This window comes from Coregonus clupeaformis, chromosome 7, assembly GCF_020615455.1.
Source record: "Coregonus clupeaformis isolate EN_2021a chromosome 7, ASM2061545v1, whole genome shotgun sequence".
Taxonomy (NCBI): Eukaryota; Metazoa; Chordata; class Actinopteri; order Salmoniformes; family Salmonidae; genus Coregonus; species Coregonus clupeaformis.
Window position 1 is genome coordinate 31,553,025 of NC_059198.1, and position 72,089 is coordinate 31,625,113.

At 45.4% G+C, this 72,089-nt stretch overlaps 2 protein-coding genes and 1 pseudogene across 2 annotated transcripts; all 3 read left to right on the forward strand.

Moving 5' to 3' along the window:
- Nucleotides 1–926: 926 nt before the first annotated feature.
- Nucleotides 927–10,605, forward strand: LOC121570253 (neuronal pentraxin receptor-like; the record flags this gene model as incomplete). Its single annotated transcript, XM_041881729.1, has 5 exons — nt 927–1,649; nt 6,605–6,923; nt 7,346–7,581; nt 9,025–9,204; nt 9,515–10,605. Coding segments are annotated over 5 exons (1,701 nt in total), but the record flags the coding sequence as incomplete, so codon positions are not given.
- Nucleotides 10,606–23,454: 12,849 nt separating this feature from the next.
- Nucleotides 23,455–26,907, forward strand: LOC121570591 (dynein axonemal light chain 4). The gene is made up of 4 exons (XM_041882058.2): nt 23,455–23,820; nt 24,493–24,573; nt 24,691–24,774; nt 25,478–26,907. The coding sequence occupies exons 2-4, from the start codon at nt 24,502–24,504 to the stop codon at nt 25,640–25,642; spliced, it is 321 nt and encodes a 106-aa protein (XP_041737992.1). The 5' UTR covers nt 23,455–23,820; nt 24,493–24,501; the 3' UTR covers nt 25,643–26,907.
- Nucleotides 26,908–37,280: 10,373 nt separating this feature from the next.
- LOC121570254 lies at nt 37,281–47,610 on the forward strand (annotated as a pseudogene).
- The last annotated feature ends 24,479 nt before the right edge of the window (nt 47,611–72,089 follow it).

Sequence of the window (72,089 nt, forward strand, 5' to 3'; positions counted from 1 at the left end):
TTTCTCGTGTTCCTGCACCAACACTTACAACACCACCACCATCAGTATTCCTGTCTCCGGGGAACCTTGGATTTGACTAATGTGCCCGAGCATCGTCCCTGATGAAATCGATGAGAACCAGCTGTACGATTTTGATGATACCCTAGGCCAGGGTTCTTCAATTCCGGTCCTGGAGGGCCGAAACACCTCTGTTTTTCATCCTCTCCTTCTAATCAGGGGCTAATTCAGACCTGGGACACCAGGTGAGTGCAATTAACTACCAGGTAGAAATAAAAAAACAGAAGTGTTTCGGCCCTCCAGGACCGGAATTGAAGAACCCTGCCCTAGGCTACTACAGTTCCACGGGTTGTCCTGCTTTCTTATTTAGGTGATGCATTCATCGACATAAATACATAACATCAAGCGATCATAGCGTATGAAAAGCACAAACAAATTGAATGCTTATCAGTTTATTATTATTAACTGCAAAGGGAAACTATAAACTGTTGGATTATTGTCACCTCGATCTAAATTTGGTGGGACGCGAGACACGGTCTCATATCGTTCTCACTATCTCCGGTGCTGATGGTCCTCATGATCAATGAGATTGTGTTGCAACGACAGTCCCGCCTCTCGATATTGACTTACATGCTTTTGCGAGCTCTCTCTCTCTCTCTCTCTCTCTCTCTCTCTCTGGTTGTCCTGGTGATAACGAGATAGAGGAGCCGAACAACACTGAAGGCAAGAGACAGAGGGATGAGATGGAAACGGTTGGAATAAGTATCTGCGTTCATTATAGCCTAATGATTGAATGAAGTGGAACATAGCTTGTGTAGCGTCTTTCATGATATGTTCACGGATCCTTTGATCTTCCAAAAAAGAATTACCCAGACTGCGCTTTTTCAGTGTTGTTGAACTAGATAGACAAGTCCCTTTTCTCATAATTATTGATTTCTGACGCCGCCAAACTGAAGTTCATCGTTATCATCTTGGCTGCCGGGATGGTGGCCTTCGTTGGAGCGGTCATCTGCATCACTGCCGTGGTCCATTCCGGCTCCGCAGCCGAATCTCCCCAGCAACCCGTGGCAGACAACCAGTCGCAGTCTCCGGACGCTGGAGTGCAGCAGACTTTCCCCGGGGGCTCCGTGGCGCGAGCGGGTCCACTGGGCGCTCTCCATGGTTCTGAAACGCAGGACGGAGAAGCGCCCACCTTCTTCCACGTCCCCAGCGGCTCAGACGGCATTGGTGGAACTAGGCAGGTTAGCCGACTTATCTGCACCCCAGTCCCCGCCGGGGAATGCAACCCAAAAAACTTTCCGCAACAAGCGGACGACCCGTCGCTGTACGCCGGCGAGGACTGGGGATACCTCCGTACCACGGCAGAGGAACTCAAACAGACAGTGCTCCAGCAGAAGGACCAGATTATCATCGACCAGCGGACCATTAGGGATCTGTCAGGCAAGCTTTCGGAGTGTGAGAGCGGAATAGAGAGGCGTAGCGGCCCGGAGAGTAGCGCGGGGCTCTGGGGAGGTAAAAGGGTAGATGAGGGCCGGCTCATGGTCCGGGACATTGCTCCGTCGTCGACTGTTGCACAGCTGCTCACTGCTCAAGCTGTGGACGAGCTGGAACAGGCTATCGTTCAGATGAAAGATCGCATAGAGAAACTGGAGGTAAGGGGAAATGGGAGAAACATGTATCATGTCTGTTGGTGTTGAATTCCACTATCACATATCTTTATTTTAAACAAACTGTTCTTGTATCTTTAAATAAAGCAGTGAATAGGTTAATTATGTCCCTCTTGTGGGTTCGAGCCGATGTGGTGATTACAGAGTCAGTTGACCTGCTTGGCAGACCTCGATAGCACTCACTAAATCTGAATTTCTACTCACGTCTCTGATGGCAGTATGTCGGTGTGGCTACGTGGTTTTACTGTTTGATTGAGACCATTTCCAGTTAATAGAAATCAGGAACAGGATTAGATCAGGTGAGATGACCATTCATAATAGACCTACAGGTAACTGCCAAAATAAATGAAACACCAACATAAATTGTTGGGCCATCACAAGCCAATGGGTTGAGATCTGGTGACACACACACACACACACACTTTAAACTTCCTATGCTCCTTTGAGACCCCTCTTTCAAAGTCACTGAGATCTGTTTTTCTAGCCATGGTTAAAATAATGGTTAGTACTATCCGGGATCCTTGGGACATCCCTACCCTAAATCCTATCTTAATACCTACCCTTACTATAACCCTAATTTTAACCATAACCCTTAACTAACCCTGAACTTAACCCTGACCTAAACCATTTTACATTTCAACTTCAATTGGTTAACATCGAAGTCCCAAGGATGCAGGATAGCAAGGACTCCCAAATAATGGGCAACTGGGCATTTTTATACATGACCTTAAGAATGATGAGATGTTAATTGCTTAATTAACTCAGGAACCACACCTGTGTGGAAGCACCTGCATTCAATATACTTTATATCCCTCATTTACTCAAGGGTTTCCTTTATTTTGGCAGTATATCAACGTCTTTGACTTATTGTCCGTGAAAATTGATTAGATGCATTATATTCAACTTGGCTGTAGCAATATGTACATATTTTGGAATCATTTGTTTCTATTGCACCATTACAATATCTTCTCAACCTGCTTCACAACTCAAATTAAATTGAGCCAATTTGATGAATGGAAAACCAAAAACAAGAATGTTGTAGGATAATTGATTAGGCCTAGTCTACAGACACAGGAGTATTTGTTATTCCAGCCAGCTCTGCTTCCCAACATAACTAACCCAGGGGAGGAGAGGAGGAGGGGTGGAGGAGGGAGGGGAGCGGAACACAAAGCTGCTTTATAGCTGCCTGCCAAGCAACATATGATGTACAACCCCATTTCTTCTGGAGAAAATATCATAAATTATTCATCCAATCAGTTACCTATATTTGTCTAGAGCAGATGCCATCATATTCTTTTTGCAGCCTCTGCCTAGCACAGTGCTATTATACTATATCAGTGGTGTACCTCTGTATCAGTGGTTCCCAACCGTCTTTGGTCACTGAACCCCCAGTCACGTTGCAACTGATCATTAGGCCTATAGTCTTAAAACAAATGTACCCCATGTGGAAAGGCGAGGTACCCCCAAGGGCACTAGTACCTCATGTTGAGAACCACTGCTCTATATGTAACTTACAGCATGTGCCTCACTGTAAATAACATGTTGCATTGTCTGTGTGTGTATTTGACTGCACTTTGTTTTGCTGCAGTTGTATTGTTTTTCCTTGGCTGACTAATGACTGAGAGGACCTTTAATTACTTGCTTTCCCGGCACTTTTTCTGCATTTCGCTGCACATAATTGATTATGCATATTTATTTTGTTTTAACTCCAGAGATTAGAGTGCTTATCTAACAGGAAGGCCCACATTAATCACAGCACATTAAAAAGTGTGAGTGCAGCTCTAAAAATCTAATTGGCTTCCAGTGTTGCGCTCGAGACCACCTAAAGCGAGACCGATTTAAGACCAAGACCAGAGCAAATCGAGTCCGAGTTTGTTTTTTATCCCAGTATTACACTTTATATACAGTGCATTCGGAAAGTATTCAGAACCCTTCCCTTTTTCCATATTTTGTTACATTATAGCCTTATTCTAAAATTGATTAAATAAAAACATTTCCTCATCAATCTACACACAATACCCCATAATGACAAAGCGAAAACAGGTTTTTAGAAATGTAAAAAACAGAAATAGCTTATTTACATAAGTATTCAGATCCTTTGCTATGAGACTCGATAATTGAGCTCAGGTGCATCCTGTTTCCATTGATCATTCTTGAGATATTTCTACAACTTGATTGGAGTCCACCTGTGGTAAATTCAATTGATTGGACATGATTTGGAAAGGCACACACCTGTCTATATAAGGTCCGATGCATGTCAGAGCAAAAACCAAGCCATGAGGTCGAAGGAATTGTCCGTAGAGCTCCGAGACAGGATTGTGTCGAGGCACAGATCTGGGGAAGGGTACCAAAACATTTCTGCAGCATTGAAGGTCCCCAAGAACACAGTGGCCTCCATTATTCTTAAATGGAAGGAGTTTGGAACCACCAAGACTCTTCCTAGAGCTGAGCAATCGGGGGAGAAGGGCCTTGGTCAGGGAGTTGACCAAGAACCCGATGGTCACTCTGGCAGAGCTCCAGAGTTCCTCTGTGGAGAGGGGAGAACCTTCCAGAAGGACAACCATCTCTGCAGCACTCCACCAATCAGGCCTTTATGGTAGAGTGGCCAAACAAAAGCCACTCCTCAGTAAAAGGCATATGACAGCCTGCTTGGAGTTTGCAAAAAGGCACCTAAATGACTCTCAGACCATGAGAAACAAGATTCTCTGGTCTGATGAAACCAATATTGAACTCTTTGGCCTGAATGCCAAGCGTCACGTCTGGAGGAAAACTGGCACCGCTCATCACCTGGCCAATACCATCCCTACGCTGAAGTATGGTGGTGGCAGCATCATGCTGTGGGCATGTTTTTCAGCGGCATGGACTGGGAGACTAGTCAGGATCGAGGGAAAGATGAATGGAGCAAAGTACATGAAAACCTGCTCCAGAGCGCTCAGGACCTCAGACTGGGGTGAAGGTTCACCTTCCAACAGGACAACAACCCTAAGCACACAGCCAAGACAATGCAGAGTGGCTTCGGGACAAGTCTCTGAATGTCCTTGAGTGGCCCAGCCAGAGCCCGGACATGAACCCGATCTAACATCTCTGGAGAGACCTGAAAATTGCTGTGCAGCGACGCTCCCCATCCAAGCTGACAGAGCTTGAGAGGATCTGCAGAGAAGAATGGGAGAAACTCCCCAAATACAGGTGTGCCGAGCTTGTAGCGTCATACCCAAGAAGACTCAAGGCTGTAATCGCTGCCAAAGGTGCTTCAACAAAGTACTGAGTAAAGAGTCAGAATACTTATGTAAATGTGATATTTCTTTTTCTTTTTTTTTTATAAATTTCAAAAAAAGTGTTTTTGCTTTGTCATTTTGGGGTATTGTGTGTAGCTTGCTGAGGATATATATATTTTTTAATCCATTTTAGAATAAGGCTGTAACGTACAAAAATTTGGAAAAAGTGGAAGGGTCTGAATACTTTCCGAATGCACTGTACATCACAGAAGACTGAAATATAACAAAAAAAATTGACATAGAAACAACGGATTTCCATGGTGAAATAAATAAATAATCTTTATTAATTATGAAATGATTAACAATATTAATAACATTCCACCCATGAGGCCAAAGAGGGCGCTATTGGTCATTGACTGCAGGAAAGGGTTGTTTCAAATTAGCATCATCTGGTGAGTGGAACTGTGTTTTTTGTAATAATAATGTCTTATTTTTTTGTTTTTGCTCAATCTGATTGGGTGGGCCTGGCAAGGCCTGGCTCCCCAGTGGGTGGGCCTCTGTCCACACAGGCCCACTCATGTCTATGCCCCTGATGTAAACAGCTCATGATGACTGCATTGCACATCACAAATAGCATACAAACCAAGACTTCAGACTAAACTTTTTCAATATCTGGTTTGCATACCCATTGTTGCCTTAGTTAGCATTTACTGGTAGATATCATAAGTTGAAACTTCTTTCCTACCTATTAAATAATAATATGCCATTTTGCAGACGCTTTTATCCAAAGCAACTTACAGTCATGCGTGCATACATTTTTGTGTATGGGTGGTCCCGGGGATTGAACCCACTACCTTGGCGTTACAAGCGCCGTGCTCTACCAGCTGAGCTACAGAGGACCACGATTACTTTCTTTTGTGAGCTGCTCCATGCCAAAACCAGTTGACAGCTGCACACTCTTGCTGCCTGCAGATTATATTCTGCTAAAACTAGGCTATGTGTGCGGCGCGCATGTGAATATATTTCACGTGCTTTGCGATTGTGTAGGCTACTTTGTGCATGATTTCACTATTGTACTACATAATTGATAAGTTGTATACCTCCACTACACTACTTTTATAAGCATCAGTGGGGAGTAAGAAGTGAGTACACGCAATACCCACTGAAAAACAGGTGGGTATACGGTGTTTACCTGCATATAGCTTCCACTACACCACTGGCCATTTGTGTTTTACAAAAAGTGCACTCTCCTACATGAGTGTGCTGGTATTACCGTTGCTGTCCTTTCAGAATCACAAACCTGTCACACACTGAAGGCCTAGGTCCAATAGGTTCGCCACTGCGCAAATATGTCAATAGATAGATATAAAGACTGTTCAGGTATTCAGGTTTCAAGATAGGAGGGTATATATTTGGCCTGGCTAAGTGGTTTAATGCGCTTATTGAATGGAAGCTGATAATTATGAATTTTTTACTCTGCTGGTCTCGTAAAGAAATTACGAATCCTCACTGTCCGAGACCAAGTCAAGACCGGGAAGAAATTAGAGTCCTCACTGTCCGAGACCGAGTCAAGACCAAGTACAAATGTATCCGACACCAAGACAAGACCGAGACACACAAAATGTGGTCTCGAGACCGGACTCGAGTACTACAACACTGTTGGCTTCATTTGTCTTTGATGTATTTCATTGTCTGCTCTTCCCTCCCACACTCCCTCCCATGAAGTCAGATATCGGACCGCTGGCGTTCCCTCACAACCACACGGATGCAGCAACTGTGGTGGCTTCAAGAGGGGCAGGTGGTGGTGGTGGGCTCTCTGAGGCCCCTGATGGTTGGGGTGATGCAGGGCCAGGGGGGCAGGCCGGGACAGGGGATGGACCAGAGCAGTGGCCACGGATGGAGGATCTGGAGGGAGAGCTTGAGAAGAAGCTGGAACTCCTGGAGAAGGAGAGGAAGGCCATGCGAAAGGAATCCCAAAGACACAGGAAGGAGATTGACCAGGGGATAAACTCCCTACACCACCGCATCGCTGGCCTGGAGGAGGGTGAGAGAAGGGGCAGAGGGTTAGGTGTAAGAGAAGATCAATGGTCATGAGTGATACTCATACCTGAATGATATTGATTGATATGGTGGGGGGGGTTAAGAGTCGGGGACATGAAACCATAACTGATGTACCAGAAAAGTAACTTATTATCAATCTATGAAAATGACTTCAACATATTATGATACAGAATAAGAAAAAAGGACATAACAAGAAAGAAAATCCAAGTGGATATACCATAGAATAGAGATGAGATATCCTGGGGGCAGGAAGGAAGTCAATGTAGCCATTGCATAAACCCCCAAAGTACACTACAAAGTCCTAACAAGACAAGTCTGTTCAACATTCCACCTACCAAATTACCTCATTACTCAAACACTCTTTCCCTCCCTCTCTCTTTCTCCACATATACCTCCTTACCCCAGGACTCTCAGAGTACCCTGAGGGCTACAAGCTGTCCTTCCCAGCGCGTACCAACTATATGTACGCGGTGGTGCAGCACCACATCCCTGAGCTGTGTGCCTTCACCGTGTGCCTCTGGCTGAGACCCACCGAAGAGGGCATCGGCACCCCTTTCTCCTACGCTGTGGCGGAGCAGCCCAACGAGCTAGTTCTGTTGCAGGGCCTGCACACCCCTGTGGAGCTGCTCATTAACGACAAGGTAATGGAGGATACAGAGCAGCAGTATTTTAGGGCACACTGAGTTAGACACAGCACAGTTTAAGCTGGAGCTATAACAGTACCTGGGAGTTTACTGTAGATTGATGTCTGCGACCAAAATGACACCCCATTCCCTATGTAGTGCACTACTTTTGACCAAAGCCCTGGTCAAAAGTAGTGCACTACATAGGGAATAGGATACCATTTGGGACACAGGCAAAGCACCGTTTAGGCTAGAGCTGGATAGTGTAGATTAGCATGATGTCATTATGGTAATACAATGCCTGGAAGGCATAGAGAGCTACCTAGCTGGCTGTGTCCTTGAGGAAGTGCAGTCCGTGCCTTTGAGAAAGTAATGCTGCGGAAAATGTTACTGTAATAAAAGAGCTGGATTAATATATTCCATTTGTTTAATTAACCACTTAAGGATCGGACCCTTTTTTTCAATTTTCGCCTAAAATGACATACCCAAATCTAACTGCCTGTAGCTCAGGACTTGACGCAAGGATATACCATTTGAAAGGAAACACTTTGGACTATTTCGTATCAAGTCTGCCCAAATGTGCCGAATTGGTCAATTGATACATTTTCAAGTACATAACTATAAAGAACATACAAAAATGATATGGTAATACAAAATGTAAGTTTACACACTCCCAGGAATGTCATACATGATGGATCATTAGCTTATACACTAACTTTCACACATCTAGATGGCCGGGCGGGGTGGGTGTGGAGCCAGAGACAGCAGGGGTTCAAACTGTAGAACCCAGTTCCCACATTTGAATATAACAATTTATTTTATCAAGCAAAACTATGCTACATTGTATCTCTGGGACCCTTAGGATGACAAATCAGAGCAAGATTACTGAATGTAAGTACATTATTTACCTTCAGAGGTGAATGTATCAAACCAGTTGACGTGATAAGTTTTTTGTTGTTGTGCACTCTCCTCAAACAATAGCATGGTATTTTTTCACTGTAATAGCTACTGTAAATTGGACAGTGCAGTTAGGTTAACAATAATTTAAGCTTTCTGCCCATGTAAGACATGTCTATGTCCTGGAGAGTTTGCTGTTACTTACAACAGTCATGCTAATCACATTAGCGCACCTTAGCTCAACCGTCCCGTATGAGGGACACCGATTCCGTAGAGGTTAATGTCTCCATACAGTGTGTTGAACAGCAAGATACCAGCACTTAAATAGCACAATATTTTATCTAATATAATATTGAGTTTTAGTCTAGGATATTCTGTACAACACATGGTTTAGGGTCAGTACAGAGAACCACTTCGTCATATGATTGATTGTCCATTGATTTGTTGTTGTTGCCATCTTAAATACTTCATTTGCAGTCTAATATAGTCTGCAGTATCACTGCATTACCTGCACTATAACACTTACACTCATACTCACCCGCACTGTTGTCCTCCCACCCCTAGGTGGCGCAGTTACCTCTGAACCTGTCCCGGGGTAGCTGGCACCACATCTGTGTGAGCTGGAGCCAGAGAGGCGGGGCGTGGCAAGCCTACCAGGGGGGCAAGCTGAGAGGAGATGGGCAGGGCCTGGCAGCCTGGCACCACATCAGGCCTGGAGGAGTCCTCATCCTGGGGCAGGAACAGGTAAGACCTGGAGGGGTTGGTATTTTGGTGAGGTCAGGAGTGGTGGGTTGAAGAGACAGCAATGGCATGGACCTATAGGGGGTTGTTGTTTTTAAAGGACAGCGTATTTGATTGTTTATTGAGATATAGACACAGGGATGAAAAGAGAGGGGCCAAGTGAGAGGAACATGCAGAGTTGAAGTGGGGGACTTGAGCATGAAACCCCGGTCTCTCAGGGCAATGCCAAGTCCGGAGTTACCACTAGAACAAACTCTGACACATCTCTTCCTCTTTTCACCTCTTTCACTCCTCCACCTCCTTCTGCCTGTAGGACACTCTGGGCGGGCGTTTCGACTCGTCCCAGGCTCTGGTGGGGGAGCTATCCCAGTGGAACGTATGGGAGCGGGTCCTTACCCCCAGCGAGGTGTCCATACTGGCCCACTGCAGCCAGCACGGCCCCCAGCCAAAGGGTAACGTGGCCCCCTGGACCAACCAGGAAGTGGAGGTGTTCGGAGGAGCCACCAAGGTGCCCAGGGAGCCCTGCGCTGCCAAACGCACCAACACCCCACTGTGAGGAGAAGGGAGATATAGGAGCCAGTGACCTTATTCACAAAGTGTCTCAGAGTAGGACTAGTGATGGGGGAAAAATTAATACAGTTACATATCGCAATATTATTTTGGATGATATTATATCGATACTTTTTGTTGATGTTGCTAGGTAGCGTTAGCTAGCGCTAGTCGGATATGCCTGCGCCAAAACTCTGGTATTTTGTTGCTCTCCATCTTCTTTTTAAATAGTGAGCCAACATGTTTTCAATGCTTTTATTTCCATGACTGATCAAACTCATTTTCTCATGCTCTCTCGTCTCTCTGCAGCAGACATATAGAGAGCAATATCTTTGGAACATCAAATTGCAATAAATTCGCAGTATCGAATCGCAATACATATAGAATCGTGAGAATCGCAATACATATCGTATTGTCACCTAAGTATCATTATAATATTTGTGAGATCCATAAGTAGGACTGTACATGTCATATTATACATGAAACCTTATTTATTATGATCTAACAGTCAAAGCTGATCTTTCATCAGCACTTCTACTTTGAGACTGAGAGCCCTGAGCTGTGTTCAGTAGGGCAAAACATTGTGGAGGTAACATATTTCTATCTGAACAACTAGTTATGTAGAACAGCAGGAATGCCTCAATGACATGTAGATTAAGGAATCATGTCAGCTATATTCATCACATTTCTATCTGCAAGGTTCAGTATATTGTACATTGTGAATTGTGAAGTGAATTGATGGGTGGAGCTCTGGTGAAAGGGAATAGGGGAATGAAGCACATTGCTAGAAGTGGGAGTAACACTGGTTTCGTAACTACTCATAAAGACTTTATTTATCCCTCAAGGGGAAATGTTGTTTTGTTTTGCATGTTTTATTTATCCATGTTTTACATCTATTGTTGGTTAGGTTTATTCAGAGCTACAGGACAGAGATGGGGTAGGCTAGGTATACGTACTTCTACATTTGAACTGCTGCTTTGGACTTGGTCTGTGGACTAGCACTAGTTCCAAGGAGCCCATTATGTTTTCTCAATAGGAGCTAAAAATTGTGTATCTACAGCTTTCTCTATCCTCTGACTTGTGTCAAACTGAAGGGTATAACTTGCGTGTACATTATGATTTTATACAACATTTTATATGCAGACATTAAGAACACACAATCGTGTCTGTATAGCATTGTTTTTTTTGTTTTTTTATCAACTTGTTTCAAAACAGCATTCTTACAGTATCTCTTTTCATATTCCTTCTCGTTAACATTTGTATATATAGTCTGTATCTTAGTAATACAGCATGTCTAATCATTCCCTATGACTAATAAGAACTACAGAGATAGAGATATGAACTAATCTCTTTGGCACTAATTCAAATTCAATAACTGTATCCAGTAATGTGAATGTGAGGCTTGAATTGATCCAGAAAAGATGTCTTAGACTTGGTCATTTGTATTACCCAAGCTCATTGAATAGCTTTGTTGCACAATATGGTATAGCACAAGGTTTGATACTTTCTAGACCACCAGAATAGGTATTGGTACCAAGTTGTACTGTCATGTATAAACTGTGTTATATAATGCTTTTATATTCAATGTAAAAAGAGATATGAATAACAATGGGTTTAAATGCATGTCATTATACTACATACACTACCGGTCAAAAGCTTTAGAACACCTACTCTTTCAAGGGTTTTCTTTATTTTTACTATTTCCTACATTGTCGAATAATAGTGAAGACATCAAAACTATGAAATAACACATATGGAATCATGTAGTAACCAAAAAAGTGTTAAACAAATCCAAATATATTTTATATTTGAGATTTTTCAAATAGCAACCCTTTGCCTTGATGACAGCTTTGCACACTCTTGGCATTCTCTCAACCAGCTTCACCTGGAATGCTTTTCCAACAGTCTTGAAGGAGTTCCCACGTATGCTGAGCACTTGTTGGCTGCTTTTCCTTCACTCTGCGGTCCGACTCATCCCAAACCATCTCAATTTGGTTGAGGTCGGGGGATTGTGGAGGCAAGGTCATCTGATGCAGCACTCCATCACTCTCCTTCTTGGTAAAATAGCACTTACACAGCCTGGAGATTTGTTGGGTCATTGTCCTGTTCAAAAACAAATGATAGTCCCACTAAGCCCAAATCAGATGGGATGGCGTATCGCTGCAGAATGCTGTGGTAGCCATGCTGGTTAAGTGTGCCTTGAATTCTAAATAAATCACAGACAGTGTCACCAGCAAAGCACCCCCACACCATAACACCTCCTCCTCCATGCTTTACGGTGGGAAATACACATGCGGAGATCATCCGTTCACCCACACCGCGTCTCACAAAGACACGGCGGTTGGAACCAAAAATCTCCAATTTGGACTCCAGACCAAAGGACAAATTTCCACCTGTCAAATTTCCATTGCTCGTGTTTCTTGGCCCAAGCAAGTCTCTTCTTATTATTGCTGTCCTTTAGTAGTGGTTTCTTTGCAGCAATTCGACCATGAAGGCCTGATTCACACAGTCCTGTCTGAACAGTTGATGTTGAGATGTGTCTGTTACTTGAACTCTGTGAAGCATTTATTTGGGCTGTAATTTCTGAGGCTGGTAACTCTAATGAACTTATCCTCTGCAGCAGAGGTAACTCTGGGTCTTCCATTCCTGTGGCGGTCCTCATGAGAGCCAGTTTCATCATAGCGCTTGATGGTTTTTGAGACTGCACTTGAAGAAACGTTCAAAGTTCTTGAAATGTTCCGAATTGACTGACCTTCATGTCTTAAAGTAATGATGGACTGTCGTTTCTCTTTGCTTATTTGAGCTGTTCTTGCCATAATATGACTTGGTATTTTACCAAATAGGACTATCTTCTGTATACCCCCCCCTACCTGTAAACCCCCCTTACCACAACACAACTGATTGGCTCAAACACATTTAGAAGGAAAGAAATTCCACAAATTAACTTCCAATAAGGCACACCTGTTAATTGAAATGCATTATAGGTGACTACCTCATGAAGCTGGTTGAGAGAATGCCAAGAGTGTGCAAAGCTGTCATCAAGTTAAAGGGTGGCTATTTGAAGAATCTCAAATATAAAATATATTTGGATTTGTTTAAAACTTTTCTGGTTACTACATGATTCCATATGTGTTATTTCATAGTTTTGATGTCTTCACTACTTTTCTACAATGTAGAAAATAGTAAAATAAATAAATAAGAAAAACCCTTGAATGAGTAGGTGTTCTAAAACTTTTGACCAGTAGTGTACATGTATTCATTTTACGTATCAATGCACATCCATATATAATTAAATGTATGAAAGCCCCCTTAATCTTTTACACCTTGCCATCCAGTGACGTGCGGTGAGGTCTGAGGCCGGGTAGGCACATTCTTGAGTAATTTTGTCACCTCAGAGACAGTCTGCGTCAGGTCATGCTGGAACAAAAAGCTGAGAAGCTGTCCAGGTGATATGTCTCGTACCATTTGTGAACTGTACAATCCGACAACATCAGCCTTAAGTCTAACAAAATCGAAGTACTTGGCATATTTTGACAGGCTCATGTTTGCTGGTGTCGAACTTTTGTGACATTGTTGAAAAAAAATTTGCAGTCCACTAAGCCAAGGAAATTAAGTTTGCCAAAGTGGTCAAACTTGGCTCTCATCTGAACATTGATATTTCCCCCTCTCTATTCTGATCGGCTGTTTAATTTGAGTTTCGCTTTCTGTCAGGCCCAGATCATTGCATTTCTGCTCGAATCACTCATAGAAACTAATCAGTTTGTCGCTGCCGTTCCAGTGCTTTCATTGTGTCGCTGATCTGGGTATGGCAGACACCCATATCCATCACTTTGTTCTGCAGAACACGGAAGATCGTGCCAGTTTAATTGAAAATTCCATCATAGGCCATGGGCAAAAAGGAAACACGGTGGCAGACTCTAGATGGGTTGCTAACTGTTCATTTGTTTCAGCAAAGGCATGTAATAGTTCCACATAGTTGCCCCTGGGCTTGTTTGATGAGCTGGCACTCTTTGTTGCCGCAAAATGCCAACTTCTGTTTACCTAGGCAGCATGATGTAGCATTAATTAGCTAGGGCTTTCAAAATCTCATTGTTGTCTTTTACCTTTGCAGAGTGCATGCTGATGTTCAATCTCTGTTGTTCATTCAATGCCAGATCTATCCGTAAGCAGCCAAATGTCTTAAGAGCTATCTGGCTTTGGATGTGTGACAGATTTCTCATGCTTGTTGAGTGTTATAGGCAAGTTGTTCAAGTCGCAGTAACCGACTCTTGCCCACACACTGTCGCTGGTGGAAAACAGCAGGCAGGGGAAGCAGCCAGTCTTTCCATTGATAGCACTCAGATTGAAATGATTGGGTTATTTTCTGTCCCTTCCTCTGCTGTAGGTCCCCAAGCTCAGGTGTTGCTCTTCAACCCCCTGTTTTGCTAGAAAATCCTACTTTGAAAACTGTTTCAGATGCAATATGTTAGCCGTCCTGATTAGTTTACTTTAGCTAGCAGTAAAACTAACATAACTGCCAAAAGGCTGCAGGTCACGTGTGACATCGATAGGCCGGAGCGAGCTCTGCTATATCCTCCTGCATATCCACCTTAATTTTTTCACTCCAATACCATTGCGCATTTATTATTTGAGTGCAATGAAAATGAATGGGACATATTGAAACATGAAAGGCAGCGAAGCTCTCTGCCTGCCTTTCGGTGTCCGTTAGCTGGCAGTATAAGGTAGAAACACGCATGTGCAAGTCAAGTCAATGCCTTTCATTGAGCTTGGTTTGAAGGATGGGAGAAAGGCACACGGTGAGGCTGCCTTTCCCGTGGCCTTTTTGCACATTTTGTACCAGATCACCACAAATATGGGAAGTAGTAGTGCTAGTTCAGAAATCGATTTTATCATGCAGAAAAAAAATGAAGATGACAAAAGGATTATTGATCAAATAATTTATGTATTTTTCATTAGTTTTTTTTTTAATTAATTTTCACTCTGCCTACCCTACCTACCCTTACCGCACGTCACTGTTGCTTTCCCTGGTTATGACTTAGTGGCAAGTGCCTGTCTGGTTATCTTTACCCATATTAAAGTAATATCCATTCTTTTCTCTACTGTAGTTATGATTCCAACATCATTCTTCAGTGTGATCAGTGTTTTGCCTGCCTCTGGTCTGTTCGGCTCATGTCTGCACTTATTGTCTCTGTGATGTTGTGGCAAGCTGTACAGTTTAGAAAATTAATAAGCAAGATATTTTCTCTATTAACCAAACAATGTCTTATAGCCGATGTTTGGAACATTACTCTTTGTATTACCTGTATTTCTAACAGGTTTTTACTTCATGTGTAGGTCGATGTTTAGGCAAATTTGTAATCTCTGTCTTTTTCCTCTTAAGCTCAAATTGCCTAAAGTAAAGTCTATTTCGATTGTGAGTTCTGTGTATTTCCTTTCTTTTCCCCTCTGTGTCAATTAATAACCTTTACTACATCTCACCCAGTTTCAAAAGTATTGATTATAATGTCAGCCTTTGATGGTGGCTATAACACATGAATAGGAAATTATATTAATTGATTTTCACTGTGCATGTTCTACATGTGATTGCATGTATTTGGACTTGAAGTGTTTATGTGTTTTGCATAGGGATAGAGCTCTAGGTATTACTGTAGGAGTAAAGCTCACACATGCTTGCTTGCACAGGCTAGATATGTGTGATTTAAGCATATCTAGCAAGTAGACGTTTACTGTATGGTGAGAGAGGTGCATGGATGTGTGTGCTTTTGCACACCTGTGAGCATAATAATTGGCAGGATTAAGTGTGTATGTGTGAGAGAGAGAAAGAGATAAAGCTCATGGTTACTTGGACAAACAGTGAGATTATACATACCGTGCAGATTAACAGTGTGTGGGACACGGACTGTCACTGTTAGGCTACTTCGTGACCATCCTGTTACTCACTGACACACAAACCCTCTCTCGCACTGCAGCCAGTCACATCCTGTGCTGTCCAGGACACACACCACAGGCTCAATTTAAAACACCACTGCTCCAAACACATTGAATTGTAAACACACACACGCACGCATGCGCACACACACACACACACACACACACACAGATGCACACGCACGCGCACACACAAACAAACACACACACACACACACATACACACACAGCATCAGTGTGAAGCCTTTTCTTCAAGACACAGGTGCTTGAATAGGGGAGGGTCAATAGAAACATGAGCTGGGTACTGGATATGGAAAAACACAACACAGGATTATAAAAAATATATAGCTTTTACTACAAAGAATCAATGTATACATTTACGAATATGGCTGTTGTCTGGTAAGTGCAATACATATCAGGCAAGGACCAATACACAACCGTGTAAACAATAAATAGCATACCTGTCTCCAAGTGTACACAGCCACCAGACAAAAGTTGTACTGAGAATACTTGCAATGACTATTTCACAAACACAGAGACTGTAAAAATTAGTATCATTGTGACACTGTAAATGTTGGTTGAGACTAGTTGCTTGGGGGCTCTGGCAGGCAGAAAGAAATGCACCACCATTCTTCTTCGTGTGGTTTTCCGGCAGACTAGACTGTGTTGCGTATTGGTGCCTTTCGCAGGTCAGAGTGCGGATTGCACATTTTGGTCACCCCCCAAAAAAAGGGGCATGGGAAAACTTAAATTGCACCACCCTCTAACCCTGCACCTATACACTATACCAAAAACCCACCACCCCATCCCACTACTTTGGCCCTAAAAGATCTTACACCAGGCCGTCGACCTGGGAGGATGGATCCCCTTCTCTCAAAACTTCCTGTAGATCTTCTGCACTAAAATCTCTCACACCCAAATATTTATCTGGTGCTGCAACTAGGACATATATCTTCTGTGATTTCCGCTCCATCAGTGCAGTGCAGTTGATTACCATGGCTATAAACGCAAGAAATCCAACCTTACTATAACTCATCCTCTCTGGCTCTCTCTCTTCAGGCCTACTCACTGGGGGGCTCCCAGTCGTCTCACTCACCCTTGGGCTATCCTCTACTCTCTACACTGCCTCAGCATAGGAAACTTTCTGCCCCACTCAAACTCTAACAATCTCAACCTGTCTCTCTCTCACAGGGCACTTCGGATCCCCAGCTGCATGGGCACCCCCACAGTTGACACACAGTGCTTTCTCTATCCCAACTGTACACTCCCTCTGACTATGCTCTCCTGCACATTTCTCATGTCGTGGGATCTCATATCTACACACTGCTGCAACATGTCCGAATCCTTGGCACCTAAAGCACCGTAGCGAGTTCGGAACATAGGCCCTCACAGAATAGCAAATATAACCTAAACCTAAAAATTCCCTGTCTTAGGTCAGTTAGGATCCCCACTTTATTTTAAGAATGTGAAATGTCAGAATAATAGTAGAGAATGATTTATTTCAGCTTTTATTTATTTCATCACATTCCCAGTGGGTCAGAAGTTTACATACACTCAATTAGTATTTGGTAGCATTGCCTTTAAATTGTTTAACTTGGGTCAAAAGTTTTGGGTAGCCTTCCACAAGCATCCCACAATAAGTTGGGTGAATTTTGGCCCATTCCTCCTGACAGAGCTGGTGTAACTGAGTCAGGTTTGTAGGCCTCCTTGCTCGCACACGCTTTTTCAGTTCTGCTCACAAATTTTTTATAGGATTGAGGTCAGGGCTTTGTGATGGCCACTTCAATACCTTGACTTTGTTGTCCTTAAGCCATTTTGCCACAACTTTGGAAGTATGCTTGGGGTCATTTTCCATTTGGAAGACCATTTGCGACCAAGCTTTAACTTCCTGACTGATGTCTTAAGATGTTGCTTCAATATATCCACATAATTTTCCTTCTTCATGATGCCATCTATTTTGTGAAGTGCACCAGTCCCTCCTGCAGTCCCCCCCCACAGCATGATGCTGCCACCCCCGTGCTTCACGGTTGGGATGGTGTTCTTCGGCTTGCAAGCAACCCCCTTTTTCCTCCAAACATAACGATGGTCATTATAGCCAAAGAGTTCTATTTTTGTTTCATCAGACCAGAGGACATTTCTCCAAAAAGTACGATCTTTGTCCCCATGTGCAGTTGCAAACCGTAGTCTGGCTTTTTTATGGCAGTTTTGGAGCAGTGGCTTCTTCCTTGCTGAGCGGCCTTTCAGGTTATGTCGATATAGGACTCGTTTTACTGTGGATATAGATACTTTTGTACCTGTTTCCGCCAGCATCTTCACAAGGTCCTTTGCTGTTGTTCTGGGATTGATTTGCACTTTTCGCACCAAAGTACGTTCATCTCTAGGAGACAGAACGCATCTCCTTCCTGAGCGGTATGACGGCTGCGTGGTCCCATGGTGTTTATACTTCCGTGCTATTGTTTGTACAGATGAACATGGTACCTTCAGTCGTTTGGAAATTGCTCCCAAGGATGAACCATACTTGTGGAGGTCTACAATTATTTTTCTGAGGTCTTGGCTGATTTCTTTTGATTTTCTCATGATGTAAAGCAAAGAGGCACTGAGTTTGAAGGTAGGCCTTGAAATACATCCACAGGTACACCTCCAATTGACTCAAATGATGTCAATTAGCCTATCAGAAGCTTCTAAAGCCATGACATCATTTTCTGGAATTTTCCAAGCTGTTTAAAGGCACAGTCAACTTAGTGTATGTAAACTTCTGACCCTCTGGAATTGTGATACAGTGAATTATAAGTGAAATAATCTGTCTGTAAACAATTGTTGGAAAAAGTACTTGTGTCATGCACAAAGTATATGTCCTAACCAACTTGCCAAAACTATAGTTTGATAACAAGAAATTTGTGGAGTGGTTGAAAAACGAGTTTTAGTGACTCCAACCTAAGTGTATGTAAACCTCCGACTTCAACTGTATGTGATGTAAACAGAGACGTCTACTTTCTTGGGGACCTGAATATTGACTGGTTTTCATCAAGCTGTCCACTTCTCAGATAGAGTTCAGTGTGTCAAATCGGAGGGCCTGTTGTCTGGACCTATGGCAGTCTCTATGGGGGTGCCACAGGGTTCAATTCTTGGGCCGACACTTTTCTCCGTGTATATCAATGATGTCGCTCTTGCTGCTGGTGACTCTCAGATCCACCTCTACGCAGACGACACCATTTTGTATACATCTGGCCCTTCATTGGACACTGTGTTAACAAACCTCCAAACGAGCTTCAATGCCATACAACAATCCTTCAGTAGCCTCCAACTGCTCTTAAACACTAGTAAAACTAAATGCATGCTTTTCAATCGAACGCTGCTGGCACCCGCCCACCCGACTAGAATCACCACTCTCGACGGGTCTGACCTAGAGTATTTGGACAACTACAAATACCTAGGTGTCTGGTTAGACTGTAAACTCAACTTCCAGACTCACATAAAGAATCTCCAATCCAAAGTTAAATCTAGAATCGGCTTCCTATTTCGCAATAAAGCCTCCTTCACTCATGCTGCCAAACATGCCCTCGTAAAACTGACTATCCTACCGATCCTTGACTTCGGCGATGTAATTTACAAAATAGCCTCCAACACTCTACTCAGCAAATTGGATGTAGTCTATCACAGTGCCATCCGTTTTGTCTCCAAAGCCCCATACACTACCCACCACTGTGACCTGTACGCTCTTGTTGGCTGGTCCTCACTACATGTTCGTCGTCAAACCCACTGGCTCCAGGCCATCTATAAATCACTGCTAGGCAAATCCCCGCCTTATCTTAGCTCATTGGTCACCATAGCAGCACCCACCCGTAGTCTGCGCTCCAGCAGGTATATCTCACTGGTCATTCCCAAAGCCAACACCTCCTTTGGCCGCCATTCCTTCCAGTTCTCTGCTGCCAATGACTGGAACGAATTGCAAAAATCTCTGAAGCTGGAGACTCTTATCTCCCTCAATAACTTTAAGCATCAGTTGTCAGAGCACCTTACCGATCACTGCACCTGTACACAGCCCATCCGAAATTAGCCCACCCAACTACCTCATCCCTATATTGTTATTTATTTTGCTATTTTGCACCCCAGTATCTCTATTTGCACATAATCTCTTGCACATCTAGCATTCCAGTGTTAATACTATTGTAATTATTCTGCACTATAGCCTATTTATTGCCTTACCTCCATAACTTGCTACATTTGCACACACTGTATATATATTTTCTGTTGTATTTCTGACTTTATGTTTTTTTTTACCCCATATGTAACTCTGTGTTGTTTTTATTGCACTACTTTGCTTTATCTTGGCCAGGTCGCAGTTGTAAATGAGAACCTGTTCTCAACTGGCTTACCTGGTTAAATAAAGGTGAAATAAATAAATAAAAAAAAGTTAAGAGGAAGCTTCTCACTGTATCCAACCTACCAGGGTGTTTACAAACACTACAAGAACAAGATCATCCACATGTATTGTTCACATGTTTACTAATAGTGTAGAACTTTGTTCTAAAGCTGTGTCTGTACCCATTGGATGCAGTGATCACAATATAGTGGCTATATCCAGGAAAGACAAAGTTGCAAAAGCTGGGCCTAAAATAATGTATAAGAGATCATACAAAAGATTTTGCTATGAATCTTATGTGGATGATATAAAAAATTTGATTAATAAGGTGCATCCAGACGCTGCTTCTTCCAATTATTTATAAACATGCACCTGTTAAGAAACTGACTGTTAGAACTGTTAAGGCTCCATGGATTGATGAGGAATTGAAAAACTGTGTGGTTGAACGAGATGAGGCAAAAGGAGTGGCTAATAAGTCTGGCTGACTTACTACAAATTGAGAAATTATGTGACTAAACTCAACAAAAAGAAGAAGAAACTGTATTATGAAGCAAAGATCAATTATATAAAAAACTTTGGAGTACTTTAAATGAAATGATGGGCAGAAAGACAAATTCAACTCCACCTTTCATCGAATCAGATGACTTATTCATCACAAAACCATTTGATGTTGCCAATTATTTTAATGATTACTTAATTGGCAAGGTGGGCAAACTTAGGCAGGAAATGCCAGCAATGAACACTGAGCCATCGTATTCATGCATAAAAAAAACAAATAATTAAAGAAAAGCATTGCAAGTTTGAATTTTGTAAAGTTAGCGTGGGAGAGGTCACATTTTTTTTGTTATCGATCAATAATGACAAACCACCCGGCATTGACAACTTAGATGGAAAGCTACTGAGCATGGTAGCTGACTCTATAGCCATTCCTATCTGTCGTATCTTTAATCTGAGCCTAGAAGTAAGTATTTGTCCTCAGGCCTGGTGGGAAGCCAAAGTCATTCCTCTACCCCAGAGTGGTAAAGCGGTCTTTACTGGTTCAAACAGCAGAACTCTCAGTGTGCTGCCAACTCTAAGCAAACTGTTGGAAATATTGTGTTTGACCAAATACAATGCTATTTCTCTGTAAACAAATTAACAACAGACTTTCAGCATGCTTAATGAGAAGGGCACTCAACATGTACTGCACTGACACAAATGACTGATGATTGGTTGAAAGAAATTGATAATAAGAACATTGTGGGAGCTGTACAGTTAGACTTCAGTGCAGCCTTTGATATTAAAAAAACATATGTGTTATGGCTTTTCAACCTCTGCCATATTGTGGATTCAGAGCTATTTATCTAATATAACTCAGAGGGTTTTCTTTAAAGGAAGCTTCTCTAATGTCAAACATGTATAGTGTGGTGTACCGCAGGGCAGCTCTCTAGGCCTCTACTCTTTTCCATTTTTACCAATGGCTTGCCACTGGCATTAAACAAAGCATGTGTGTCCATGTATGCTGATGATTCAACCATATACGCATCAGCAACCACAGCTAATGAAGTCACTGAAATCCTTAACAAAGAGTTGCAGTCTGTTTTGGAATGGGTGGCCAGTAATAAACTGGTCCTGAACATCTCTAAAGCTAAGAGCATTGTATTTGGTACAAATCATTCCCTAAGTTCTAGACCTCAGCTGAATCTGGCAATAAATGGTGTGGCTGTTGAACAAGTTGAGGAAACTAAATTAGTTCGTGTTACCTTAGATTGTAAACTGTCATGGTCAAAACATATAGATTAAATGGTTGTAAAGATGGGGAGAGGTCTATCCATAATAAAGAGATGCTCTGCTTTTTTAACACCACACTCCACAAAGCAAGTCCTGCAGGCTCTAGTTTAATCTTATCTTGATTATTGTCTAGTCATATGGTCAAGTGCTTCAAAGAAAGACATAGTTAAGCTGCAGCTGGCCCAGAACAGAGTGTCACATCTTGCTCTTCATTGTAAGCAGAGGGCTAATATTCATACTATGCATGCCAGTCTCTCTTGGCTAAGAGTTGAGGAAAGACTGACTGCGTCACTTCTTGTTTTTGTAAGAAACATTAATGTGTTGGAAATTCCAAATTGTTTGCATAGTCAACTTACACACAGCACTGACACACACACGTACCCCACCAGACATGCCACCAGGGGTCTTTTCACAGTCCCCAGGTCCAGAAAAAATTCAAGGAAATGTACAGTATTATACAGAGCCATGAGTGCATGGAACTCCCTTCCATCATATATAGCGCAAGTGAACAGCAAATATAAATAAAGCAACACCTCACGGCACAACGCCTCTCCCCCATGTGACCTACTTGTTGTGTGTATGTTCTGATAAGTATGTGTAACTGATAGATGCACACACACAAACTACATGTTCATGTTTTTAAATGTATGTCAATTGTATGTAAGTCTTTTGTCTGTAATGTATTTTTCGTTATGTGTCAGACCCCTGTAAGACTAGCTGTCGCCATTGGCATCGGCTAATGATGTGGATGTTGATTAAGGCAGCCCCCCGCACCTCTCTGATTCAGAGGGTTTGGGTTAAATGTGGAAGACAAATTTCAGTTACAGGCACATCCACCCTGTTACAGTAGGACTGTACAAGACCAATAAAATGTTTTGGACATTAACTAGTGTTTTCAATGTTGGCTAGAGACTACAGAGAATAGATTTAGTTATGGATTTCACTTTTCATTTCTGGAAGTTATACCCTCAAGTGCTCGTTCCTCTCTGGAATGAAAGAGAAACACTGGGCTTGTTTGATTGGTAAGGCGAAAGCAACCGACTGTAGACGAAAGTCGAGGAGTGAAGACGGGGGAGGTTCATCTGTGACAGCCGACAGTCGGATACTGATGTGGTTTTCCAACAGCAAAGCTCAGTACAACAAGTCGATGTTGCCATTGTTTATAATAAACATTTCTCCAACCCCCATATCACAAATTGAAAATATATATGTGTGTACATTGTACAATCAATTGGTGAGAGAGAGAGAGACTTATATCACATTAATTTGTACACATCCACTGTATACATGAATTGTGGCAAAGTTGTTTTTTGATTCAGTCACATCTTTGGTCAGGTTCGTGTGGGTCAAACAAAAACACCCTAATGATTGGTTGACAATAGAGCCTCCCACAATGCAGGTGATGGCTGCAGGATGAAGTTGTGGTGGTCCCATTAGGGGGGGATGGAATGTAGGAGCATCATCACAGAGGGGTTGACCCAGGAGTGGCAACATGAGTGGGAGAGAGAACAGCTGGGAGGCATATTTTCTCTATCCAGAATTCTGTGAGGAGGGTCAGTAGGTATAGCTGGGGAGTGAAAGGAGGGATGGGGTTCTGTTGACAAGGCTGAGGTTGGGTCATGAGGTTGAGTTGTGGGGAGGTAGAGACTGTGAAGCATGTCCTGTTGCAAGCAGTATGCTGAGGATAGGATCACTTTTTCTGTGAGTTGGCTGAGTTATAACCACATGTTCGCTTTTAACAATTTTGGGCTCAAATGAGAGGCAGAGCGAAATAGCAAGGAAGCTGTTGTCGTTTGCTACGGGTGTGAGGCTATTAGATATTTAAATGTGTAATTCGCACTCCGACCTGAAAAAGGTAGAAAAACGCAAGTCTAGTCTGCCGGAAACGCACAAGAAGAAGAAGAAGAAGAAGAAGGAGAGTCCCGGAACGAAAGAAGCGGTTGCTATGGCCGACATGTTTCCATGTCAACAATAAATGGACCTAGCTTCTGCTGAAAAGCTAGCCAGAGGTAAGTAGCTAGCTAGCTAGGTTATCTACCAGTTAGCTATTTAGTTAACTTGCTATCCATAATCAAGTAGAATTCACAGAAGAATGGCTCATAACGCCGTGCAATGTTTGCAACTCTTTCATTAACTTGAAGCATTGCATTGCAACTAAGAGAACGTTAGTGAGAAGGCAAGACAACAACCTACACAAGCCACAAGATAACTAGCTACAGGACAGTACAGCTACTGTAGGCAGATACTTTAGTAAGATGTCTTGTTAGGTAGCTACCTGTCAAAGTTTGCTGTCATAGCTAACGTTACACGTATAAAGACTAACGTTACAAGCTAGCTAGCTAACGTTAGCTAGTCAACCCTGTGGATACCTTTCACCCATTTTTGATAATTGGCAAAATATGCATGACATGTCACTTTCCTGGCCATAGTGACCTACCCTGCAGTCACTACATTCCTTGCTTGTGTTGTCATGGGTAGAAGTAAACAAATACGAAGTGAGCAGGACTAGGAGGGTCTCTTTAGCTCAGCCTTTGCTCATAGTTAGTACTTGACAAACATTTCAGCCTTTGCTCATAGTTAGTACTTGACAAACATTGTGGCAACATATAGCTATATTTTAACCTGCCAAATAAACAAGAAGGCTATGCTTCCATTCAAATATGAGTGTGTTTTCTCTGCAGGAGAGGGGAATGGCAGAGACAACAGAGAGCAAGAAAGAGGAGGCCGATTACAAGAGGCTCCACAGCTTCCCACTCATCAGGGTGAGACAGATAGTCTTGCTGTGACACATATGTGGTTCACAAGTACAGGCTATGTGACCGTGGGTTTCGTGGAGTAAATGGTGAGTGTTGTAATGTATTGTTCTGATTTCTTCACAGCACACAGACATGCCAGAGGAGATGAGAGTGGAAACGATGGAACTGTGTGTCACAGCCTGTGAGAAGTTTGCCACCAACAATGAGGTCAGGATCATGATGATTGTGTGTGTGTGTGTGTCTGTCTGTACACTGTGCAAAGTGAGGCTTGATTATTACATTACATTCACTATTGCTTTAATCCACCCACTCATCTGACCCAGTAACTTTTTAAAACCAGGCCTGTATGTAATCCACCCACTCAGCCAGTCTGGCATTGTATCAGCCTGCCTCACCACTCATTCCAGCAACCCTGTGTGTCCATCTGGACTAGAACACTGGTTGTCGCTCTCTTCCTCAGTCTCTCTCTCCTCCTCCTCCCCTCTGTCTTTTACCCCCTCCATCACTTCCTCTCCTCTCTCATAGGCCCGATTCCAAACTGATCCTGCGTCCCTATCCTCAGGTGCTTGTTATGGATAAGTGTTTTACCCCAAGAGGGCTGGATGGAGTTTCAGCCATATTGCTGACTCCTATCCGTTTACTCTCAAATCCACAAGGGGGTGTTGACAAGGGCTTAGGGATAGGAGCCAGGGATTTGGTTTGGAATCGGACCAGACGGTCCAGTCATTATTGACCGGATCCCATAACTTTAAACATCTGTGCGTTTAACTCTGATTTTCACTAACATCATGCATTGATGACAAATAGTAGATTTGCATGAAAATGTAAGTTTACAGCTTTAGATTTGGTTTCTGTATCATCTCTAACCTCTCTCTCTCTCTCTCTCTCTCTCTCTCTCCCTCCATTTCAGAATGCAGCGAAGATGATCAAGGAGTCGATGGATAAAAAGTTTGGCAGCTCGTGGCACGTGGTGATCGGGGAGGGCTTTGGCTTCGAGGTGACACACGAGGTCAAGAACCTGCTCTACATGTTCTTTGGAGGCAGCCTGGCCGTGTGTGTGTGGAAGTGCGCCTAGCACACACACACACACACACACACACACACAACCTGGCTCCCCTCCCATCCACCCCTCCTCAGTCTGTCTCTACCTAACAAGTGTTTTTATATATGTATATACACATCCTGGATGATTCACCCATCTCTGAGCTATGCAGTCTTTTTAGTTGTTATTTACTGATTGTGTATGTGTGGTGGGATTGGGTGGGGGGGGTCTGTGTACATGTGCTTGCGTGCGTGTGTGATGTCCCTTACATCATTGATTGAATAGGCTCTCGTTCTTGATATATTGTATTCAATATCAGCATGTCACACTCTTGCCTTGTGTGTGCACCTACAGTATGAAAATGACCAAATTTTATTTGTATACGAATGTGATCATTTCTACAGAACGGTGTTCACTGCATGAAGGAGTCTGGTCTCTCTCCTACTATCCTATTGATGGAATTCAGTGGGGCTGAAACACTTGCACTCTCTTTCCCTATTACTTTCTGCTCTACTTCTTTAACTCGAGGCGGTGTGTGTGTGTGTGTGTGTGTGTGTGTGTGTGTGTGTGTGTGTGTGTGTGTGTGTGTGTGTGTGTGTGTGTGTGTGTGTGTGTGTGTGTGTGTGTGTGTGTGTGTTCTCATCAACATCACATGCTCACCTGTTTAAAAAATTTATCCAGCTCTGTGTCTTTCACACACAAACACACACTCTCTTCGTCTCTCTCATTGCTCTCAATTCACACTATCTCTCTCTGTTTCGCCAATCCTCTCTCTCTATAATCTTTTTTATCTCCTTCTATAGTAGTATACTCTTAGTCTTCATCTTTCAGACACAAGTCCCATACGTCACCCTTATCTGTGTCTCTACCTCTCCTATAACTGATAAGATAGCACAGGGACTTTTATATCCTCTCAATGTACTGTAAATACTTGAATGTGAAGATAGGATCTGATTTTGTATATGATCATCATTGGGCTTTTTATGAAAGAGCTTATTGTTGAAATAATAGTTATTTTCTGTCACGCCAATGTTACAAGAATGTCATGGCTGGGTGTCGTTGTTGTTATGAATTTGTATCATAACTGATGATATTACATTAGCTATTCTGACTCCCTAGGCATTGCATCTCAATGAATATCAACTAGGCATACAGTCTCATTGCCACATAGAAACCTTTACGTTGTCAACCGTGGATGCCACCAGGTTCCATAACACTGATGTGTTGTATTGTTGTTTTCACTTCAACACCGTGTGTTTGCATAAATTCATTGCACATTAAATTATTTCTGAAAGTGACAAAAATGTTTTAGTTTTTTCAAATCTTCTGATTGTGGGTGTTGTTTGTTGAAAGTGAATGACAGTATGTGGACCGGGGATTTATATATACAGTATGTCTCTAGTGTGTATTCACTATGAAGCAAATGGGATGAAACGGGGAGGGACCTACCTGAATTTGTCCAGTAAGAAACGTTTGGCTGTGGTGTGCGCTATTGAATTCACCCCTGTTGTGGACTAAGGAAAAAGGGAGGCAGCTGGAGGTCTAGGAAAGGCCAAAACCCTGCGGAGTTCCCTTTTAATTAGTCACCATGCTAACACTACAACCAAGGGGCAACCCGCCCTTTAAAATGCTACAACCAAGGGGCAACCCGCCCTTTACAACGCTACAACCAACAGGGCAACCCGCCCTTTAAAACGCTACAACCAACAGAGCAACCCGCCCTTTGATGGAATAGTTTCATATTATAGAAGGCAATTTACTGCTAGACCGTTGGTGGTCCTTATCTATAGGCCAAGCTCTGAAGTAAATACTTACATATAGCAAGGCACTTAACCCTAATTGCTCCTGTAAGTCCCTCTGGATAAGAGCGTCTGCTAAATTGTAAATGTAAATATTAAATGCAGGTTGTGTGTGAGCACAGCACTGACCCTGAAATTTGAGTTGCTCTGGGTGTGAGTGAACCTAAGCACGTCCTATCTCCTAGACTAGAGAACTAATGGTATACTTAAGCAATAAGGCCCGAGGAGGTGTGGTATATGGCCAATAAGGGCTGTTCTTATGCATGACACAACGCGAAGTGCCTGGACACAGCCCTTAGCCGTGGTATATTGACCACATATCACAAACCACCGAGGTGCCTTATTGCTATTATAAACGGGTTACCCAATGTAATTAGAGCAGTAAAAATCAATGTTTCGTCATACCCGTGGTATACGGTCTGATATACCACGGCTGTCAATCAGCATTCAGGGCTCGAACCACCCAGTTTATAATGCTCCATATTCCGCCTCACACTGTTATTGAGTGCAAGCAGTAAGAGTGGTTTTAAATCTGAGCTCTCTTTTCCTCTTCTTAATCATCCCAGATTCCCAGAACCCTCTAGTCTCTCTCTCGCTCTCCCTCTCCCTGAGTCATCCGTTTCCCTCATGTCTTCCTTTTTATTTTACACATGATCGAGGGATACTACAGTTTGTAATATAGTATTCTAAAGTATACTACAGGTTTACTACACTGAACAAAAATATAAACGCAACATGTAAAGTGTTGGTCCCATGTTTCATGAGCTGAAATAAAAAATCCCAGAAATTTTCCATACGCACAAAAAGCTTATTTCTCTCAACTTTGGTGCACAAATTTGTTTACATCCCTATTAGTGAACATTTCTCCTTCGCCAAGATAATCCATCCACCTGACAGGTGGCATATTAAGAAGCTGATTAAACAGCATGATCATTACTTGTGCTGGGGGACAATAAAAGGCCACTTTAAAATGTGCAGTTTTGTCACACAACACAATGCCACAGATGTCTCAAGTTTTACAATTGACATGCTGACTGCAGGAATGTCCACCATAGCTGTTGCCAGAGAATTGAATGTTCATTTTTCTACCATAAGCTGCATCCAACGTCGTTTTAGAGAATTTGGCAGTACGTCCAACCAGCCTCACAACTGCAGACCACGTGTAACCACGCCTGTCCAGGACCTCCACATCCGGCTTCTTCACCTGCGGGATCGTCTGAGGGGAAAAAACCCTTTTGTGGGGAAAAACTCATTCTGATTGGCTGGGCCTGGCTCCCCAGTGGGTGGGCCTACCCATGGCTGCACCCCTGCCCAGTCATGTGAGGGACTAATTTATTTATTTCAATTGACTGATTTCCTTATATGTAAAATATTTGAAATCGTTGCATGTTGCGTTTATATTTTCATTCAGTATATATAATTATATAGTAAGTACTGTAGTATTCTATAGTAAACTGTAGTATTTTTTCATGTTGGGGCCTCCCCCTCTTATTTTCACTCTACTTCCTCCATCCTCTCTCTCTCTCACCAACACACACAGTCTGACACACTGACACACACACACACTCTCTCTCTTCCTCTATAGCCAGTGACAGATTGTCCCAGTGGGAGACAGGGAGGATTAGCACTGCGCTATCCCAGAAACTGTTGCCTTGGAACAGAGAAAGCGAGAGAGGGATGGATTGATGGAGAGAAAGAGTCAGGGAGTTAAAGAAAAAATGCATTATGAGGGTGGGATGAAGACAAGGATGACAGTCTTTGGAATGCAGAGATGCAGGATAACACAGGGATTATTTAACTGTGTGTGCGTGTGTGTGGCTATGTGTGTGGAATCTGGATCAGTCATATCATGAAACATGAACACGTTAGCAGCACTATGTTTTGGTATTCCACGTGTACCCTCGTGCATTTCATTTCCCATGGATTATATATCCATTGGTAGCCAGTGAGTAACTGAACCACCAGCGCAACCCACAGATCTCTCTGCCGGCCCCGCCATCACTTCACCCACCATCTGTAACATGAAACACTCTCTCTCTCCCTCTCTCTCTCCCCCTCTCTCTCTCCCTCTCTCTCTCCCCCTCTCTCTCTCCCTCTCTCTCTCCCTCTCTCTCTCCCTCTCTCTCTCCCTCTTTTTCTCCCTCTCTTTCTCCCTCTCTCTCCCTCTATCTCTCTCTCTCTCTCTCCCTCTCTTTCTCCCTCTCTCTCTCCCTCTCTCTCTCCCTCTCTCTCTCCCTCTCTTTCTCCTGTCTCTTTCTCCTGTCTCTTCCTCTCTCTCTCTCAACACTGTATAAGTAAATCTGCCTAGTCTCTGAGGTGCAACAAATTAGTCAACTGCGTCAACGTTGTTATTGTACCATGCCTTTCTTTTTAGTCCAGATCTACACCTTACAGATTCACAGAGAATTCTGGGTCGTTTCCAAGCAACCTACATTAAGCTTTAACTGCTCTGAGGGAAAAAGGACAGGCTTTGAAGCTTTGATCTGTGTGTCTGCCTGTCTCTGTTTGTGTGTGTGTGTGTGTATGTGTGTGTGTACGTGTGTGTGTATGTGTGTGTGTGCATGCGTGCATGTGTCAGTGTCTGGAGGGAGGGAGGGCCTTGGTCAAAAGTAGTGCACTATATAGGGAATAGGGTGCCATTTGGGATGCAAACTCAGTAGACAGAGGGCTGGGGCTGGGGCTGTAGACTAATGAGGCTGAAAATAGAGAATGAGAGCCAGTCAATAGAGAATGAGAGCCAGTGGGTGACGACCCGTCAGAGTGTGTGAGTGTGTGTGTGTGTGTGTGTGTGTGTGTGTGTGTGTGTGTACAGTATATAAAGACTGAGAGGCAGTTCAAAGGCAGGGTGGGATGACGATCTGTCACAGCGTCTCCCACAAGACGACTATGCAGATTTAAGAGTTTATTCCCCCTGTCTGTTTCAGCCGCTTGGGTAGTGTGTGGTGTGTTTGTCACTCTGTGACCATGTCAGGGTCTGTCAAGTTCTTGTGTAATAAATCCCATCTGCAATTCAATCCAATTACGTATTACAATACGTATTTCCATTGCAACTATCTGGTGTTCACAGAAACATTGATCCTAAAATAAAGGGGTAATGGGTATGAATGTCCCTTCCTCACTGTAACATCCATCCAGGTCACTCTAACCTGGCTCCTCCCTCTGTTCTGTTTGAACTAACGTGACAACACAGATAACAGGATCACTATCAGCTGTCTGTCAGGGAGAGAAAGGGAAAAAAATTGACAAAACGACAAGATACTACAAATGTCATTTTGCCCCGTCACATTTATTAAGGAGTCAGAGAGAGAGAGGAAGAGAGAGAGAGGAAGAGAGAGAGAGAGAGAGAGAGAGAGAGAGAGAGAGAGAGAGAGAGAGAGAGAGAGAGAGAGAGAGAGAGAGAGAGAGAGAGAGAGAGAGAGAGAGAGAGAGAGAGAGAGTGTTACGGTCCGGCACTGTTGTTCCTGTCCCCGCTTGTTTTCCTTTTCCCTTTTTTCCCTGTGTGTGTTGTCTGTGTCTGTCTCCTCCCGCTGTGCAGCCCAGTCAGAGGATCTAGGTCAGGGGCGTGGCCATTCTCTCTCCTGCTCAGTTACATCCAGCTGCAGCTCATTGTCACCAATCAACCAGCAGTTATCTACCCGGGCTGGCCACCTCTCCAGCGCCAGTTCGTTCCTACACCACCTGTGGTAACTTGGCTCCAGTACAGCAATCTCAGTTTAGTTGTTACCCTCTCAGCATTATAGTTGTCTCTGCCACGTTTGTAACCTGTCTCTCCTTCGACCAGATCCCGTCTGTTCCTGCTGCCTGCCTGCCTGCCACTCCCACGCCGCAACCTGCTCATCTGTTGTCTGATATCCTCGTCATCCAGCTCTCAGTGCTACTGGCTCTCCACCCCACTCAGCTCCTACCCCGGTCTGAAGCTGCTCCACCCTGAACTACTTCTCTCTGCCAAAACACGCTGAATAAACAACATCTTAATTCACCCTCTTTGTCCGTGTGTCCGTCTCTGCGCCTGAGTCCCCACCCAGCCTAACAGAACGAACTGGCCAAACATGGACTCAGCAGAGATGCCACATGAAACAACGGGTGATGGCGTACAACGCGCCCTCCATTCACAGGGAATGTTATTGGATAACAACCAGCGGTTGTTGGATCAAGTATCTCAGCTCACCTCTCAGGTAGCTAACCTGGTAACACTCACTACTCTTCCTCCCTCTGCTTCTCCTCCGCCTGTTCCTCCTACAGTTGCTCCAGGCTCGGCTTTCGCTCCTGCCCTTCGGGAACCCCCTACAACCTCACCCGAACCTTTCACCGGGGACCTGAACAAATGCCGTGGTTTCCTGCTTCAGTGCCGCTTGGTGTTCCAACAGAAGCCCCTGTCTTTCTCCACGGAATCCTCAAAGGTACATTACGCTCTGGGGTTACTGAGGGGCAAAGCTTTGATTTGGGCAGAAGCGGCTTGTTCTACTCAGCAGATTGCCAGCCTGTCGTTTGACGATTTTTCCTCTCAATTGGAAATTGTGTTTGATCACCCGGACCATGCCGGGACCGCCACAAAGAGACTGTTGAAGCTACGACAGGGCACGGGTAGCGTGGCTGAATACGCCATTGATTTTTGGACCTTGGCAGCCGATTCCAAGTGGAATGACGAAGCTCTTCAGGGAGCGTTTGTTAACGGTTTGAGTGACACGATTAAGGATGAACTAGCTGTTCGTGATGAGCCTGCTAACCTTCATTTTCTCGTTTCCCTTGCTACACGAATAGACAACAGGCTACGGGAGAGGAGACAGGAGAGGGGCGGTCGGGTCCGCACCGCAGGCGGGGCCCCCTCGCTTTCTGCAACCCGAGCAACACCACCACTCGGACACTGCCCACACACCTCAGCGGATCCCTCCACGGAACTAGACGAGCCCATGCAGCTGGGCCGTGCTCGTCTGTCCCCTGCCGAAAAGGAACGGCGCATGCGGGCTGGTGAGTGCGTGTACTGTGGGGACCGCACTCATTTCCTGGTTAACTGTCCGGTTCGCCCAAAAGACAAAGCTCGCAGGTAAAAGTGGGCGACTTGCGAGTGCTACACCTGACTCAATGCCCACAGCACCCCCGTCTAGTTATCCCAGCTACAGTCCAGTTCAGGAATCTGTCTCTCCCATTAGCTGCTCTCATTGACTCTGGTGCTGAGGATAGTTTCCTTGACGTTAATCTGGTCACTCAGGCTGAGATCCCTGTTAAGCCCCTGCCTAAGCCTATAACAGTAACCGCTATAGACGGCCATCAGTTTGCCAACATCACCCACCAAACTGTCCCCGTTTCTCTCATGCTGTCCGGCAATCACAAAGAAACCATCCAGTTTAAAGTAGTCTCCTCCTCGGCCTCCCCTCTTATCCTCGGTTTCCCTTGGCTTAGCCTTCACAACCCCCCATATTGACTGGCAAAACCACAAAATACACAGTTGGAGCACTCACTGCCATTCTGCTTGCCTTGGGTCGGCTATTCCGCCCTCTGTAGGTTCCCCTGCTTCCCCTGTCAAACCCCCAGACCTCTCTTCAGTCCCTGAAGAGTACCTGGACCTGGCCGAGGTATTCAGTAAGTCCAAAGCACTTTCACTACCACCTCATAGGCCATACGATTGCGCTATTGAGTTACTGCCTGGAGCCCCTTTGCCGTCCAGTCGGCTTTTCAATCTGTCCCGTACTGAGAGAGAAGCTATGGAAACCTACATAGGCGACTCCCTAGCCTCTGGCATCATTCGTCCCTCATCTTCCGCTGTTGGTGCTGGGTTCTTTTTGTAGAGAAGAAGGACAAAACATTACGCCCCTGCATTGACTACAGAGGACTAAATAACATCACAGTCAGAAATACGTACCCCTGCCTCTCATCAACTCAGCATTTGAACCCCTTCATGGTGCCACCGTGTTTACCAAACTCGACCTGCGTAACGCTTACCACCTCGTTAGGATCAGGCAGGGAGACGAATGGAAAACTGCGTTCAATACCCCTCTCGGACACTTTGAATACCTAGTCATGCCATTCGGTCTCACTAACGCCCCAGCAGTGTTTCAGGCCATGGTTAACGATGTGTTGAGGGATTTTCTACACCGTTTTGTGTTTGTCTATTTGGATGACATTCTAATATTCTCTAAGTCACAGGATGAACACGTCTCCCACGTCCGTCTGGTTCTCCAACGCCTCATGGAAAATAAACTGTATGTGAAAGCAGAAAAATGTGAGTTCCACCGGCAGTCCGTCCCCTTTTTGGGTTTTATTATCGAGCGGGGACAAGTGTCACCAGACCCTGACAAAATCAGAGCGGTTGCGTAGTGGCCCACACCCACGTCTCGGAAGCAGCTACAACGCTTCCTGGGCTTCGCCAACTTCTACCGCCGCTTCATCAGGGGTTTCAGCCGAGTGGTTGCCCCCCTGACCAAGCTCACCTCCCCAAAGGTGCCATTCCTGTGGACGCCTGAGGCCGAGTCAGCCGTGAGTACACTGAAGGAACTGTTCTCCACCTCACCTGTTCTTATTCATCCAGACACTAGTTTGCAGTTTATTGTGGAAGTGGACGCCTCTGATTCGGGGGTGGGGACTGTCCTGTCACAACGTTCCCCCACGGACCAGAAGCTCCATCCTGTGGCCTTTTTCTCCAGGAGATTGACCCCTGCTGAGAAGAACTACGACGTGGGTAACCGGGAGTTGCTTGCTGTCAAGTTGGCGTTGGAGGAGTGGAGGCACTGGCTAGACGGAGCAGAGCAACCCTTCATAGTCTGGACAGACCACAAGAACCTGGCTTACATCCAGTCATCCAAGAGGCTAAACTCCCGTCAGGCCAGATGGGCTCTGTTCTTCAGCAGGTTCAAGTTTATTTTAACATATCGTCCTGGCACACGTAATGTCAAGCCTGATGCTCTCTCTCGCCAGTTTACAGACAATGAAGACTCCAGCAATCCTGAACCTGTTCTGCCCGCTTCCTGTTTGGTGGCGGCTGTTCACTGGGAAATCGAGTCCCTCGTCCGATCGGCACAAGAGTCGGAACCTGGACCGGCCGATGGCCCCCCGACCTTCTCTATGTTCCCGCAGCCGTGCGGCCGCGAAGTGCTCAACTGGATCCACACCTCGCGCTTCTCCTGCCACCCTGGTATGAACCGTACACTGTCGCTACTGAAGAGGCACTTTTGGTGGCCATCCGTCGAGGCTGACGTCCGGGAATACGTGGCGGCCTGTTCCATCTGTGCCCAAAATAAGGCTTCCCACCAGGCTCCTTCGGGCCTGCTGCGGCCTCTCCCAGTCCCGAGTCGTCCTTGGTCTCACGTGGCCTTGGACTTCGTCACTGGACTTCCTATGTCTGAAGGTAATGGCACCATACTCACCATCGTGGACAGATTATCTAAATCTGCCCATTTTGTTGCATTACCAAAATTACCGTCTGCCAGTGAGACAGCCGACCTCTTTGTCCTACATGTATTCCGTCCCCATGGAATACCTGTGGACATAGTGTCCGATAGAGGCCCACAGTTCATTTCTCGGGTATGGAAGGAGTTTTGTTCTGCTCTGGGTGCCTCTGTCAGTCTCTCATCAGGTTTCCATCCCCAGTCCAATGGCCATACTGAGAGGACCAATCAGGACCTGGAGGCTGCTCTACGCTGTGTGACATCCCAGAACCCGTCCACCTGGGCCAAACACCTCCCGTGGGTCGAATATGCCCACAATTCCCTCACCTCATCTGCCACCGGCCTCTCACCATTTGAGGCGGCTTTGGGGTACCAACCCCCATTGCTCCCGTCTCAGGAAAAGGAGTTAGCCGTCCCGTCAGTTCAGGATAACCTTCGTCGCTGCCGCAAGGTGTGGGTGGACACCCGGGAGGCCCTTCTACGGACAGCAGAGCGTAACAAGAGGGTGGCGGACAGGCACAGGGTAGCCGCTCCCCAGTTCCAGCCTGGTCAGCGAGTCTGGCTCTCCTCCAGCAACATCCCTCTGCGCACTGACTCCCGTAAGCTGTCGCCCCGGTATTTGGGTCCTTTCGAGATCGACTCCATCATCAACCCTTCGGCTGTTCGGTTGAAGCTTCCCCAGGCCATGAGAGTCCATCCTACATTTCACGTGTCCCAGCTGAAGCTGGTCTCCTCCAGCCCTTTGTGTCCGCCTGTGGATCCCCCTCCGCCACCGCGATATTGTGACGACCATCCAGCCTACACGGTGCGGAGACTGCTGGACGTCCGGAGGCGTGGTAGAGGGCTTCAGTACCTGGTGGACTGGGAGGGATACGGTCCCGAGGAGAGGTCCTGGATTCCCGGCGGTTTATACTGGACCCGCAGCTGGTGGCTGACTTCCATAGGGACCACCCTGACAAGCCGGGTGGAGTCGCCGGGTGGCGCCCGTTGAGGGGGTACTGTTACGGTCCGGCACTGTTGTTCCTGTCCCCGCTTGTTTTCCTTTTCCCTTTTTTCCCTGTGTGTGTTGTCTGTGTCTGTCTCCTCCCGCTGTGCAGCCCAGTCAGAGGATCTAGGTCAGGGGGCGTGGCCATTCTCTCTCCTGCTCAGTTACATCCAGCTGCAGCTCATTGTCACCAATCAACCAGCAGTTATCTACCGGGCTGGCCACCTCTCCAGCGCCAGTTCGTTCCTACACCACCTGTGGTAACTTGGCTCCGTACAGCAATCTCAGTTTAGTTGTTACCCTCTCAGCATTATAGTTGTCTCTGCCACGTTTGTAACCTGTCTCTCCTTCGACCAGATCCCGTCTGTTCCTGCTGCCTGCCTGCCTGCCACTCCCACGCCGCAACCTGCTCATCTGTTGTCTGATATCCTCGTCATCCAGCTCTCAGTGCTACTGGCTCTCCACCCCACTCAGCTCCTACCCCGGTCTGAAGCTGCTCCACCCTGAACTACTTCTCTCTGCCAAAACACGCTGAATAAACAACATCTTAATTCACCCTCTTTGTCCGTGTGTCCGTCTCTGCGCCTGAGTCCCCACCCAGCCTAACAGAGAGAGAGAGAGAGATGGAGAGAGAGAGAGAGAGTCTTACAACTTCTTGGCACATTATGAAAAATAAAGTAAGTAATGTATTAGCCAGCCTGCTGCTGCTTCATACTGTGAATGTTGGAGCAGTGGGCCTTCAATAGTAAATGTATTCTCTTTAGCGGTGCTTGATTCTCAGGGCTGACTGGAATCACATTGTGTCTGTGCTTTGATGGGGAGAGGAGATTGTTAAATGTGTTTCTGGAGCACCAGGAATACTGTCTGGAAGGCTGGATGGCTGGATAGCTGAATGGCTGTCTGGTGGCTGGCTAGCTGTCTGTCTGTCTCTTTCTGGAGCACCAGGAATACTGTCTGGCTGGCTGGCTGGATAGCTGGCTTGTTGTCTTTTCTGTCTGTCTGTCCAGGCTATGTCTCTGTTACATCTCCCCTTGTTTCCTTTATGCTTGTTAATCTGTCATGACTCTTGACTCAACAACTGCCTTCTTCAGTTTTGAATATTATAAAGTACATTATATTTGGAGGTAATGTGAATTGAAGTTTCTATTCACTCTCTCTCAGCATGGCGAGGCAGGGCGTTGGTCGTCTCTCTCATTCCGTCTGTCTGGTATTGGCATGTCTGTCCCTGGCTCTCCACCTCATCCTGGCCCTCTTCTGTCTCTCCATCCTCCAAACATCCTGCGTTATCCCCTCCTCCTCCTCCTCCTCCTCCTCCTCCTCCTCCTCCTCTTTGTCTTTTCCTGGAACTAGTCCCCATGGACAACAAGGATGATCTCACTTCATTTTCTCACAAAGCAGCTCACACCATCCACCAACAAGTCTCATGAATGGAGACTTTACCAAAATGGCCTCATTCAACATGATCAATGAGAAGGAGAAGGACAAAAAAACTGATTAGAACCAAAATGGCCACCAAAGTGAGCCAACAGGTCAGCAGTCGCTCCAAACTGAAGGCCCTATTCAGCCACCCGCTGTAGAACCTGCCACGCCCACATCTGCAGGAAGACGATTGGCTGCTGAAGTTGAAGCCAAAGAAGAAGGGGGAGGACAGTGAGGAGGAAGATGAGGAGGAGGACAGTGACAAAAGCAGTGAAGATAGTGAGTGGTGAGTGAGAGAAAGAGGAGTAGGAGACCACTGATAACAACTGATAAGTATAACAATTTAAGAGGAAAAAAATGCTTTCTACATTACAACAAAGTATATAATTCTGTCATAGCATATTACTTTTCTCATACATTTGTGATACTCATTGCTTAATTGGCCAGTTTCCCCATCCATCTTCCCCTGCTCTTTCCTGATAGGCAGAATGACAGCGAGCAGGATGGAGACCCACCCCCCCTGGCTGAGGTACCACCTTGGGATCTCTCGCTGGGAGCTGTATGACAGGAATGACCCTAACGTTGCCGAGGTGACTCAACAGATGGTCACACAACGCATCCTCAGTGCAGGTGAGAGGGTTGAGCTGGGGTGTGGACATGTAGCTAGGATTAGGATTAAGACTAAGGTTAGGGTTGAGCCGGGGTGTGGACATGGTGAAGCTAAGGTTAGGGTTCAGGTAATGGCTAGGGTTAATGTTGAGCTAGGGTGTGGACACGAAGCTAGGGTTAGGATTGGGGTTATGGCTAGGCTTAGAGTTGAGCTGGGGTGTGGACATGAAGCTAGGGTTAGGGTTATGGCTAGTGGTCTGTATAATTCAGGAACGGCACTGAACAAAAATATAAACGCAACATGTAAAGTGTTGGTCCCATGTTTCAAGAACTGAAATAAAAGATCCCAGAAATGTTCCATATGCACAAAAAGCTTATTTCTCAAAAATGTTGTGCACAAATTTGTTTACATCCCTATTAGTGAACATTTCTCATTTGCCAAGATAATCCATCCACCTAAAAATGTGTGGCATATCAAGAAGCTGATTAAACAGCATGATCATTACACAGGTGCACCTTGTGCTGGGGGACAATAAAAGGCCACTTTAAAATGTGCAGTTTTGTCACACAACACAATGCCACAGATGTCTCAAGTTTTACAATTGGCATTCTGACTGCAGGAATGTCCACCAGAGCTGTTGCCAGATAATTAAATGTTCAGTTCTCTACCAGCATGCCAGTGTTGTTTTAGAGAATTTGGCAGTACGTCCAACCGGTCTCACAACCACAGACCACGTGTAACCACGCCAGCCCAGGACCTCCACATCTGGCTTCTTCACCTGCGGGATCGTCTGGGACCAGCCACTCGAACAGCTGATGAAACTGTGGGTTTTGCACAACTAAAGAATTTCTGCACAAATTGTCAGAAACCATCTCAGGGAAGCTCATCTGCGTGCTTGTCGTCCTCACCAGGGTCTTGACCTGACTGCAGTTCGGTGTCGTAACCAACTTAATTTGGCAAATGCTCACCTTCGATGGCCACTGGCATGCTGGAGAAGTGTGCTCTTCACAGATGAATCCCGGTTTCAACTGTACTGGGCAGATGGCAGACAGCATGTATGGCGTTGTGTGGGTGAGCGGTTTGCTGATGTCAACGTTGTGAACAGAGTGCCCGGTGGTGGCGGTGGGGTTATGGTATGGATAAGCTATGGACAACAAACACAATTGCATTTTATTGCTGGCAATTTGAATGCACAGAGATACCGTGATGAGACCCTGAGGCCCATTGTCGTGCCATTCATCCGCCGCCATCACCTCATGTTTCAGCATGATAATGCAAGGCCCCATGTCACAAGGATCTGTACACAATGCCTGGAAGCTGAAAATGTCACAGTTCTTCCATGGCCTGCAATCTCACCATTGAGCATGTTTGGGATGCTTTGGATCGACATGTACGACAGTATTTTTCAGTTCCCGCCAATATCCAGCAACTTCCCACAGCCAATGAAGAGGAGTGGGACAACATTCCACAAGCCACAATCAGCCTGATTAACTTTATCCGAAGGAGATGTCACGCTGCATGAGGCAAAGTGTGGTCACACCAGATACTGACTGCTTTTCTGATCCACGCCCCTACCTTTTTTGTAACAGATGCATAACAGATGCATATCTGTATTCCCAGTGATGTGAAATCCATAGGCCAAATTAATGTATTTAAATTGACTGATTTCCTTATATGAACTGTAACTACAAATCTTTGAAATTGTTGCATGTTGCTTTTATATTTTTGTTCAGTGTAGGTTGACTCCATGTCCAGTTCATGTTGATTGATACAGAGTTGACCTCAACTCTGCTTAGTAACACAGTCATCATCTTGTTTGCGGATTTTGGGCTTCCCCTTGGGGTTGAAAGATAAAAGAGTAACACCACCATTTTAAAGCTCATTAATTTAACCCAACTGACTTGGAATAGCTACAGTAGTTTGTGTAAAAGCAAGCTACAGTGGTGCCACAGGCTACTGTACTGCAGACAGTCATGTTTGAATTACAATATTTCTGGCTTAGTTTACTCAAAAAAGCAGTATAAATTAAAGGGATACTTCAGGATTTTGGCAATGAGGCCCTTTATGTACTTTCCCAGAGTCAGGTGAACTCCTGGATACCATTTTTATGTCTCTGTGTCCAGTATGAAGGAAGTTAGAGGTAGTTTCGTGAGCCAATGCTAACTAGCCTGCTAGCATGCTAGCAGATACCATTGACTTCCAGTCATTGCGCTAACGCTAGTTAGCATTGGCTCACGAAACGACCTCTAACTTCCTTCAGGAGCACTAACTTTCTTGAGGAACATTAGAGAGACATCACACACACACACACACGCACACACACACACACACACAAAAGAGTTGTTATTACAGTGGATGAAGAGATTACCCTGGGAGGCTGTAAAACATTGTCTGATGGCCCTCAAATCCTGTCTGTTATGAGACTGTTCAGAAGCCTTAGTTGGGATCCATTTGTTTATCTGTCACATGTAAACAAGGAAGTAGCATGCACTCTAAAAAAAAAACTGCTGGGTTGCAGGCGTTGGGTCACTTAGATGGGTTGTTTTCTTTCAAAACTGCTGGATTATTGATGCTGGGTGATGGGTTATTGATGCTGGGTTATTGAGATATGACTCAGTGGTTTAGCAGGGGCGTGGCTTTCAGATAGTTATTTTTGGCCACCCGTAAAAGTAAACGTAATTCCATCTGCTTTGTTGTATTGTTATTTGATGTCACTGACACTTTAATGAACATTCCTCGAGACCCTATGCATATTGCAATGTTGGGATATGTAAATAATAATGTTATGAATTTTATATTAGAATATGTAATGTGCAAAAAAATGAAATTTGCAGTGTACAAACTTAACATGATGAATAGGAATGACATTTACTCTTACAGGTGGCCAAAAATAATCATCTGAAACTCATCTCCCTAAAATAACCTATGGAGCTGCTACAGTGAGGGAAAAAAGTATTTGATCCCCTGCTGATTTTGTACGTTTGCCCACTGACAAAGACATGATCAGTCTATAATTTGAATGGTAGGTTTATTTGAACAGTGAGAGACAGAATAACAACAACAACAAAATCCAGAAAAACGCATGTCAGAAATGTTATAAATTGATTTGCATTTTAATGAGGGAAATAAGTATTTGACCCCCTCTCAATCAGAAAGATTTCTGGTTCCCAGGTGTCTTTTATACAGGTAACGAGCTGAGATTAGGAGCACACTCTTAAAGTGAGTCCTCCTAATCTCAGCTTGTTACCTGTATAAAAGACACCTGTCCACAGAAGCAATCAATCAATCAGATTCCAAACTCTCCACCATGGCCAAGACCAAAGAGCTCTCCAAGGATGTCAGGGACAAGATTGTAGACCTACACAAGGCTAGAATGGGCTACAAGACCATCGCCAAGCAGCTTGGTGAGAAGGTGACAACAGTTGGTGCGATTATTCGCAAATGGAAGAAACACAACAGAGCTGTCAATCTCCCTCGGCCTGGGGCTCCATGCAAGATCTCACCTCGTGGAGTTGCAATGATCATGAGAACGGTGAGGAATCAGCCCAGAACTACACGGGAGGATCTTGTCAATGATCTCAAGGCAGCTGGGACCATAGTCACCAAGAAAACAATTGGTAACACACTACGCCGTGAAGGACTGTAATCCTGCAGCGCCCGCAAGGTCCCTCTGCTCAAGAAAGCACATATACAGGCCCGTCTGAAATTTGCCAATGAACTTCTGAATGATTCAGAGGAGAACTGGGTGAAAGTGTTGTGGTCAGATGAGACCAAAATCGAGCTCTTTGGCATCAACTCAACTTGCCATGTTTGGAGGAGGAATGCTGCCTATGACCCCAAGAACACCATCCCCACCATCAAACATGGAGGTGGAAACATTATGCTTTGGGGGTGTTTTTCTGCTAAGTGGACAAGGACAACTTCACCGCATCAAAGGGACGATGGACGGGGCCATGTACCATCAAATCTTGAGTGAGAACCTCCTTCCCTCAGCCAGGGCATTGAAAATGGGTTGTGGATGGGTATTCCAGCATGACAATGACCCAAAACACACGGCCAAGGCAACAAAGAAGTGTCTCAAGAAGAAGCACATTAAGGTCCTGGAGTGGCCTAGCCAGTCTCCAGACCTTAATCCCATAGAAAATCTGTGGAGGGAGCTGAAGGTTCGAGTTGCCAAAAGTCAGCCTCGAAACCTTAATGACTTGGAGAAGATCTGCAAAGAGGAGTGGGACAAAATCCCTCCTGAGATGTGTGCAAACCTGGTGGCCAACTACAAGAAACGTCTGACCTCTGTGATTGCCAACAAGGGTTTTGCCACCAAGTACTAAGTCATGTTTTGCAGAGGGGTCAAATACTTATTTCCCTAATTAAAATGCAAATCAATTTATAACATTTTTGACATGCGTTTTTCTGGATTTTGTTGTTGTTGTTATTCTGTCTCTCACTGTTCAAATAAACCTACCATAAAAATTATAGACTGATCATGTCTTTGTCAGTGGGCAAACGGACAAAATCAGCAGGGGATCAAAAACTTGTTTCCCTCACTGTATGTCACCCCAAATAATGGTTAAAAAAACAACTGATGGTAAAATTAACCCATGTTTGTATAATCCATATTCATGCAACCCAACTGGCTGGGTCAAACTAACCCAGCGTGTGTTCTGTCCAATATTTACCCAGCACTTGGTTCCCAAATAACCCAAATTGGGTTGTTTTTAACCCAGCATTTTTTGGTGTATGGGTTTGAGCATGTGGGGAAGGGGAAGGGGGGGCGGGAGTTTTGTGTGTGTGTGTGTGTGTGCGTGCATATTAGTGAGTATAATAATTAAACACACAATCTAAAAGAAACAAACAAAAGCCAAAAGCAATTCTTAAACACTAACCAATCAACCATAAACTGTGAGGATACAATCCAAAACCACTGAAAAAAATTTAAGTCTTTAAACTACAAAATACACAAAGTGATTACACCAAACTAGAATGCCAGCAAATGGATGAGAGTGAAGAAACAATCAGAGCAGAAACTTGAAAGCCAGATAATCGAACGTCGTAAATAAATCTCCAGCTCCTCTGATCTTTTGTTCTGAGGTCATTCAAGAAGATAAGAAATCCCACTCACACACCCACACATATACACACACACAAACATGTACTCACACTCAAACACACGCATCCGCATACACACACACACTTTGAATACTGTATGGAGATTGTGTTGAGCATAAAAGATTACACAATAATCAGCTTGTGTGTGGGCTGGCCCATAGCCACGTTTCATATACTCCTCCTCATCTTCCTCTTCTTCCTCCTCTCTAAAGACCCTGGATTCTAGAATCACCACCACTTATACCAGACAGTTTTTGATGTTCAGCCACATTCTGTACTTTACGTAATGAGGACTCCCTGTGGAGAACTGGGGTAACTGCATTTATGTACAATTCACTGGAAATACTGCACTATTACCAAAATAAGACCATCAGTGCAGTCAATGACAAGTAACTATGGTGTATTTTCCTTTGAACGTTGTGGAGACCCTGTGACTTTCATGTGTTTTAATGTATGTGTTATGTCTGTGTGTTCTGAAGGTCTGCATGCTGGTGTGTGATTATTATGGTGACGTTGGTGCATTGTCTGTTATGTGTGTTTCAGTGCAGAAGAGTGGGGCACCCAGTAGCAATAGTAGCAATCTTAGCATGGCCTTATAAATAAAAACGTACCAATGACTTAGTCTCCGAAGAGCTAAGGAAGGCTAGCCCACTCTCCTATAGAGGGTACAGGGATGAGTGAGGGCTTTGGAGTTCGTAACAAACCTCAGTGCCCCATGGTACACAGTGTCCAGCATACGTAATGACGCCACAGGGGCAAACCTGTACAAGGTATTACCATAGTCAATTACTGGCAAGAAGGTAGCAGAAACAAGTCTCTTTCTCGCTTCAGATGAAAAACATGACTTATTTTGAAAATAAAACCCCAACTTGAGTCTGAGCTTTTTCACAAGACCCTCTATGTGGGGTTTAAACGTGAGACACTCTAAGGGTTTCATCTTAGATTTCGTGAAAACCATCAACTTTGACTTATCAGCATTATCAGCTAACAGAGCTGAGCCTGGACAATAGGAAAGGCACATTCATCAAAGAACAATATCATTTACAATACAATATGATATACAATACGATATACTACATTATGATATATACGATATGACTTACAATGCGATATGATACTATATAATACAACTTTATTGTATCAGTCACAGTAATCTTATTTTGAAGGAAAAAAATCACATTATCCTGTGTGTGTTTTATGCAGGCAGGAGAGAGATGCAGAGACAGACTTCAACCTATTCTACTTCCCTGACTTTGAGAGACACAACGCAGAGATTGCTGCCTTCCACCTAGACAGGTGAAAACAATAAAATATGGACCTCCCATATGAGATTCATCTGTGTGTCAAATGAAAGAGGAGAAACTAACTACTAAAGGCTACCACTGATTTCTCTCTCTCTCTCTCTATGTGTATGTGTGTGTGTCCTCTCTCAGGGTGTTGGGTTTTCATAGAATCCCTCCAGTGGTAGGTAGACTTAACCACGATCAGAGATATCACCACAGACCACAAACTCTCCAGAAGCTTCTTCACCTCTCCTGGTGCGTGGCGGTTGGTCCAATCAGCTTTCATAATCAAATCTAACTCTCCTGGTGTGTCCAATCAGCACAGAAAGCAACCAAATGTCCCTCCTTCTCTGTTATTAAGCATGTATGTGTATAGTGGCTTGCGCTATGTGCTAGTCCAGAGTTTCCCAAATGGTTGGTTGGGTTGCACTGGTGGGCTACAGTTTACTTTCCATTTCATTCTGGGTTTAGGACTGGTCACAAGAAAAAGCTCCCAATGCTTTTAGGTGGGTTACGACCCCAAATGTTTGGCAACAACTGTCCACTGTAGGCCTACTACTTGTATTTTGTCAGTTTACTGTACTATTCGCCCAACCCTCTCTCTCTCTCTCTCTTTCTCTCTCACTCTCACTCTCTCTCTCTTGCTCTCTTGCCCCCCCCTCCTGCTCCACAGAGAACCCAGTGTGTGGTCGACCCCAGGTCCTGGAGGTGTCCCTGGCCTCCATGCTGCCTGACCTCTCCCTGGCCCCCAGACGCTCCTGGAAGTCCCCTTGGAGACGCTCCTACAGCCGCACCAAACTGGCACCGTGGGTAGTGGGTACCAAAATGAGCCCCTTGTCTGGGGGTCTCGAACTATGGGAGGGGGGTGCAAAGAAACCATGTGAAGTAAATATCTGTATTAGTGGCTATATACAGTAGATGGCAAACTGATGGGGTGGAGGTTTAAATTCCAAGTTTGAATTGCATTGATAGAATTCAACTAATCAATCATCAACGCAATGTAATAATGTGTAGTAGTATCATACTGTCCTCCACTGGGAAGAAGCCATGCATTTGACTAAAGCATATTGTAGTCCATACCTCACATGCAGCTGCTACTGTTTCAGATGGCAGAAGAACCCAGATTACTGTGACACAGTGAAACAGACTCCTCCATACAGCCAAGGCACCAGACTGGTGGATCTAATTGACATGGTCATTCTGGACTTCCTCATGAGTCAGTAAGCACACTCAACTACACAGCTTCTACTACTATTACTACTTCAGTCATTCTTATATTCTTGAATCAGTAACAATTCAACACACTACCTTTATTTTTCTCTTCTTTTTTTGTGAACAATATCGTTTTTTTTATTGAATCACTGAAGTAATACATACCATAAGAATGACACCCTGTTCTGAACATTTCCCCACACAACCATATTAGAAATGTGGCAAGGTTTAAGTCCATTGATAATGTGGAACCGATTTCGAATAGACAGAGAACAATAAACTATTATTTTGCTATAATTCCTACAAAGGTAATATGGACAGATATCACTACGAGAATTTTGAGAAGTTTGGGAATGACACTTTCCTGCTGCACCTAGACAACGGGAGAGTGTGAGTACCATACCTTCCATCAATACCTTATAATGTGATACATACTGTATGTTCAGTTGCGATTCTAACATTAAAATATTGGTTGTGAAAACTCAATCAAAAAAGTTAATATGCATCGAAACCACTACACACACAAATGTTATAACATTCGGTTATGTTCAGTTTACTTCCCATAGTTAAATTCAGCATGGGTCAACAATATCGCTACGTTATTAAACTATTGGAACGCAGCCAAAACGCCATTCTGAGTGTATCTGCCTGCCTTTTACCAAGATGCTCTGTTTAAGAATAAAGCAACAAAGTTTATAAAGTTACTCACTCACTTCATCTATTGCATAGTTACAGTTCCATGGGTATAACAGTCTGACATCAAACATTAACAAGCCACGTCGTATAGCTACCTCAAAACAGATGTTAGCCACTGCTTCCATTCACCACCAACCACATTTGAATCTTATTTTCCAGCTTGCTTTATTTTTAACGGGTGGTTTCAATGTTTAGTGGCTGATGAGCACCGAGATGTTTTGTCTCTGCATTTTCTTCATAACGCTAAGTTTGAAAATGATTTGCTAGGAGATAGTCAACATGATTCATGCTAACTTTTCAGCTGGCTAGAAGATGTGGTAAACAATGAAGTTGACACACATCAGTCCAATCAAAGTTACCGGAGAAAAGACGTTGACTTATCTGTGGCCAATGACCTTGAGCCTTCTTGGACAGGCACTGCCAATTGAACTATATGGCAGCACCCAAGGGGGCAGAAGCTGCATGGCCCTCAGTGAGCTATCCCAGTAGGTGCTGCGGTGTTGTGAGTGACATCACCCTGAGCCAATCATGCGCAACCAGAGAAGATTAATGACACCTACGCTCTGTGCTTTCTCTGGCTGCCCCTCCGCCACAGAGCGAGGCTAAAACAGCTGCATTCTGGAGCTGCCTTACTAAAACAATAATATGACAGGGAGGAGTCAAGTATGCTGCTATATTAACTCAAGAAATGATTTTGTTTACATTGTTTGCTAACTGATATGATATAAAATTGTGACACGTATTAATGCCAGAATTACATGCAAAACAGCGGCATCTGCTGGACAGTGGTAGGGCTGTGTCTCACTTGCCCTGAATGATGCGTCGGCAGTGCATATGTTGAAGTTGTTGTAGTTTATACAAACCGGTATTACAGTTACGTAATATTGTGGAAATTATGTTATTTTTAGGTTTTTAGGATGAACCCTCCATTTTGGTGCCCTTACGACAGTGTTGTAGGTAAAACTATCAGCTTGTATAAAGATCTGGACAACTGCATCAGAGAAAGTGCAAGATGACATCTCTCCCTCTCTCTTCCTTCTCTTTCTCCCTTTCCTCCTTCTTTCTCTCTCTATCTCTCTCTCTCTCCCTCTTTTCCTTCTCTCTCTCTCTCTCTCTCTTTTCCTTCTCTCTCTCTCTCAATCTTTTCATTCTCTCTCTCCCACTTTTCCTTTTCTCTCTCTTTCTCTCTTCTCTCTCTCTCCTTGTCCTCCTCTCTCTTTTTCTTCTCTCTCTCCCAAATCTCTCTCTCTTTCTCAGGATCCGTCGTTCCACTCTGATGCGTCTGCGCCTCCTGTCCCTTCCGGGCTTCCGTCTGAGTGATGTCATGAGGGAGTCTCTGTCCCAGGACCCCCTGGAGGATGTGGCCCCCCTCCTCTCTGTACAACACCTCTCCGTGCTGGACCGTCGCCTGAAAACCTTCCTGCAGGCTGTACTCACCTGTCTGGGTACCATGATGACGTTATCCATGATGACTTACAGGGATATGATGTTAGCTTATACCGCCACTAGACAATAATATTTACAAAACCATCACTGCTAGATGTCTATCAATGGATTCAGCTGTGGTTGATAAGATGATTGTATTTATCAATCAGTTCATTATTTGTATACTTTCATGGCACAGTTTAACTGCTTGTGTTGCCTTATGAAATTAAAAGAATGATAAAGTGTTGAACCATTACAAAGGTGGAGTAGTGTTACTGGAGTTCAGACAGCAAGGCCATTTGATCACAACAATGCCAGTACTCAGTAGAAAGAGAATGCAGCATATCAGAAAGTTATGGTCAGTGGCAACCTGTCATTAAAGGCAGGTGTGGCAGCACCTCTTTTGAGCCCCACATTGCCTGTTTTGCAAATCAGTTATTTAATAAAATCGCATACAGACATGGTCTCTTTTTTGCTTTGTTGAGTAAGGCAGCTCCAAAATCCAAAATGGTGGTGGGGCAGCCAGCGGAAAATACGGAGCGTAGGTGTTGGTAACGTTCTATAGTTGTGCCGTTGCGCTGATCATGTCAACATTATACTTTCAAAATCTTAGCTATGAATCAAGTCGACAATCTACTGGCAAATCATTTTTAATCCTTGTCATATGAAGATAAATAATTAAGAGAAATTATAGATAAAACATATCGGTGCTCATCAGCCATTGGACATAAACATTACACAACAAGTTGGAAATTGCAAATTCAACAATGAGTGGTTTGGAAGGTGTCATGAGCCCTCTCACTCCACCGGGTTACCACCTTAATTGGTTTCCACTATCTTCCACTCTGCTCACCTCCCTCTCTCTACTCAGCCTAACTAGCTCCACCTGTCCCTGCTCTGCTCGGCTCTAATTACTCTGCCAGCTGCGCTGCATTACCCACTAACCTCTCCCAGTATTTAAGGCCCTGTCTTTCAGCTCTCCGGTGTCAGATCGTCTGCAAAGCTCACACCCGGAACCTGTTTGCTCGCGCTTCTGGCTCACCCTGGTTTTGTGACCCCGGACCTGCCTGTTTATTGGATACTCTTCTGCCTTAGGAGATCCAGACCTGCTTCTGCCATTACGACTCCTGACTACTCTTCAATCCCGGTAACTCTGACCAGCCTTCTGCCTTGCTACTACGTATTTTGGATTCCCTTGAACTGTACTGCTGCCTGGTTTCATTCCGCCCTGTTGTGTCTGTGTCTCCCCCAGGACTTCTGGACCACCCACCACCGGCTTCATAGGACGCATCGCTGCCACTGGGGGGGGCACAGACCCAGCGCATTGGACGGGATCCCTGTTACCCCTGGAGCCTTCATTCACTCCCTACTTCCCTTTTCCCTTAAGTTTAATAAACTTTCTGGTGTGACGCAATTGTGGTCCTCTGGTCGTCTGTCTGAACCGTGACAGTACGATCTGACCATTATGGACTCAGCGCACACTTTCCCCGACATGGAAACCGATGAGCATGAGCAGCAGTTCCAGCAGCAGCAACAACAACTCGCCATGCTCATTCAACTCCTCACCAACCTTACCCCAGCCAGTCTGCCCACCAGCCCAGCCCCCGAGTTACCTGCCCCGGTCATTGCAGCCGCTGCTCCGGAACCCAAGATTGGAAACCCCGAGCGGTTCAACGGCGATTCAACCCAGGTCCGGCCATTCCTGACTAGCTGCCGACTTCAGTTCTCCTTGCAGCCAAGGACCTTCGCCACGGAGGGGCTAAAGTTGGGTATGCCATCACTCACCTGACGGGCCGAGCTCGACTCTGGGGAACAGCAGAGTTCGAACGTCAAACCCCCGCATGTGCAACCTTCGACCTGTTTGCTGAGGAGATGCTGAAGGTGTTTGACCTGGATTCACCCACCGCAGAGGCGTCTCGTGAACTGTTCAGTATTCGACAAGGCAGACGTACAGTCGCAGACCATTCCATCGACTTCCGAACCCTGGCTAGACGAAGTTCTTGGAACACACCACCGTTGGTGGACGCGTTCTTCCATAGTTTGGCTGACTATATCAAGGACGAGTTGGTCTCCCATGAACTGCCTTCCACTCTTGATGAAGCCATCGCACTGACTGTCAGGATCGACAGAAGGATACAGACCCGTCAGTCGTGAGAGGGGGCGCCAAGGTCCACCTACTACCGGCATTCGGAGAGATCCGACTGGGCTCCTGTCATCTACTGCCACTCACCCAGGTCAGCTTGATCAGTCTGAGCCTATGGAGATTGGGCGAGCCTCCCTCACTCCTGCAGAGCGCCAGCGCCGCTTCACCTCAAACCTCTGCCTCTATTGTGGAGGTGATGGACATCGTGTGGTAACCTGCCCTTTAAAGGGCCGAAGCTCACCGGGCGTAGGGGGAGTCCGGTCGAGTTCAATGACCATCCAGTCCTCCGACCGCAAACCCCTGCTGCAAGTTCACCTCCGCCTCTCTGACTCAACTCACACCCTGGCTGCTCTGGTGGATTCTGGCGCCGAAGCCAACATAATGGACGTCAAGCTGGCACGCCAACTGGGACTGGAGAACCTCCGTTTGACACCTCCTATTCCTGCCCGGGCACTGGACGGACACTTACTCGGATCGGTCACTCATGTCACGGCCCCGGTCTCGATGGGTCTGTCCGGAAACCATCAAGAAACTATCCAGTTTCACCTGCTCCCCTCTCCAGGCCAACCCCTCATCCTGGGTTACCCATGGCTCCGCCCGGCACAACCCTCAGCTCGACTGGGTGACCGGGGTGATCAGGGAGTGGGGAGAGGACTGCCACCGAACCTGCCTGCTTGCTGCCGCACTACCCCCTCGGCCAGTACCTACTAACTCCGCTCCGGACCTCTCCAATGTCCCAGAATGCTACCATGGTCTCAGAGAGGTGTTTAACAAAGCAAGAGCCACATCTCTGCCCCCCTCACCGACCGTACGACTGTGCCATCGACCTCCTCCCTGGAACAGCTCCTCCAAGGGGTCGTCTTTATTCGTTGTCTGCTCCTGAAAGAAAGTCCATGGAGGACTACATCAATGGCTCTCTGTCCGCAGGATTAATCCGTTCATCTTCATCTCCTGCTGGTGCTGGCTTCTTCTTTGTGGGGAAGAAGGACGGATCTCTTCGCCCCTGCATCGACTACAGGGGACTCAACGACATCACAGTGAAAAACCGTTACCCTCTGCCTCTGCTCACCTCTGCTTTTGAGTTGCTCCAGGGAGCCACTGTTTTTACCAAGTTGGATCTCAGAAACGCTTACCACCTAGTGCGGATCCGGGAGGGAGATGAATGGAAAACCGCATTCAATACACCAACAGGCCACTACGAGTATCTGGTTATGCCTTTTGGCCTCACCAATGCTCCTGCTGTGTTCCAGGCTCTAGTGAATGATGTACTGCGGGACATGTTAAACAAGTTTGTCTTCGTTTACCTGGATGACATCTTAATTTACTCCAGAAACCTGTCTGAACACACCCGCCATGTCCAGCAAGTCCTTCATCGTCTTCTGGAGAATTCCCTCTACGCCAAGGCAGAGAAATGTGAGTTTCACGTCAAGACAGTGGCCTTCCTGGGGTACATAGTGGCAGAAGGAAGTATCCAAATGGATCCTGCCAAAGTATCAGCAGTCACTTCGTGGCCAGTTCCGGAGAACAGAAAGAAGCTGCAACAGTTTCTGGGGTTTGCTAACTTCTATAGGAAGTTTATCCGGAACTACAGTACCGTTGCTGCCCCTCTCACTGCTCTAACCAGCACCAAGCAACCCTTCACCTGGACCCCAGCAGCCGACAAAGCCTTCAGTACCCTCAAGGTGAGGTTCACCTCCGCTCCCATCCTCCAGATGCCTGATGTGGACCGGCAATTCATTGTGGAGGTGGACGCCTCGGATGTGGGAGTTGGTGCTGTGATTTCTCAGTGGGCTGCGGAGGATAGGAAGCTCCATCCCTGTGCCTTTTTCTCACGTCGGTTGTCCCCCTCTGAGTGCAATTACGACATAGGGAACCGTGAGCTGCTGGCTGTGAAGCTTGCCTTGGAGGAGTGGCGTCACTGGCTGGAGGGGTCCACCATTCCATTTCTCGTTTGGACCGATCATAAGAACTTGGAGTACATCCGCACGGCCAAACGGTTGAACTCCAGGCAGTCCCGCTGGGCCCTGTTCTTCACCAGGTTTAATTTCACTCTGTCATACCGGCCTGGATCACGCAACACCAAGCCAGACGCCCTCTCCCGTCAATTCCAGAAGGATGACACCCCCTCCAAGGACCCTGTGTCGATTCTGCCAAGTCCCTGCATCGTTGCAGCTCTGACCTGGGCTGTTGAGGAACAGGTGCTGGAGGCTCTCCGTAACCAGCCAGGTCCCAGCACTTGCCCAGCTGACCGCCTTTTTGTCCCCGAAGACCTGAGGTCCCAGGTCATTCAGTGGGGACATGACTCCCGCCTAGCTTGTCACCCTGGCTCCACCCGCACTTACAACCTGCTCGCCCAGAGGTTCTGGTGGCCCTCTCTGAGGAAGGATGTACGGGAATTCGTCCAAGCCTGCCCCATCTGCAACCAACACAAGTCGTCCTGCCAGCCCCCAGCCGGATTGCTGCAGCCCCTGCCTGTGCCCAGACGTCCCTGGTCTCACATCGCCCTTGACTTTGTCACGGGCTGCCCCCCTTCAAGTGGCATGACCGTCATTCTCACCATCGTTGACCGTTTCAGCAAGATGGCACACTTCATTCCCCTCCCCAAGCTCCCAACCGCCAAGGAGACCGCCCAGGTGGTCCTGGAACACGTCTTCCGGATCCACGGACTGCCAAGGGATGTTGTTTCTGACCGTGGTCCACAATTCTCCTCCGCTTTTTGGAAGGAGTTCTGTCACCTGCTGGGAGCCACAGTCAGTCTGACTTCCGGATTCCATCCCCAATCCAATGGGCAGTCAGAGCGGGCTAATCAGGAGCTCGAGAAGGCACTGCGATGCATGACTTCACGCAACCCCCACTCCTGGTCGCAGCAATTGACATGGGTGGAGTACGCACACAATTCTCTGACCTGCTCTGCCATCGGTATGTCCCCTTTCCAATGTGTTTATGGATACCAGCCTCCTCTATTTGCCAGCCAGGAGGAGGAGGTTACTTGCCCATCTGCACTTGCTTTTGCCCGTCGATGTCGCCGCACCTGGTCACAAGCCCGAGCCACACTCCTCAGGTCCGTTGCCAGCTACACTACCGGGGCCAACCGTCGGAGAATTCCTGCTCCCACCTACCATGTTGGTCAAAGGGTGTGGTTGTCATCGAAGAACCTGCCACTCAGGGTGGAGTCGCAGAAGCTGGCACCTCGGTTCATTGGCCCATTCCCTATCATAAGAGTGATTAGCCCAACTGCTGTCCGGCTCCAACTGCCTAATTCCCTGAGGGTGCACCCCACTTTCCATGTGTCTAAGATTAAGCCCATCCATGAGAGTCCGCTGGTCCCTGCTGCGCCTGGTCCTCCTCCTCCACGGCTCGTCGATGGTGGTCTGGTTTACACCGTCCGCCGCCTGCTTCGGTCCAGACGGAGGGGTAGGGGTCTCCAGTACCTCATTGACTGGGAGGGCTATGGACCTGAGGAAAGGACCTGGGTGCCAGCTAGTCGGATTGTGGATAGGACTCTCATCACCGCTTTCCACCAACGGCATCCTGATCAACCTGCAATCCGTAGGGGCCGCCCCAGAGGGGTCCCTAACCGTCCGGCCCGCTCGGCTTCCTGTCCTGTGCCTGATCCTGTCTCGGGACCTGTCCCATCTCCCGACCACGGCCCTCCGGCTTCCTCCGAGGATGAGGACGTTCACTGGACCGTTCGGAGGAGTTCTAGCCCTCCTCCGGCTCCCCTCCTCCCGCCCGGCGTGGTGTTGCTCTTGGGACTTCTGGGGCCGTCCCTTGGGGGGGTTCTGTCATGAGCCCTCTCACTCCACCGGGTTACCACCTTAATTGGTTTCCACTATCTTCCACTCTGCTCACCTCCCTCTCTCTACTCAGCCTAACTAGCTCCACCTGTCCCTGCTCTGCTCGGCTCTAATTACTCTGCCAGCTGCGCTGCATTACCCACTAACCTCTCCCAGTATTTAAGGCCCTGTCTTTCAGCTCTCCGGTGTCAGATCGTCTGCAAAGCTCACACCCGGAACCTGTTTGCTCGCGCTTCTGGCTCACCCTGGTTTTGTGACCCCCGGACCTGCCTGTTTATTGGATACTCTTCTGCCTTAGGAGATCCAGACCTGCTTCTGCCATTACGACTCCTGACTACTCTTCAATCCCGGTAACTCTGACCAGCCTTCTGCCTTGCTACTACGTATTTTGGATTCCCTTGAACTGTACTGCTGCCTGGTTTCATTCCGCCCTGTTGTGTCTGTGTCTCCCCCCCCCCAGGACTTCTGGACCACCCACCACCGGCTTCATAGGACGCATCGCTGCCACTGGGGGGGGCACAGACCCAGCGCATTGGACGGGATCCCTGTTACCCCTGGAGCCTTCATTCACTCCCTACTTCCCTTTTCCCTTAAGTTTAATAAACTTTCTGGTGTGACGCAATTGTGGTCCTCTGGTCGTCTGTCTGAACCGTGACAGAAGGAATCAGTGGCTAACTGCAAGCATTGCAAAGCAATCACTAGCCTTCTGTTCAGTGGAGTGGCTGTGTGGTCCCAAATCTGGGATTAAGGGTCTCTTTTCCAAGTTTAAAATGATAAACATTCAACATTGGCCATGCTGTCAATGAAGCATGATTTGTGCCGCGCTCAAAACAGCTGTTAACTCGGAACTGCGAAATCTGACTTCAGTGAGTTCAAGACAACTGGCAACTCTGGAAAAATGAGCTCCGCCTGGGAGGTCCAAAATACTTCTCTAGGTCCAAAAGACTTCTCAACAGCTTCTACCCCCAAGCCATAAGACTCCTGAACAGCTAATCATGGCTACCCGGACTATTTGCACTGCCCCACCACCCCATCCTTTTACGCTGCTGCTACTCTGTTAATTATTTATGCATAGTCACTTTAATTCTACCCACATGTACATATTACTTCAACTACCTCAACTGGCTGGTGCCCCCGCACATTGACTCTGCACCGGTACCCCCCTGTATATATAGCCTCCCTACTGTTATTTTCTTTTACTTCTGCTCTTTTTTTCTCAACACTTTTTTTGTTGTTGTTTTATTTTTACTTTTTTGTTAAAAATAAATGCACTGTTGGTTGAGGGCTGTAAGTAAGCATTTCACTGTAATGTCTGCACCTGTTGTATTCGGCGCATGTGGCCAATAACATTTAATTTGATTTGATTTGAAAATATGTTTTGAACGGTTATCCAACTCGGAATTGTAAATCCGGAACTCGGGCCTCTTTCTAGAGCTACGACCTGAAGATCACTGACATCATCATGATTCGACCTTGTTTTTTTCCGAGTTCCCAGTTGTCTTGAAAGCACCATAAATCCATAGAATGCCAGACTTTGATGACAAGATTTGCCCACTAAGGACCACTGCGCCACCTTCCTGTTCAAGTGAGCACGGCACAACAAGGTGAGTCCAAAAATGTATTGTATGCTGCTGCATAAATGATGTAATATGCCAGGGAGCTATGTATACTGTAGCTAAGAAAGTAATACTAAGTGTATGTTGTGTAGTAAGCTGTTAGTAGCCCATGTGCCTCAACCTAATAATTTGGTCTATTTTCCACCTCGTAATTTTGCCTATTGTTCTAACTTGGTGGTGTACATGTAACCTATAGCTTGTTTTAGAGAAATGTAATCATTGAATATTGTAAGAGCTTTCATTGTCTGCTTATATGCCCCCTTTATTTATCCTACGGTTCTGACTTGGTGTACAGGGAGAACACTGTAAGAACGGCCCATGTTCTGAATTCTGTCGCTGTTCATTTCAAAAGCGCTGAACAAATTGTTATGCAGTGGGGAAAAAAGTATTTAGTCAGCCACCAATTGTGCAAGTTCTCCCACTTAAAAAGATGAGAGAGGCCTGTAATGTTCATCATAGGTACACGTCAACTATGACAGACAAATTGAGGGAAAAAAAATCCAGAAAATCACATTGTAGGATTTTTAAGGAATTTATTTGCAAATTATGGTGGAAAATAAGTATTTGGTCACCTACAAACAAGCAAGATTTCTGGCTCTCACAGACCTGTAACATCTTCTTTAAGAGGCTCCTCTGTCCTCCACTCGTTACCTGTATTAATGGCACCTGTTTGAACTTGTTATCAGTATAAAAGACACCTGTCCACAACCTCAAACAGTCACACTCCAAACTCCACTATGGCCAAGACCAAAGAGCTGTCAAAAGACACCAGAAACAAAATTGTAGACCTGCACCAGGCTGAGAAGACTGAATCTGCAATAGGTAAGCAGCTTGGTTTGAAGAACTGTGGGAGCAATTATTAGGAAATGGAAGACATACAAGACCACTGATAATCTCCCTCGATATGGGGCTCCACGCAAGATCTCACCCCGTGGGGTCAAAATGATCACAAGAACGGTGAGCAAAAATCCCAGAACCACACGGAGGGACCTAGTGAATGACCTGCAGAGAGCTGGGACCAAAGTAACAAAGCCTACCATCAGTAACACACTACGCCGCCAGGGACTCAAATCCTGCAGTGCAAGACGTGTCCCCCTGCTTAAGCCAGTACATGTCCAGGCCCGTCTGAAGTTTGCTAGAGTGCATTTGGATGATCCAGAAGAGGATTGGGAGAATGTCATATGGTCAGATGAAACCAAAATAGAACTTTTTGGTAAAAACTCAAAGAATGCTGAGTTGCATTCAAAGAACACCATACCTACTGTGAAGCATGGGGGTGGAAACATCATGCTTTGGGGCTGTTTTTCTGCAAAGGGACCAGGACGACTGATCAGTGTAAAGGAAAGAATGAATGGGGCCATGTATCGTGAGATTTTGAGTGAAAACCTCCTTCCATCAGCAAGGGCATTGAAGATGAAACGTGGCTGGGTCTTTCAGCATGACAATGATCCCAAACACACCGCCCGGGCAACGAAGGAGTGTTTTCGTAAGAAGCATTTCAAGGTCCTGGAGTGGCCTAGCCAGTCTCCAGATCTCAACCCCATAGAAAATCTTTGGAGGGAGTTGAAAGTCTGTGTTGCCCAGCGACAGCCCCAAAACATCGCTGCTCTAGAGGAGATCTGCATGGAGGAATGGGCCAAAATACCAGCAACAGTGTGTGAAAACCTTGTGAAAACTTACAGAAAACGTTTGACCTGTGTCATTGCCAACAAAGGGTATATAACAAAGTACTGAGAAACTTTTGTTATTGACCAAATACTTATTTTCTACCATAATTTGCAAATAAATTCATTAAAAATCCTACAATGTGATTTTCTGGGAAAAAAAATCTCATTTTGTCTGTCATAGTTGACGTGTACCTATGATGAAAATTACAGGCCTCTCTCATCTTTTTAAGTGGGAGAACTTGCACAATTGGTGGCTGACTAAATACTTTTTTCCCCACTGTATTGACTATATCCGTCCTAGCTCGCTCATTAATGTCTTAATCGAAATTATGGATTGTCGTCCGCTTGTCGTCCCCTTATGCCATAGTTTGTACATCTCAATTGTCAGTAGAAAACACATTTGTTTAAGCAAGTCAGCCATATTGGCCCAGCGTCGTCCGGGTTTGGCCGGTGTAGGCCGTCATTGTAAATAAGAATTTGTTCTTAACTGACTTGCCTAGTTAAATAAAGGTAAAAAAAAAAAAAAACTGCTATGGTTTTTTTTAAGGCAGTAAATGAGGCTGAATGAACTGTTTCGCTGTCCGACAAGGCTCCGCTGATAGCCAGTTGTTGCAGTGGTAAGGTGTTGGGACTGCTGTTGGGACTCTGCTGTTGGGACAGCTTTATATTGACCCTAACACTTTGTGGGCACTGTTTGTCACCGTTATAGTGCATTTAATGTATTGTTTAGTGTTGTGTTGTGTAGTGGCTTTGCTGGCACGCATCCCACATTATTAATTTTTTTGCCCCACCAAGATTTACATGCTAAAATCGCCACTGGTTATGGTGAACCTTGAAGTCATAACAACCTCTATCTCTTTGTTTCAACAGCAACAGATTAAACAACTCAAACAGGTTCCTACCACTCATGTGTCATTTGGGTGTGCGTTTGTGTGTGTGAGTGTGTTTGTGTGTCTGTGCGCTTGTTTTCCTACATTATCAGGACCTAACATTTCACCGGAACGTTCTGAAGAGGAAGGAAAACAATACATTTTTTGAAAAGACAGGACTTTTTTCAGGTCTGAACACTATTTTAAGCTTAAGGGTTAGGTTTAGTGTTTTGGGGTTAAGGTTAGGGTTAGGGTTTTTGGGGTCAAGGTTAGGATTAGGTTAAGGTTAAGGTTAAGGTTAAGGTTAAGGTTAAGGTTAAGGTTAAGGTTAGGTTAGGGTTAGGGTTAGGTTAAGGGTTAGGGTTAGGGTTAGGGAAAATATTATTTTTTATGGTCAAACATTTTTACACTCCAAAAAGTCCTGATATTTCACAAAAACAAAGCTATTACTGTACTATACACATCCTTCCCGCCTTTGTGAAGATGTCCAGCTCTGTAACAACCACCACTAACCGGGTGGTGGTCATCATCCATGTATACCCCACTGGGAAAGGGGCGGGGGTTGCTTCTACCCCTCACTGTCAGGCAGTCATATGGTCGGACAAACTGACGGTCTCCCCATCACTGGGATAGACGGTCTCCTTAGTGCTGGGAAGATTCCGGGCAGGGTATCTGAAAGCGCTGGGGGTAAGAATTTCAGTTTTACATCATTTGGATACATTTTATTTTATTAAAATGACAATTTTTGTTTAATGTAATAGAAAAGAAAAATGCATTTCCTGCTTTGTACTTTGTTTTTCTCCCACAGTGTAACACCCTGGCTCTGGGACTCTATATGTTGAGCCAGGGTGTGTTCTTTCTATGTGTTATATTTCTATGTTGGGAGTTCTAGTTGTGTTTATTTCTATGTTGGCTAGAGTGACTCCCAATCAGAGGCAACGAGTGTCAGCTGGGGCTGGTTGTCTCTGATTGGGAGCCATATTTAAACTGTCTGTTTTCCCTTTGTGTTTGTGGGTTCTTGTTCCGTGTTGGTCTATGTTACCTAGGACGTTACGAGTCTTTGTTTTTTTTTGTTTACTGTCCGTGTTTATCGCTAATGATAAATAAACATGTTCGTTCATCACGCTGCGCCTTGGTCCTCCTCTCTTAACAACGATCGTGACAGAAGAACCCACCATACAAGGACCAAGCAGCGTGTCCAGGAGCAGGCAGACTGGACATGGGAGGAAGCGCCGGGAAAGGAGATGGCGAGGTTGGCGATGGCCCAGGTGGGCAAATCGTGGTCCTGGGAGGACATGCTCGGGGGCAAAGGGCCATGGGCTAGGATTAAGGCCCTGGCGAGAGAGGAGCAGCGGCGTCAGCAGTGTCATCGTCGGACGGACGAGAGGCAACCCCAAAAATTGGGGGGGGGGGCACACGGCATGGGTGGCTGGGCAGCAGGAGGCTGCCACAGGGCGATTTGGAGAGGAGGCCACCGGGTTTGGGGGGCCAGAAGGCAGGTTGGCGGAGCCTGGATGGAGAGCGGAACCAACTTCCCGTACTCAGGCATGGCAGCATGGGACTGGGCAGGTTCCGCGGTATGCGGAGCGGCGTTCTGTGCCACGAGTGGTCCGGCATAGTCCTGTACGTCCTGTGCGAGCACCCCGCACGTGTCGTGCGAAGGTGGGTATGCAGCCAGGATGGAGTGTGCCGGCTCAGCGCTCGTGGTCTCCAATGCCTCTCCTCGGTCCCGGATATCCTGCGCCAGTGTCACGTGCTGTTATGCCAGTACGGGTACACAGCCCTGTGCGTCCTGTGCGGATGCCTCACACAGAGTGTGTGAAGATAGGCATTCAGCCAGGACGGGTTGTGGCCGCACTTCACTCCAGGTCTCCTATCCGTCTCCACAGCCCGGCCCGGCCTGTTCCGGCCCCTCGCACCAAGCCTACGGTGTGCGTCGCCAGCCCGGTCCGGCCTGTCCCTGCTCTTCGCACCAAGCCTACGGTGTGCGTCGCCAGCCCGATCCGGCCTGTCCCTGCTCCTCGCACCAAGCCTACGGTGTGCGTCGCCAGCCCAGTCCGGCCTGTCCCTGCTCCACGCACCAAGCCTACGGTGTGCGTCGCCAGCCCGGTCCGGCCTGTCCCTGCTCCACGCACCAAGCCTACGGTGTGCGTCGCCAGCCCGGTCCGGCCTGTCCCTGCTCCTCGCACCAAGCCTACGGTGTGCGTCGCCAGCCCGGTCCGGCCTGTCCCTGCTCCTCGCACCAAGCCTACGGTGTGCGTCGCCAGTCCGGTCCGGCCTGTCCCTGCTACACGCACCAAGCCAGGGGTGCGCATCGTCAGCCCGGTCCGGCCCGTTCCTACTCCACGCACCAAGCCAGGGGTGCGCGTCGTCAGTCCCGCACAACCCGTGCCTGGGTCACCGGTGCCTGGTAAGGTACCGGTCAACTGCTCCACTACGGAGCTGAAGCTAACCGCTCCTGCTAAGTCCAGTTCAGCTCCAGTCAGCGGGGCCAGACCGGACCAGGGGCGCTATGGGGGGTTTATTGGAGGGTGGTGGGCAAGACCGGAGCCAGAACCGCCGCCGAGGAGGAATGCCCACCAAGCCCTCCCCTGTTTTGCTCTAGTTGAGGCGCGGTCGCAGTCCACGCCTTTAGGGGGGGGTACTGTAACACCCTGGCTCTGGGACTCTATATGTTGAGCCAGGGTGTGGTCTTTCTATGTGTTATATTTCTATGTTGGGAGTTCTAGTTGTGTTTATTTCTATGTTGGCTAGAGTGACTCCCAATCAGAGGCAACGAGTGTCAGCTGGGGCTGGTTGTCTCTGATTGGGAGCCATATTTAAACTGTCTGTTTTCCCTTTGTGTTTGTGGGTTCTTGTTCCGTGTTGGTCTATGTTACCTAGGACGTTACGAGTCGTTTGTTGTTTTTGTTTACTGTCCGTGTTTATCGCTAATGATAAATAAACATGTTCGTTCATCACGCTGCGCCTTGGTCCTCCTCTCTTAACGACGATCGTGACACACAGACTTAAAAAATATATATTTCATTTGACGTCATGCTTTACAAATAATGACTTGTCTTAACTAATGACTTTTATCAACATAGATGTATTTAGGTAGGCCTGTGCCATTTATACACTCATGGATTTCAGTTTATATTGACTTCTGTGTTTGTAGTTAAACTTGAATTTGAACTTTGGTCACACAGTAGAAATAAGTGTGTCCCAAATGGCACAGTATTCACAAGTGCACTATGTAGGGAACTAATTAGGATGCAGCCTTGAATAATGTATTCCTTGTTCAGTATGTACAGTAGTTGCAGGTGCTCTCACTGTTGCCGCTGGCAACAAACGGAACACATTTCTGGTCAGTAGCAACTTTTTGATTCATAAAGTTCCACTCTATTTGAAGACATATAATCTACTGTACAATAGGCCCTCATGTTTTCGTTCATCCTGCTTGTTTTCCTCCCAAAACATAAGCAGTGGGGTGGGCACTGGCGTTAACTGTGTATTGCCCATTTCAAATACATTTTATTGCATTTTTTCATCCACAACCAGACATTCCCACGTCCTCTTTCTGTTCTCTCTCTCTCTGTCCCTTAGGTGAAAGGCCTCCTGGGAATTAATGTTGTTATTTGCTAGCTAACGTTAGCAAATAAGAGCAACTTAATCTGGTAGACATCTATTCCACCATTGTCTGGAAAACACTATTTTACTAAAAATAGAATTGTAGAAATAGCTAACTCACTCTCAGTGTGTTGGTAGTAATGATGAATGTGTGTAAATTGTCTATGGTTGGTTAGTTGGTGTTCTCAGCTGGCTAGCAATTTTGCTGCCAATTTATTGACGCTAACTAGCTAACAGCAAACTGACAATATTGAAATGTCCATGTTAGGTGTGCTAATCTAGCCAGTCTAATAGAGATCAATGCAATTAGTGGGGTGGTTAAATTGTGTATTGTTGTGTGTTTTGTTGTAGGTGGTACATAATCTGATTCCACCAACATGTTTCCAATCCCAAACTCTTCACAATGTGAAGGTAAGTTGGCTAAAATAATTACAAGCTGACGGCTAAAATAGCTCAATTTACAGTAAGCATGACATAAACATGAATTGGGTCGTGTTTGTATGGGTTTGTGTTTGTGTTATGGTGGTTAGATGTAGCATGAGGACCACAGAGTACCTTGCAGACCATGCAATCAATTTAGTCTACCCCTTTTCTCTTTTTACCTTTTCTCTTTGTAAAACTCTGGTTATCTGGAGTCCTTCCACAGGCCCTGATTAAAAATATCCCAAAGCGGCGGCATTTTGGGTACACGAGCATGAGGGAGGGGACACACCTTGCAGTTATGGAGCACAACAAGATTGTGGGACAAAAACGAGAAAGGGATACTGAAAGGTTTACAATCAAGACTACAACAGTAATGACACAACCACCTCATTCTTCTCTCTGCAGATTCTCAAAACATAATACAAAGACACGTCTACAAAAATCCCCTGCTACTATTGACAAGAACGATCTGTCAAAGTCAATGGCCTGGGGGAGGTTTACAGATAGGTCTTTGAGATGAGGAAAGGGGTTTTGGTTGTGCTTAGCAACAGTTAATGTATTGTTGTGTATGAGAATGATTCAAAGGTGTCATTTCTCCTTAAACTCTCATACACAACAATACATACTGTGTAAGAATACCCTCCTAAGACTTTTTACACCTTCTGCAGCCCATTCCCTTTGTTGACCGATCTTTCCTCTCAAAAGCAGCTCCCAATGTCCCTAAACAATACACTAGTCTGTCTCTAAACACTTAGGTCCCAATCGGTTGACACCTTTAACAACAAAGGTGTCTTGCCCTATGTCCCTTCCACAAAAATTGTAAAATGGTTACACCACAATCATGTCTTTCCAGGAGACATGCAGTACCAGCAAATCTTCTGCAAGAGGTCCAAACAGATGGTGGTTAAGGTCTACAAGCCCTACACCACTTCCGGCAGTCTTATCCAGGTGGCCGTACACTGCAGACTGGACAAGACCATTTGCCACAAGCACTCTGCTTCCACAGCCCACCATGCTAAACACCATTGCCAGGGTACCGAAGCCGGATAAAGGACAATCAAATATGGATATTTTCGATCAATCCTCAAAATGTGTCTGCCTTTATGGATTCACAGAATATATTTATATAAGCTGTACAGGGCTCTGTAGCATGAAACAGATGTTAGACATTCAGATATATCCAAATAATGTTTATTTGTCAAAATCTAAAATACATACAAGATTTGATGCTAACTCAAAAGAAGAACTGGGTATTCAACAAGAACGTTATATGGTAAAAGTAACATACAAACAAATACACTATAAACAGTGTAGTACAGTTCAGTGTGTCTCAGGTGTAGTAAAATGCAGAGAACTGTAACTACACATTGTTACAACATATAATGTGATTTAACCAAAGAATTTAGGTATCCAATACTGGGAGTTAGAGGATAGGTACTGTTAGGTGTAGCATAGAGAATTTTCGACCAGCCTTAGCGATGCTGTATTCGTCCTCGATTCGTGGAAACACGAGTCTCAAAATGTCTGTGTCCAGTTGCTGGGGGTCCGTTTGAATCTAGAAAATGCTCCGTTATTAAAAGAAAAATGTTTTGCTCCATGAAGTAATCCAACAGTGTACGCCGCCATCTATTTCTAGTCTTCTCTCATTGATCGAGACAGGTGAGTGTCCACCCCAAAGTGCTGCATGTCATTATGACACACACACAGCCTATATTCAATGGAGAGAGTTCAAATTCTAATGAGTGGCTGACACACTTGTTATCCATGACAGAAACAGGTAAATGATTACCAGGAAGTCCCATGTAAAGTATAAAGTTTGACGCACAACAATCAGTCAGATCACCTCTTACTGTACTACAAACATCCTTCCCTCCTCTGTGAAGATGTCCAGCTCTGTAACAACCACCACTAACGGGGTGGTGGTCAACACCCATGTAAACCCCTATGGGAATGGGATGGGGGTCGCAGGGGTCGCTTCCACCCCTCACTGTCTGGGACAGACGGTCTCCTCAGTGATGGGAGATTTCCGGGCCGGGCATCCAAAAGCTCTCGGGGTAAGAATTTCTGTTTTTAAATTATTTTCAAATTAAAACAACGTATTGGAAGAAGAGAAAAAATGAATTTCCTGCTTTGTACTTTGTTTTTCTCTCACAGACTGTACCGATCATGATTGGTTTGATGATGCTTTTGAAAGGAATTGTGATGGCTACAGCAGCGTGGTTGGACAATATTGGAGTAGTCAGTGGAATATTTGTCTGGGGATCTATCATTGTGAGTGAGCTGTTCTGTCTAACAAACCTATCTTACATTTCCTGTCTGCCTGGATGCAAAACAAAACGTCCTCATAGTTAAAGCATGTCACTTATTTCAAATATGTGTGTCAATATGTCAAATATATACAGTGAGGGAAAAAAGTATTTGATCCCCTGCTGATTTTGTACGTTTGCCCACTGACAAAGACATGATCAGTCTATAATTTTAATGGTAGGTTTATTTGAACAGTGAGAGACAGAATAACAACACTAAAATCCAGAAAAACGCATGTCAAAAATGTTATAAATTGATTTGCATTTTAATTAGGGAAAATAAGTATTTGACCCCTCTGCAAAACATGACTTAGTACTTGGTAGCAAAACCCTTGATGGCAATCACAGAGGTCAGACGTTTCTTGTAGTTGGCCACCAGGTTTGCACACATCTCAGGAGGGATTTTGTCCCACTCCTCTTTGCAGATCTTTTCCAAGTCATTAAGGTTTCGAGGCTGACGTTTGGCAACTCGAACCTTCAGCTCCCTCCACAGATTTTCTATGGGATTAAGGTCTGGAGACTGGCTAGGCCACTCCAGGACCTTAATGTGCTTCTTCTTGAGCCACTCCTTTGTTGCCTTGGCCGTGTGTTTTGAGTCATTGTCATGCTGGAATACCCATCCACGACCCATTTTCAATGCCCTGGCTGAGGGAAGGAGGTTCTCACCCAAGATTTGACGGTACATGGCCCCGTCCATCGTCCCTTTAATGCGGTGAAGTTGTCCAATCCCCTTAGCAGAAAAACACCCCCAAAGCATAATGTTTCCACCTCCATGTTTGACGGTGGGGATAGTGTTCTTGGGGTCATAGGCAGCATTCCTCCTCCTCCAAACACGGCAAGTTGAGTTGATGCCAAAGAGCTCAATTTTGGTCTCATCTGACAACACTTTCACCCAGTTCTCCTCTGAATCATTCAGATGTTCATTGGCAAACTTCAGACGGGCCTGTATATGTGCTTTCTTGAGCAGGGGGACCTTGCGGGCGCTGCAGGATTTCAGTCCTTCACGGCGTAGTGTGTTACCAATTGTTTTCTTGGTGACTATGGTCCCAGCTGCCTTGAGATCATTGACAAGATCCTCCCGTGTAGTTCTGGGCTGAATAATCGCACCAACTGTTGTCACCTTCTCACCAAGCTGCTTTGGCGATGGTCTTGTAGCCCATTCCAGCCTTGTGTACGTCTACAATCTTGTCCCTGACATCCTTGGAGAGCTCTTTGGTCTTGGCCATGGTGGAGAGTTTGGAATCTGATTGATTGATTGCTTCTGTGGACAGGTGTCTTTTATACAGGTAACAAACTGAGATTAGGAGCACTCCCTTTAAGAGTGTGCTCCTAATCTCAGCTCGTTACCTGTATAAAAGACACCTGGGAGCCAGAAATCTTTCTGATTGAGAGGGGGTCAAATACTTATTTCCCTCATTAAAATGCAAATCAATTTATAAGATTTTTGACATGCGTTTTTCAGGATTTTTTTGTTGTTCTGTCACTGTTCAAATAAACCTACAATTAAAATTATAGACTGATCATTTCTTTGTCAGTGGGCAAACATACAAAATCAGCAGGGGATCAAATACTTTTTTCCCTCACTGTATATAGGTCCTGGATGGCAGGAAGCTTGGCCCCAGTGATGTACTGGGCCGTATGCACTACCCTCTGTAGCGCCTTACGGTCAGATGCCGAGCAGTTGCCATACCAGACGGTGATGCAACTGCTCAGGATGCTCTCGATGGTGCAGCTGTATAACTTTTTGAGGATCTGGGGACCCATGCCAAATCTTTTCAGTCTCCTGAAGGGGAAAAGGTGTTGTCGTGTCCTCTTTACGACTGTCTTGGTGTGTTTGGACCATAATAGTTTGTTGGTGATGTGGACACCAAGGAACTTGAAACTCTCGACCTGCTCCACTACAGCCCCGTCGATGTTAATGGGGGCCTGTTCGGCCCGCCTTTTCCTGTAGTCCACGATCAGCTCCTTTGTTTTGCTCACATTGAGGGAGAGGTTGTTGTCCAGGCACCAAACTGCCAGGTCTCTGACCTCCTCCCTATAGGCTGTCTCATCGTTGTCGATGATCAGGCCTACCACTGTTGTGTCGTCAGCAAACTTAATGATGGTGTTGGAGTCGTGTTTGGCCACACAGTCGAAGATGAACAGGGAGTACAGGAGGGGACTAAACACGCACCCCTGAGGGGCCCCAGTGTTGTTGCCTACCCTTACCACTTGGGGGCGGCCCGTCAGGAAGTCCAGGATCCAGTTGCAGAGGGAGGTGTTTAGTCCCAGGGTCCTTAGCTTAGTGATAAGCTTTGTGGGCACTATGGTGTCGAACGCTGAGCTGTAGTCAATTAACAGCATTCTCACATAGGTGTTCCTTTTGTCCAGGTGGGAAAGGGCAGTGTGGAGTGCGATTGAGATTGCGTCATCTGTGGATCTGTTGGGGCGATATGCGAATTGGAGTGGGTCTAGTGTATCCGTGATGATGCTGTTGATGTGAGCCATGGCCAGCCTTTCAAAGCAGTTCATGGCTACCAACGTGAGTGCTACGTGGCGGTAATCATTTAGGCAGGTTACCTTCGCTTCCTTGGGCAAAGGGATTATGGTGGTCTGCTTGAAACATGTAGGTATTACAGACTGAAAATGTGAGTGAAGACTCTTGTCAGTTGGTCCGCGCATGCTAGTTCCTGGTAATCCGTCTGGACCCACGACTTTGTGAATGTTGACCTGTTTAAAGGTCTTGCTCACATCGGCTACCGAGAGCATTATCACACAGTCGTCCGGAAACAGCTGGTGCTCTCATGCATGCTCCAGTGTTGCTTGCCTCGAAGTGAGCATAAAAAGGCATTTGGCTCGTCTGGTAGGCTCGCGTCACTGGGTAATAGTTTTCAAGCCCTGCCACATCCGACGAGCGTCAGAGCCGGTGTAGTAGGATTCAATCTTAATCCTGTATTGACGCTTTGCCTGTTTGATGGTTCGTCTGAGGGCGTAGCGGGATTTCTTATAAGCGTCCGGATTAGTGTCCCACTCCTTAAAAGTGGCAGCTCTAGCCTTTAGCTCGATGCGGATGTTGCCTGTAATCCATGGCTTCTGGTTGGGATATGTACGTACGGTCACTGTGGGGATGACTTCATCGATGCACTTATTGATGAAGTCGATGACTGAGTTGGTATACTCCTCAATGCCATTGGATGAATCCCGGAACATATTCCAGTCTGTGCTAGCAAAACTGTCCTATAGCGTAGCATCCGCGTCATCTGACCACTTCTGTATTGAGCGAGTCACTGGTACTTCCTGCTTTAGTTTTTGCTTGTAAGCAGGAATCAGGAGGATAGAATTATGGTCCGAGTTGCCAAATGGAGGGCGAGGGAGAGCTTTGTATGCGTCTCTGTGTGTGGAGTAAAGGTGGTCTAGACTTTTTTTTCCTCTGGTTGCACATGTGACATGCTGGTAGAAATTAGGTAAAACAGATTTAAGTTTGCCTGCATTAAAGTCCCCGGCCACTAGGAGCAACGCTCCTGGATGAGCATTTTCTTGTTTGCTTATGGCCTTATACAGCTCGTTGAGTGCTGTCTTAGTGCCAGCATCAGTTTGTGGTGGTAAATAGACAGCTACGAATAATATAGATGAGAACTCTCTTGGTAGATAGTGTGGTCTACAGCTTATCATAAGGTACTCTACCTCAGGCGAGCAATACCTTGAGACTTCTTTAATATTAGACATCCCGCTCCAGCTGTTATTGACAAATAGACACACACCCCCGCCCTTCGTCTTACCAGACGTAGCTTCTCTGTCCTGCCGATGCATGGAAAATCCCGCCAGCTCTATATTATCCGTGTCGTCATTCAGCCACAACTCGGTGAAACATAAGATATTACAGATTTTAATATCCCGTTGGTAGGATATTCTTGATCGTAGATCATCCATTTTGTTTTCCAATGATTGCACGTTGGCCAATAGAACGGATTAATTCGTTGCGCGGCAGCCATGATCCTGCTGTTCACGTCTCGTCCCAATCTTAGAACCACAAGAACGTTGGGATTTGAGTGTTAGGCTCATCTTGGGTAGGGGTAGTGGTAGCCATGGTGAAGAAAGAAGCTCAGCGGCTGATGGCTAATAGTGGTTAGCACAGTAGAGAACGCTATAGCCACAAGGCTGAGACGCGTTAGCTAGCTAGCAGCTACCTGAAGGTGTGCTGTAGCTAGCTCAGTGCTTAGCTAGAGGGGTTGTGCTAGGATAGTGTTAACCCCTTAGGTTAGCTTACTCCCGCGACCGCAGAGCCGTGTGACTGGGTCGGCGGTCTAGTTAGTGCCTGCGACTGAACGCAGGTTAACTAGGTGAGGGGGAGAGCTAGCAAAGCTACCGTGTTGCAGGTAGAATTGCGTGGTCAGTTAGCCTAAGCCTAGCGCCGTGGGTTACTCGAGTTCCACTAGCTAGCTAGGTAGCTACAGTAAGTAGCTAGCCTGAGGTGACCGAGAGTTTGAAAGACGTTTCTTTCTACACAAGCAATACTACCATTTTGCAGGTAGAATTGCAAAGATAGTTCACTTTGCAGCGAGTTAGCCAAGTTAGCTTGTGAAAAAGAGCGCCACCATGTGGTGGTCTCCAATAGAGGTGCCGGTTTCGATTATAGGTGCAACTGTCCCAGAGTCCCGGCCAGAGGACTGATGATGACCAGCAGGAGACAGGGATACAACTTACACTATATTGCCACACCTAACAGACAGGCACACACAGCAAACAAGAAGAGGAGACTAGTTATTGATAGTGATTGTATGGTCAGTGACGCTTTTTTTCGAGAAGTCCAGAGTGGAGGATTGTCCTTGTCGGAAGGGTCCAATGGTGAGTTGTGTTGAGGTGGTGCAGAGTTCTTCTGACCTGTTGTCTCTCTGCACCCCTATGTCCAACTAAAGCGCAGACAGGTTTGAGATCCCCACCAGGTAAAGCCTGTGACATGACTCTAGCCAGGGGAGACTGTTCTGGAAGGGCCCTTGGCAACCCCCTAGCAACACAGTAGCCAGCACAAGAGGTGTGAAACCGGGGATGGTAGCCTCTGCTGGGCTGGAGAGTTTCTAAAGTTTGTGCCTCAATAGCTAGGTTTCCATCCAATTGGCGACAGATTTTCATGCGAATATTCTAAAATCCGCATATAAACTATATTTGCATTTTCATCAGCCACGCGTCGTGGGCTAACCGAGTCCCAATAGCTAGCGGTGAAGCTAGCTAGCAGAGGTAAATTATTTTGCATTTCTACAGAAAATAAGGTACTACTTAGCCTCACGAGGGTGTCCGAAGTCCCACGTTCAGCAGTGATGACCTTGCAGGTCACCTGTGAACTGTTGAGTCAGACTGGTCTCATAGACTAGACGTAACATAGTAATTATAAATCCAGGACACTCAAATTAGTATGATATGTTACTTTTGGTATGGTTACATAAGATAAAAGGCAAAAACGAAAGGAAGGTGGTTGGTTGGTTGGTTGGGGTGGATAAGTGGGCCTATAACACAAATGTCCCAAAAGGTTGTGTGTTCAAATCTCATCATGGACAATTTTAGCTAATTAGCAACTTTGTAACTACTTATTACTTTTTAGCTACTTGGCAACTACTTAGCATGTTAGCTAACCCTTCCCCTAACCCGATCCCTAACATTAACCATTTCAGCTAACCCTTCCCCTAACCCTTTAACCTAACTCCTAACCTTAACCCTAACCTTAACACCTAACCCTAACCCATAGTGATAGCTAACGTTAGCGTTAGCCACCTAGCTACCTAGCTAACGTTTGCCACAACAAATTGGAATTGGTAACATATCATACTTTTTGTAAATTCGTAACATATCATGCGCATTGTAATTCGTAACATATCATACGAAATGGATGATGGACATCCACAAATTAATACATACCGTACTAAATGGAGTGTCTAGGATTTACATACAGAATAATACAAAATGCTCTCTGACCACTTTGTTTGAGTGGAGAAAATCGAGAACCAGTCGCATAGAGCTCTTCAATGAGGAAGCGAACATGGACAGTGAGCGGGACAGTATCGCTTTTATACAGGGTAAGAAGCACCCTGTTCACTGCTATCCAGGTCTCCAACAGACGTTTGTGATTGGTTACTTCAAGTTTTGAGACTTTCGGAACAAAATCTCACTTGTGAAATACATAATAAGTAATTGAAACATATCTACATATGTCTTACTATAATGTAAAAAAGAAATATAAAACTAAGTCAACTATGTTCTGACAACTGTAAGAGCACTGAGCAGCCACGGCACCTCAAATAGCAGGAGGAGAACAATCAAGCTGAATGAAAATAACTGTTATTATTATGTTTACATGAATACACTGTATTTTCGTTCAAGCAAAGACTTGAAATGGACTTCAAATAAATATGTCTGTCTTTTAGCAAGTGTCCATCATTGGGAATCAAATACTGGTACCTGATGGCAGGTATGGCAGCATATTGACTCCAAGCAACGCCCCTTTCCCTCCACAGAACAACTACGAGGTATGACATATTTTCCGGTTGAATTGCAGGGTTGCCATATGAAATAGGTTGCTCAATATAAAATATATAAAAATAAGATCTCACCAGTGTCCTAGTAACTGAGTTTCTGGAGTCATTTTAAACTTCCACTGCTACATTCATTTGAAATTGGTCACTGTGTGTGTCCCAAGTGGCACCCTATTCCTGATATAGTGCACTACTTTTGACCAGGGCCCATGTAGTGAATAGGGTGCCATTTGGGACGCCAACAAAGAGATTCTGCAATGATTAAATATTATGCACTGCAATTTTGACTCACCCTGTAGGCTAAACCCAGTAATCAGTTTAAATTGTAGATACTGTAACATGTGTACTTGAGCTTTTTGTTGTTAACAACTCTTTATTGTACACATTACAATCAATGGTGTACATTTAACTCTGAAAGTCTGAGACTCTGAAAGTGTAAAATGTACACTATTTTCAGTCAACATATGAGTCCCACTGAACCATGTATATTCCCCCTCAAGCCGATACCACGACGGCCCTCAAGGAACTACACTGGACTTTGTGCAAACTGGAAACTACACATCCTGAGGCCACATTTATTGTAGCTGAGGACTTTAACAAAGCAAATATGAGGGAAACACTACTGAAATTATATCAACACATTTGAAATAACACGTTTGAAAGTGTTAAAGATTAGCTCTGTTGCAGTGTTCCCAATTTAAATCTGAAAGTGTAAAATGTACACTATTTTCAGAAAACATGAGTCCCACTGTACTGGTGTTAAAATAACATTTTTGAAATATTTAACTATGTTGCAGTGTTCCCCATTTAACTCTTAAAGTGTTCAAAAGAACTTGATTGTGGTGTTTGCATAGCTCTACCGTAGAGTAATACACAACACCTACAGTGTAAAAGATAACACTTGATTTACAGTAAACTGGACTCACTTTCCTTATTGCTGACGCTGTTACACATTCTCAGTGTAAGAAATTAACACCTGTAGTGTTACAGTCAATTATTAGTGGGTGTTGTTTTAACACTGTATGGTGTTAAGCCTAATTTGCATATTTTCTAGCGTGCTTTTTCTTTTTTAGTAAAATGTATTTGTTAGTGACAGAGACATGGTTGTTGAATTGTCTTTTACCAAGTGAGTAGGGGAATGCTATCATTCAAATTAGTGATATTACGTTTTTGTACCGGAGCTCTGGGGCATGCGTAGACATCGAAAAGGAGTTTACTTCGAAGCAGTGTGCCGATGCCTGTATCAGTTTATCAGAAGTACGTCATCAATGACGTCCGAAGCGTCGTTTGATCACATGCTTTTTCAAACCGTGTGACGCAAAATGCGAGATCCAACTGATTTTGCCGTGGTTCCAGTGCTTTCTTCGAGTCCAAGTTGCTTTCAAACACCGACCTCTACTGGACACCAATGTTCTCTCTAAGCTGTGCGCGTGCGCGCAGCTCCCCCGGAACTGCCGCACAGAACAAATATCAGCCCCGCACAGAGAAGCACGAGATTGAGGCTTTACAATTAGATACTGAGGAAATGCCACTATCACTTAGACGAGTTAAGCTAGCCCTGGCATACTCGGCAAGACTGAAGGGTTGTACGGTAGATCATCCTACACCGACAGTACTGGAAGACTGCTGG

Bases quoted from the DNA above. Each gene is read 5' to 3' on its own strand.
- LOC121570591 (XM_041882058.2), top strand. From the start codon at position 24,502: ATGGCAGAGACAACAGAGAGCAAGAAAGAGGAGGCCGATTACAAGAGG. The intron at 24,574-24,690 runs GTGAGACAGATA...ATTTCTTCACAG, and splicing joins ACAGCTTCCCACTCATCAGG to CACACAGACATGCCAGAGGA. The intron at 24,775-25,477 runs GTCAGGATCATG...CCTCCATTTCAG, and splicing joins AGTTTGCCACCAACAATGAG to AATGCAGCGAAGATGATCAA.